This window comes from Pinus tabuliformis, chromosome J (genome assembly GCF_031772625.1).
Source record: "Pinus tabuliformis cultivar Carrire ecotype Pingquan chromosome J, CPIR1, whole genome shotgun sequence".
NCBI classification, from domain to species: Eukaryota; Viridiplantae; Streptophyta; class Pinopsida; order Pinales; family Pinaceae; genus Pinus; species Pinus tabuliformis.
In genome coordinates, this window is record NC_142295.1 from 408,672,385 (window position 1) to 408,744,473 (window position 72,089).

A 72,089-nucleotide genomic window follows, 5' to 3' on the forward strand; every position below is an offset into this window, starting at 1 on the left:
AAATTGAGAAAAAATGAATATTCCAATTAGCCATGGCTAATTAAGAATATTATAGTCTCCCCCAGCAAAATGTTGCTTGTCCTCAAGCAACTGAAGTGATGGATGCTGCAAAATTTTCTCACTCTCCCAAGTGGCATCCTCATCCGGTAAATTCTTCCACCTCACCAAGAATTCCCAGACCATCCTACTCCGTAGCTGCCTCTCCCTGGTATCAATAATAGCCTCTGGCTGCAACACCAAATGCCCCTCATCATTTGTGGGTGGTAGCTCATCTGTCACTGTCACTTGCTACCCCAACGCCTTCTTCAAGCATGATACATGAAACAAGTTATGAATCTTTCTGCCTTGGGCATCTCCAATTCATATGCACCCTGTACAATCCTGCGTATCAACCTGTATGGCCCATAAAAGCAGGGTTTGAGCTTATCAACTCCCTTCTACTTCAGTGACGACTGTCGGTATGGCTGTAATCGTAGGTAGACCAAGTCCCCTACCTCAAACTGTCTCTCCACCCGACCCTTGTTAGCATACAGCTTCTATTGGTTCTGCGTTGTAGCCATATTATCCTTGAGAGCTCAGAGGATATCCTAACTCTCTTGGATCCAAATCTTGGCTCTCGGAGCCTTGGTAGCATCAAACATCATGTCAGCAAAAGATAAAGGATGATATCCATACAAAGCATAGAATGGTGACATACCAATGGACATGTGATGTGCAGTGTTGTAGTAGTACTCCCCCAGATGCAGCCACTTCATCCATGCTCACTTCTACCCACTAACATAGTTGTGCAAGTATCCCTCCAACCACTTGTTAATTATCTTTGTCTACCCATCCATCTATGGGTGATAACTAGTACTCGGTGTCAACTCCGTCCCCACCAACCGAAAAAGCTCCTGCCAAAACCCGCCCATGAAATGATTGTCCATGTCACTAATGATGGTCTTAGGAAGACCATGTAGCCTGAAGACCTCTTTGAAGAATAGCTTGGCCACCTGTGCTACTATGTAGTTTATGGATATGGCAAAAAAATGTGTGTACTTTTTTAGTCAATCAATGACGACAAAGATACAATCTTTGCCCGGCACCATGGGCAACCCTATGATGAATTCCATCGAAATACTCTCCCATTTCCCCTCCGAAATGGGAAGAGGTTGCAATAATCCTACGAGATGGCTCATCTCCCCCTTGTTCCTCTAGCAAACATCACACTCTTGGATACATTGGAGTACATCCTCCTTGAGGCCCTTCCATGAGAACCTCTCTCTAATGGCCCTGTAAGTTTTGGTAAACCCCTGATGGCCTGCCAATGGTGAATCATGTGATGCCTAAAGTATCTTCTTCTTGAGCTGAGATCCCTCAGTCAAGAAGATTCGGTCCATATAGTAGATGATCTCATCGATCACCCTGTACCTGTCATCTGCCACTTGCCCATCTAGAATCTCACATGCAAATCTGTTCTTGGAGTACTCTACTAAGAGTCAAGCCCTCTAGTCTGTGTCCAAGCTCATAAGAGACAATGTGGCTGGTCTACGTGAAAGGGCATCTGATACCATGTTGTTCTTACCCTTGACATACTCAATATCAAATTCATACGCTTGGATCTTACTGATCCAATTCTGCTACCTCTCCTGTAGTTGTTTCTGCTCCAAAAAGAACCTGAGGCTGTTATGATCAGTCCTCACCTTGAACTTGCTACCCACTAAATACTGCCAGAATTTGGCCAATGCATGCATAATGGCCAACATCTCCTTATCATATATAGAATAAAACCTCACATGCGGAAGGAGCTTCTGGCTCTCAAAGGCTATAGGGTGACCTCCCTGCATCAACACTGCGCCAATCCCCTCTCCCGACGCATCACACTCCAAAACAAATGGTTGTGAAAAATCTGGTAATACAAGCACTGGGCAGCTGCTCATAACCTCCTTGAGCTTGTCAAAGGCTCGTTGCGCTATATCCGACCAACTAAATTCCCCCTTCCTCGTCAGATCTGTTAGGGGTGCAGCAAGCTGTGAGAAACTCTTGACAAACTTTTGGTAGTAAGTACAAATTCCAATGAATCCCCAAAGTTCTGTCATGTTTCTTGGCTCCGGCTAATCTCTGATGGCCCTGATCTTCTCCTCGTGGACTCTCACTCTGTCCACCCCTATGATGTGTCCCAAGTACAACATCTTCGTCAACCCAAACTCACACTTGGAGAGCTTGGCATAGAACTACTACTCCTCCAAGATGCACAACACTGTCTCAATGTGCTGGAGATGCTCCTCCCAAGTCCTGATGTAAATGAGAATGTCATCAAAGAACACCAACACAAACTTCCTTAAGTGACTGCGAAAGATGTGATTCATGCAGGACTGGAATGTAGCTGGGGCATTGGTTAGCCCAAATGGCATCACCAAAAACTCAAAGTGCCCATAGTGACACCTGAAGGCGGTCTTGGGAATGTCCTGCTCCCTCACGCGAATCTGATGGTACCTAGATCTCAAATCAATCTTTGAGAAGAACCGTGCTCCTCTCAACTCATCCATCAACTCATCGATCCTGGGTATGGGGTACCTGTTCTTCAGGGTCTTCTTATTCAAGGCCCTGTAGTCAATGCGCATCCTCAATGTGTCGTCCTTCTTCTTCACCAACACCACGGAAGAAGAAAAAGGACTCATGCTCGGCCGAATGTGCCCAAGAGCTAGCAACTCCTAAATGGCCCGCTCAATCTCATCCCGATAGGCCTTGGGATGCCTATAGGGGGTAGTAATCACTACCTGTATGCCCTGCTCAAGCTCAATGGTGTGCTCCAACCCCCGGTCCGGTGGCTGTCCTAGCGGAATCTCCCCAAACACTGTGGCATACTGGTCAAGGATGGACTGTATCTCTGGGTGCACCGTCTACCCTGTAGTCCCTACCTCTGATGCACGTAGCTCCACTGCCCACTCTACGTCTCCCTTCCGGAAGACTGCCTCCATCCGATGAGCCGAAACTGTCTGAGGCAGATATGTGCGTTGTCCTAGTATCTTCTCATGCCTCCATGTCTTCTCATCATCCCACTTCATCTCTAGGGCCTTCCAATCTGTCATGAGCTTCCCTAGGGTGATAAGCCACTGAACACCCAGTATCATGTTGGTGTCCAGAATATCGACCACAAAAAAGTGGTCAGTCAGTGTGTAGGTGCCCATCGTCACTAATAACTCTGGAACATAACGAGCACACACCATGGTCTGATCTCCTGGGACCAAAACTGAAAATCCATCGAAGCTCTCTGTCTGTATACCTCTCCACTCAACCATCTGTGCATCGATGAAGTTGTGGGTTGCCCCACTGTCAACCAAAACTAATACTCGTTGGCCATGTACTGTCCCCCGTACGTGCAGCATCAGATACTTGGGAACTCCTCACAATGTTGCAAGGGCCGCTCTTGTAGGTGCAAAGGCTGCACCACCTGTTGGTGGTGGTGGAGGTGGCAAAGGGTCCTATGCGGCATGACTATCTCCTACCTCCACATCATCCTCCTCATCCTCTTCCCCGCTGCTCTTGGAGAAGACCTCAATAAAATGTGCTTTGCCATTAGCACATCTATGTCCTGGTGCCCATGGCTCCTGACAGGTGAAGCACAACCGCTTCTTCTTCAGCTCCCTCCTGGCATCATCATCAATCTGTGCTTGTCCTAGATTCCCCTTTGGAGGCGGAATCCTCACATCCTTCCCCTTAGGCTGGAAAGCCTGTCTCTGGGGGTAAGGTGTCCGGGTCGTGGGTAAGGCATCTTGTAAGCCCTGGGTCTTGCTAATAGCATCCTGGAGTGTGGCTGGTCTAGTGGATCTGACTAGACCCCGAAGTGGCTCTACTAACCCCTCAACAAACATGTAGATCCTCCATGGCGCCGATAGATCTAGCACCATCACTGAAACCCTCAAGAAGTATGCAATGTAGGTCTCTAGGTTTCTGGTCTGTTTGAGCCTCATCAACTCAATGAAGTGTTGTTCCAGATCCCTCCGGTCAAACCTCTCTATCAGTCTCTTGGTGAACTCGGCATATGTCATCACTGTGGAGTGTCCGAGTGTAACCAACCCACGGAACCACCAGTCCTGGGCCTCACCATCCAAATGTAATGTCACCATCTTGATGGCCTCTGTCTCCGACATCTGGTTAAGCTGGAAATAAATGTCCAGCTTCTCCACCCAAGACTTTGCCGAACTATTTGATGAGCCATCAAACATAGGCAAGTGAAATCTACTAGCTGTGTGGTGGGTGTCTCCATCATGATAATGTCAGTATCCTCTGTGATGGTTGCGGGGTCTACTATCCCGTTGGAGCTGAAAAAAGTCTCTAAATGAGAGAGCATCCCTGAACTCCTGCTCATAGGCCTGGTACTCTGCAAAATAATCGCCCATATGACCGGGCTCTGCCTCCTACTTTGCTGCGGCCCCTGTGTTAGCTCCTAGGAAAGTGGGCATGGTAGAGCATGTGAGGCCAACTACTGAGTAGTATCACGCTGAGTGGCACCCTGCTCTAGAAAATGGTGAGATGCACCCGATCCCTCACCAACCTAGAAAACTCGAAGGCTCTCACGTTGTCTAGCCTCCACCGTCGTGAATCTCTGCCCCATCACCTCGATCTGCCTCGACAGATCCTACACTGATTTGAGGAGCATGTCTGCAAATTTATTCCCATTATCATCTGCAATCGGATCCTCCTGGTCTGTGTCCACCACAGGCTCTGCCTGTTCTGTGTTCACCACAGGATCCTCCTGTTCTGTGTCCACCACCCGAACACAATCTCCCTCTCCTTAGGTATTCTCCAAACTATGCTCAATATCTCTGTATTCCCTACCTCTGTAATAGATGTAGGGTTTCTCCCTCGATGTCATAGACTACTAGCTCCATAGGCTGAGCCAGATCTATGCTCTGATACCACTGTAATATCCCTTACCAGAGATATCCCTCAAATACAAGCAAACTCCAACCAAAGAAATAACAATGGTGCAACATACAATAATGTATACATAGAATATAAGCAGATACTCGAGAAATGCAGAGAGAAATGCTAAGCCATTTTATTATACTGAGTAATGGAAAGAGTACAAGAGGTGATCAGAAGGATAGCACCTCAACTTGCACAAGGCAAGTGAAGAAATACACTCAGAATGGTGATGAAATGGCCTCTCTCTAAACTGTATCCAAACTGCTGGAGAATTGTTGTGCTGTTGTTATGGCTGGAATCAAATGAGGATTTGGGGCTATTCCCCTCCTCAGAAAATGCTGAAACGCTGGAATCAACCTCTGCTCAATAAACCCAGAAAATCCCAAAAAGCTTTTCTAAAATATTTGACCCCCCGAAAATCACCCCCTTGGGGATCTATGCAATCCCTCAAGGCTCTGCGTTGCCTTGAAGAGAATCCTCCAAAAATTCACCTAAAACTCTGCCAAAATCCTCCAATATGCAAGGGATGATCCCCTACTCAATCTCCAAGCTCAAATCCTCCACAAAAACCTAATTTGAAGCTCTTACCCAAAAGAACTGCGTCCTCCCCTCTCAAGACTACGCAGTCATCAAAATACTCAGCTCCTCCTCAACTCCAGAAATCACTCCTCCTACAAAATACTGATGGAACTACCTTGTTCAAGCAGGCACTCGAAGTCCCTCAGGGCTAAGGGTGAGATCTCCGAATGGAGACACTCGATGCACTAAATAGTGTTGCAGACATGCTAAACAGCCAGTGTGCTCTAAGTCAAAGTGACTAGATCAAATGCAACATAATCGAATGATCAAAATGAGGAGGCTCCTCTCTCATTTATAGCATTAGCCTCACTCAAAACCCTAAGGCCCACCTCCTCCAATGTAGCCTCTCACTTTCCATGTGTTCCTTCTCCATCTGCACAGTCCCTCCAAGTGTCTACGTGGGCCCCTTCTCTATGTGGTCCTTGGGCCCCCTTGGCTCCCCTTTTAAGTTACAACGTTGTGGTACTAGGGAATGACTTTATTCATAAAGTGAGTTATGTCCCCCTTTCCTCACCTTTTTATTTATAAATAACTATAGAAGGCGAAATTGAGCAAAATCGAATATTCCAATTATCCATGGATAATTAGGAATATTACAGTGGCCCTATGGCAAGGTGCCACCTAGCCTTATTTTGTTGGTCAAGATTGGTACTAAAGAGGTTTGAACATGTGACCTTTAGGTTGTAAGGTGAGCAATTTACTAATGAACCATGGATAAGGTTTGCTTAAACATGGCAGAGATTTCATATTTATCGTCATTTTACTATGGTGGCGAAAAAAGGTTTGGCGGAGCCTTCCAAATCTGATGGCTTCACCATACTTGGAGATATGCCAAACGAATTAACAGCCTTCTCCAACCAGTTAACAAATCCAATGCATTAGCCAACGGTTAAACATATCGGATTCTAATGATATGCCATGATCTCATGTGTGATTAGACTATGGTGTGTCATTTGTTAGGCCGAAGGAGTTTTTCACTGGGGGCTTTGGATGTCCAAAGACTGTTCACTGCAGCAAATGAGTCAGCTTAATTTTCATCGTCCTCGGCCAAATAAGAATTTGACACGTGGAAAAAATTTGTCGGAGGTCACTTAGCATACTTACCTAATAGGAAATGTTGGGTTTCCAAGGAGAAATGTGCTCAGAGGAACAACTACTACTTGCAGTTGATCACTCATTGGACATGTGATATGCATAAGAAGGCAGTCTTGGTCATCCTGACCCTAATTTAGGATTTCTTGCAAGGCAATTCATCACACAGTGAATTTGTTGTAGCCGTTGCATGAAGGGAGATAGAAAATTCAGACAAGTCTTTATGTGGTGTTGAAGTGTATTATCTCTACATTTGAGGAACTGCTTGGATGTCATCTTATGACAACAATTAGTAGAACTTTTATTCAATTTTCCCTCCAATTCTTTCATGAACGAAATTTCCAATGAAAACAGAAAATGATATGTGGATTCAAGGGTTTGGCAATGTTGGGTTGGGTTTTTCTGCATCTAAGTGGAATAAAAGAGTAAGAAGTCGGCATGATGGTTGTGCTCTTAATATAAAATACCCCAAAATATTTTCCCTAACTGAACTAAGGAGGGCTATAAATGATTTCTCTGAGACACATGTGATCAGGTGGTACTCAGATGGCAACGTATATTACTAAGTAATACACAGTTGAATTGCACATAAGGTTATTATGACTGCAATAGTAATACACAGTTGAATTTCACATAGGGTTATTATGATTGCGCATAGGGTTATTATGAGCTATGTTCTAAGTATTTGATATGCATAGTTGAATTATAGAGGAAAAGGTTCTCTGACTCCACTGAAATTAATCTGTAGGTGTACAAGATAATGTTGGATAATGGCCAAGTGATGGCCATCAAAAGGGTGGAAGGGCTCATGTGAGGCCCGCTTCACAACAGAGGTTGAGTTATTGCCTCGACTTCGGCATAACAACCAATTGGATCTCATCATTTTTTGCATCTAGAGAGGAGAATGGATACTTGTTTCTGACTACATCCAACATGGAAGCCTTCAAAACATCCTCTTTGGTAGGAACTAGAGCCCGTTGTACATTTAGATATATTGTAAATTTATTGAGATGGTAGATTTTGAAAATATTTTGGAATTTGATAAATAGGAGATGGCTTATCAATCTCATTCCAAAATGTTCCCAAAATCTATCATCTAATTAAATTCAACACTACTACTCATATATAGTGTTTTTTATTTGATGTAATTCAAACCTTGGTAACACATAAATTCAACTGGACTAGAGAAGCAGAGTTGGTATAGACTTAAAGTCTGCTCAGGCATTGGCATATCTACGCAATGATGCAAATTAGCGCGTAATACATAGAGACATCAAACCCGCTAACATATTAGTAGACAAAAAACTCACTACTAAGGTCACAAATCTTGGTCTTGCCAAAATCTTACTCGGAGAATCCAACGATGGCGATATCCATGTCTCAAATGAAATTGCAGGGACACCAATAATCACTCAATACTCCAAGAAAGCAATACTTATGTTAGTGTTGGTATTCTCCTACATATATTTTTTCAACGAGCACATGTATGATCGAATATATTCAAAATGCATATAATTGGTGCATTGTGCAAGGCTACTTGGATCCAGAGTAATTGAGTATGGGGAAGCTCAACATGAAGAGTGATGTGTATATTTTTGGTATTGTATTGCTACAACTCATTACGTGACGCCCAGCCTTTGATCGGAATGTTGAGAGCCTGGATGCTAAGAGGATGGATGGGTGCATGGATCACACCTTGAAGAGCAGGGGAATAAGGGGGTTGAAAGAGGAATTATTTGATCCCTTGTTAAGAGACTCTCTCCTCATGGGATTTTAGTGGTTCTTAAGCTTTACCTACATTAGGAAACTTGGATCCCAATGATTGTCCATGCATGAAGTGGTAAAAGAAATGGAATCCATTCTTGACATGGAAATGGAGATGGAGACAGAGAGGGAAGGCTTTTCCTAGCCCAACTCACCACCGAGACTAGACAACCCTTATAATGTTACGGATGAATTTAGTTTCATTGAAGATGATATTAGCGATAAGTATATTTAGGGAGATAAAGGTAGTTGGAAGGAAGAATGGAGATGATTGCAATGATTTATTTGGGCAGGTGTAAAAAATGGAGCTTGGAGTTGATCAAAAAAAATATAAAGGGCTATAAAAAAATTGACACCTACAATATCTAGTGAAATTAGGGATTTTTTAAACTGGGAAGGTGTATTAGGTTCGTATTGATATGGGGTTAAATAATGTGATTTTTAAAGGTGTTTTCCAATATGTTGTGAAATTAAGGGTATTGTTTAGTATGCCACGAACACATGATATATTAGAGGTTCATCGAGTGAAGCATGGTGCTTTGACTTTGCTCATATGAAATCAATTTCCAAAATATTTCACTAAATTATAAGTCAAAAAAATGAAACAAAATCAGATCAGATGAAATTTCCTAATTCTGATGTCATGGTTTCTCATCAGCTTTATAGAAAATCCCTCTCCATTCCAGCCCTATACACCTATTTGAAGACCAGATATGTGCACCATGTTACTTATTTAATGAGAAATTCCATCGACCAAGAGACAGTCATACTTTTTGGAAAATGTGTCTTTTTGTTTGGGGTGAAACCGTGCGCCCTCACTTTCGGCACTCCTCTTCCGCTTTTCCATGTACGCACTTCGCTTCATTTAATCGACTGTTTTGGGGGGAGCTTTGGGGAAGTTAATTAAGAGAGAAGCTCAATTATTTTTCAAAAAAACCTACGAAAATAAATAATGGCATAGTCTAACTTATAGACGAAACGGCCTTTTTCACGATCGTTTTTCTAGTTAATTTTAATCAAAAACTGACAGAGATTTTTAAAAACTTGAACTTGAGTTTAAATTGTTTAATATGTAAATTCGAGTGCCCCCAGGGGTTTTTCAGGGTGTTGAATACATTTATGCATTCAAAACTATATTTTAAACAACAACAAAATCTTGAAATTTTATTACCAAATTTTGGTGAAATCTTGTGAAAAGGTTATTCCATCTATAAAATACACTATGCCATTAATTAATGGAGAAGGTTAAACTTTTTCAAAAAGGGTGAATATTTCTATTTTTATTGATTTGAGGCTTTTGGGATCTATATTATATGTGGTGTTGTCTTCCGGAGTCATCACATACAAATTTTTGGAATCGATGTTTCGAACCATCCTCCGTGGTTCATCATCAAGATAGATCCATGAGTGAAGAAGTCAGGACTCAATAATGTAAATAAATAAAGGTGAGGGTTCGGATGGAAATGAATGGCAGCCGACCAATTTTTGAAGGAGAATGAATTACCAGGTGGTGATTAGTTCAGATTTAGTTTTAATTTTTATTTTTATTGATGATTATAGTTATAGTTTTAATATGTATCTAGTGTTTCCTTTTTTTAAGGATTTTTATTTTTTTCAATTTGTTTTTAATTAATTCAATGTGTTGTTGAATGTTGTCCTATATTAATGAGAATATTTTCCATTTCTGGATAGGAAAATTGTAATTTTAAATTATTAAATCTTTATGATCCAAATGATTTTATATTTTCAATATTTACAATTTTTAAAAAATATTAAATCTAAAAACATGCCATTTAAATGATACAAATATTAATGATATCATTAAAAATCATGTTTTCATTTTAAAAAAAAAACATTTTAGTAGATTATGCCATTGAATATTCTCTTTAATTTATGTTATTATTAAAAATTTAATTCATATTATATTAATACAAAATAAAAAAGTGTGTAATATTGGTTAGCTTAAAGTTGTTCACATAGAAATCACATCCTAGTCAATTATCTATAGCGTCAATCCAAATGTTTGTTGTAGTCTATCTATTATATGTTTTGGAGTTTTTTCAAGTATATTTTTCTAGATGAGTTTGTCTAAAATCCAACAAGGACTTCTTAGAATCACAAGCTTGAGTTGCAAATTCTCCAAAAGCTCCGAGTGTCCCAGGGGTTTTTCAATGTGATGAATCCATATGTGTAGTAACAAATGCATTTTTAAACAATAATAGATCATGATTTGATCAAAAAAACATTTCTCTAGATTCCAACCAAAATTTCTAAAATATAGAATAGTTAGACAATGTTGAAACTTATTAGCATTTACATATGGTAGTCCAAAGTAGTTCTAACTATACCATATGAGAATCTAAAAAAAAAGAAACTTGTATCCAAAAAGTTGCCAAAGAGAATGGCTAAAGAGACAAAAAACAAAACAAGCTTAGAGACATGATTCTAAAGGGCATATGAAAAGTACCTAATTAGGGAGAGGTAATGTATTCCTTTCCTTTGTTAAGTTGCTAATTCATAGGTTTATCTTTGATGATAATTGGATTTGAGCTTGTGCTTTGGTCATGAAAGTGTTATGGAGCTCCACTATCTTCTCTTTGTTAGAGCTTTCACCATATATACCTTAAAGTTGAGGCCAAAAGCTATTTGGTAGAGGATAGTGAATTTCAAAAAATGAAGATATTGTAAAGAGGTGATTGACTCCAATCTAAAAGAAAAAAAAAAAAAAAGGTATATTTTTATTAGGTAACTTAAGAAAGAAAATTGACATTGCTAAAATAAGTTTAAACCCTTATAAGCTTCATAACCAAACAATGTGGTAGATTGTCCCTAGAACACCATGGAATAAAAGAATTTGTCATATTTATGATACTAAAAATGTGGAACATGGGAAGAACTTTCACTTAAAATGCCATGTCTATTTAATCATCAAATATAATTTTCCAAATATTTGTAACAATATCAACCCTCCTAACTTGTTAACAAGCTTCTATCCAAACCATTTAAATTTTCACATTTTTCTTAAGGTATGATAAACCGAAGTTAAGCTCAATAGGTAGTAGCAACATCATCATCACCATTATTTATTAAAGTGAAATAAATAAATAAATAATAAACATTTTTCTAGAGGTGAGAAAAATATCATGTGCCCTTGAATGTACTAGGATAGGTGTTTAATGGCATATGGACATATGGATTATAAGTATTGGTTTATGCATAACTGCAAAGAGAAGTCCGAGCATTAATGCATCAATAATATTGTTCTTCATTATGTTACTTTGGTTTACAAAAGTCTAATAGACACGGGGACCATTGTTATGCATGTGTGAGGTTATTGGTTTATTTGCATTAGGAAATCTATGAGCATGGAAAGATGACACTCACTATTTAGAGTCAAAATTAAGGATATTTGGTTACGATGATGGCCATTTTTCTTCAATTTCCAAGGTAAAGGGTAAAACAATTGAGTAAATGGCCCTTGAAGGAAAAACCATAAGAATAATTCCAATCAAAATGGCTAAGAGCACAATGAACTTAATTATTAAAACTAGTAAAAAGCAACTTTAACCGTGTTGATGGCTAGGGTTTGCAACTCTTGAAACTTTGAATATTGCAAGTCATCAACCTCGCTACCAATAAATCTGACCTAGTCAATGTAAAATTTTCCAAGAACGCCAGAAGAAGGCAGTTGGGAAGCAGTCTCACACACCATATCTGAAGAGTTGGCTTATCATTTGAATCCACATTCACTCCTATAATCCTCACAAGCATGATTCTCTTATACTCTTGCGAAGTATCTTGAAAAGTGGCACGAGGCCCTCCCAATGCCATGAAACCCCAAACCTCTAAGCAATTTCAATAGCCATATTTGCTTTGAACTCCCCTAGAGACTTTAATAAATTCAAAGCCAATAGATGTGGTCATGACAACCTTAACACCATTGGCATGTGTATTCCTGATGAAATAAAAGGAATCCTAGACCTACCCTTCGGTTCCAGGATACTATACTAGAACCCCACAGACATCCTTGGAATTACTATAATCAAAATCCTTCAAAACAACCTTCGGGACCTTCATATCAAGGGCACCTAACATAATCGACATGGCTTATGCTACAATAGTCCTTTCATTGAGAAGAGAAATGTTGGACATGGGCAAGTTGATGGGATCTATAATCATCATTTGGAAACTCAATAGTGGCTCCAACCTCCCCTATGCAATCCTTGCCTGGTCAATTTTTTGTCTAGCTCTTTGAAGTTTTCCTTTGACTTGTGTTGACTCGACTATTGAAAGAAACAATGTGCAAACTAATCCATTTTGTCTTCGCAGGTTTCCCTACCCAACATCACAACATAATAAACCCACAATTCGCTCAATACTCAATGAATTAATTAAGGAATTGTATATATTCTGTGGTCATTTAGTTATTTACTTGTGTAATTTTCCATAAGTCATCTTACTCCAGGCATAACCAAATATTGCATTGGAAAATTTTCATCACTACGTAAACATCCAATGAAGAATAAGGTTACTCTTTGTAATCATAGTCCCAAATATAATCATCTAAATAGCTCATTTGAAATCCTCATTTTCTCTACATTAACTGCGTCTCAGATCATACAATATTATTAGTGGATTCCTTCCCATTGCTTTCATTTCACGCCGATAAGTTCACTCAAAATTTCAACTATTAACTCAATTGCTGAGTTTGTTGGTGTTGTTAGATCAACTTCTCCTACATCCATCATATCCCAACATTATGTCTTACAAAATCCCAAAAAACTCTTGCCTTCTATGACATTTTAGGTTGCATCATTGATGTCACCTTATGGGGTGTGCAATGCCATGTTGAAGGGGATGGAATTCTTGACCTCGGCACCTTAAAATACACTTGTTCCTTCTACTCAAAGGGGCTCATATCATCGAGTTAAATGGAAGGAATATTGGAACTATCCCCACTACTTTCCTTCTTATAAACCTAGATATTGTCGAAACACATCAATTCCAACAATGGTTTCAGTAAAGAGTTTCCAATGCATCCTTTCCTTCATCGAGTCAAAAATACACAAGTGTCTCTAAGAGGCCCCTCAAAACAAAAATAATTGATAAACTTGTTGCAATATCCCACTCCAATAAACATCCATGGATTTTCATTTGTGCTACTACTACAACAATTAAGATGGAAGATTTTTACTTCCTTGTGTGCCCCCTTCTCATTGATGGGATGAAATGCATGGAAAAGGTTTCCCAACAATCCAAAAACATGTGGCATTGCATGAAATGCAATGGTACCTTCCTTGAATGTGACTATTGTTATGTTCTCTGTATTGAATTGCATGACCATACTAGCCATCTAGAAAATGCCATTGCTTTTGATGATATTGCAACTAAACTATTGGCTGCAACAACAAAGGAATTTTTCCTCCTTTCAAGCGAGCTAGAATCCAACATAGACATATCCACCAAGATCAAATGACATCATTTGCTTTTCACCCTTTCTATTAAAATAGACACTGTCAACATCATTTAACGCCTCCTCCCAACCCTTGCGCACTTTCATTTATGTTCAAAAATTATTTCATGCCTTTTAAAAAAACCCAATGAAATTGAAATCCTCTATTATGTACCTTCTACATGCGAGGATTGCCATTGTTCTGGGACATTTATGTTAGTGTAAATTTCTTCTTAAATTTAAACCCATGCTACATTCTTTAGAAGATATATAGAAAATCAGCTTTTGATTATATTTCATTATCCATATATTTCACTTCATTATTGTTTTCCACATTCCCTGATTTCGACGTTCCTTTACACCTCTTGGTGAAATTGCTAGTTATAATTCATTATGGTTATAATGTTAAATGTATTTGCACCAAGGTTGACATATATAGTATGTCCACTAACCAACTTGACCTACTAGTCAACGAACATGTGATGGCATATCATATTACAAAGCATGGTTGGTTGGTGTGTTAAATACGTTGGATGTATTGGACCATATGAAATGCTCTTTGAGTTATGGTTGGTAACAAAAATTCATACATGCTTTGAGGTTTTATTATATGGTTTATTTGTTGTCATAATAATGTGCCATACTTTTTATGTGCTGTTACAATAGGGCCACAACCTCTATGGGTTTGACCGTGGGGTGTGGACTCTCCAAAGCTATATATGTAAAATGTAATGCCACTACACCACAACACTATAACATTGATAAAAGGGATAACTTTGGTCAATTTTTAGCATGTTTATCACTATTATTTTGATCAAACATAGAGCTTTTCCCCTTTTGGATAATTTTAAAAGGAGCTTTGAAGAGAGAATTTGACCCATATTTTGGCCTTCATATTTTTGTATGTAAGTGAAGTTTCTAAGAGCTTGTCTTTGTAGCAACCAAAGGAGGTTTTGATGGTATTTTGGCTTTTTTATAATCACGGTTTTGGGAAGAATAATAAAGGGGCCACTCCCTTGGGGGTAGGACCCAGATATGTAGTCCACACTGGATGAACTACGTTATCAATCAATTTTATCCTTATTTTCTTCGTGTCTCAATATTTTATATTTTGTTTTTAATTGTAGATTAATTTAAAGTATTGCATCCTTGATTTTATTTAATTGTTGGTTTAAGTTTTCTAATTCACTATTGAACATTTTTACAAGCCAAGTCACTTTAAAACATCCTAGATCAAGTTCAAATCATCCCCTCCTTGGAAGCTTCCTAGTTATCCTTCTACTTTTACTTACTTGATTTCCCTTTCTTATGCCCTATGTTATTTAGCTACTATGCATGTACACAAGCCTCGTCCATCGATTTAGGTCTAAATAGTGTCACTTGCTTCCACTGATGGTTGTGTAGACACCCCAGATACTAGAGGAGTATGTCTAGGTTCTTTTGGGAGATACCCAACATTTTGGTCATCTTTCTAAATTTTGAGGTGTACTCCTATCCACTTTGCCCTTACTTTTGCCTAAAGTAATGTCGTCCAATCCATTGTTCCTTTACAAAACCAATAGGATAAAACTGTTACTTTATTAGAGCTTTGAAATCCTCCCATTTAGTCACTAGAGGATCTCCCTCCAACCTCAGGGTCTCTGTCTGGCTTTCTCACTAGGTCAATGAATGACCCTCTAGTTTTAGCTAAGCAAACAAAATCTTTTGCTTTTCCTCTATATGATGAACACTAAAATAAAAGTCTAATTGTTGCAAACAATGATTTCAATTTAGAGAATTAATTTCACCTTGATTGGCTTAATGTTGACTATCACTTCCATTTTGAATCGGGACCGTGAATGGTTCACAACACTTGAACCGAGTTGATCCTTTATGGGTACTTTCTTAGATTCCTTTTCTAGTTCTTCCTAATCTATTTATTTCTCCTCCTATCTGACCTTTTCATTATAACCTCCATCTTCTTATAATAGCCCCAACTCATTGGTGTGGGTTTCCATGAGGAGATTCACATTATGGTTTATATATGTGACTTGCTCTTCTAGCTACGAAAACATCTTCTCTATGGGATCTTGAAGGATCTCAATAGATTGTTTCCCATGGTTTGGGCTTTATTACTTTTGGCTTAGCATATCTAGGTTTCTTGAAACTCCTTATAATATACCTAGAGAAATATGAATCGTAAACTAGTATGGATATTCCACTAGACAGTTTGTTACAACAAGTCTGATAAATTTATACTGAGAATCTGAAATCTATACTATGAGGGTTATTTTCCTTAGACTATTAGATTTATTAAGTTAATTTTTTTATGCATGTAATATAGGAAATGTAGAAAATAGAGAAAAAAACAAAAATATAATCACTCACAACCATAATAACACAAGATATGACTTGGGAAACCCTTTCGAGAGAAAACTGAGTTGGAAGGTGAGATTGGTCTACTTTTTATTTCTTTGAATGGAAATAGATGCAAGTAAAAAGGAGTGAAAAATATGGCTCATGGGCTGATACAATATATAAATCATCTATGTTTTCTCTCTCTCTATCCATTTTCAGATTCTTTTCTCATCTATGAAAAAAAATGCACCCAAATAGAATGGAACCCCTTTTCCTCCTAGTGGCTTGGGTATAACATAACCTGATATCCTACCACTGGTTAAGTTAGACCCCTTAAAATCTTAAATAAAGTTACGATATTTAATCTTCTAAATTCTTCATCATGATCACATGGCTAACCCATTTTCCATGGATAATAGGGGTTGATGTGACATCTTCTCAAATCATGGTAGTCAAAATAGGAATGTTGAATTCTGGGTGGCATAAATTTTTCTTATGGACTCTTATTGAGGTGATTCTTGCATCATTGGAAAGGTATCCTTGTGTAGAATAACTTTATGGTTTGTGACACTTAAGAAATAAAATTTTACCACCCAAAAAATTCCATTTTATGCCTCAAACAAAGTTTGCAAGGTTTTAGACCTCATTTCACCAAACTAGAACCCACCAGTAAAAATGGTCCTGTGAGCTAATCCCTCCACTTTTCCACTCTAAAAGCATTAAGATAGATGAAAAATAATATAACGATACATTCTAGATAATGTTTTGATAATTGACATAAAGTTAATGAAAGTTGAAATTCAAGTTCATTTTAATGAAAACTCCCTCTCTCTCTCTTTAATGTGTTAATGAGATTATCAATCTAAACAATTAGATACTTTTTCTTTAATATGTTTTTTTTGAAAGAATTTTAGTGTATAAAAGGGCACCAAAACCATTATTATTTTATATGAGTGCAACGAGTGTCACATAGTGTCATACTCAATGTGATGTGTCCTTCCATAAGAGATTGTATATTCTATTGATTTTCCTCTTTTTCCAACTAAAATATTTTATATAACACTTCATTAGATAATGATTGTAGGAACTAGATCAATGTGATGTTGAACATGGAAATGGAGTAGGACTCCACTAAGATATTTAAAACCATCATCACCCAATGATTTGAAAACCCAATTTTGTGTAAAGTTCAAACATACATCAACATTCAATATCATTATTGTTTCATTATTATCACTTGCGAAGTTCCTACCTAAAAGTTGGAAAGCATATTTATGTGTGAGTTTAAATATATATTAGCATTTAATGTTGTTGGATATAATCCTTTCAGTTTTTTTTCCTATAAAGAAAATTTTAAATCATTAGAAGTGGGAGAACACAAAGATGAAAGGACCCTTAGAAGATGAAACCCAGGGTCACCTTATTATACAAATATGATTGAACACTAATAGAATTCATATCATGGAGTTACTCATGATGGTATGACATGGTATCAAAGAAATGTATTTAGGCATTAGGTTTTCTATTTGTTTTCCCCGCACAATTTTAACTCCTTTCTACCATTTTGGTCTATCAATTATGTTGTCAGTGACTTTATTAGCTCTCAGAAATGTCTCATGATGACTATCTAACCTTCTCTCACTAAATTCCACATCATTTTATTCTCTTATCATGCATGTTTTCCTACCCAAAAACCTTATTCTTCATATTAAATCTAATGTGACTAGGGTTCCACTTTGTTATGTATTTTCTTCCCTCCAACGCTCACTCGAATGTTCATCAATGCTCTAACCTCGTTCTATATGCATTCTATCTGCACAAGTATTCTTGGTATCGAATCCTCATCATATGCTTTATTTTCCAATTTGCTTGATATTTATAAGATGAGAATGCACTCCTCCATTGTTGTCATTACCCTTTCTATCGGAAGTCTGCATACAGTATAGAGAATGCCAATTTCAATATTGGTAGGAATAACCCCTATTTACCATTTTACTGCTTCTTTCTCTACATGATTCATTGTTAAGTGACATGTACAATGAGAAAGTTTCTTGGAAGTCATCAGCGCTCAATTTAGAAATAAGGAATGGCACAAAAAAAGTGTGGAAGGAGCCATTCCATACTTATGATTGGAACTAAGGATACTAATAGTAAGGGAAGAGAGATAGTTCATTTAAGGGAAAAGATCCATTCCATACCCACAAGTGACATGTATCCATTTTTTCAAGGATAAGAGATAATTCATTCTTGTTTTGGTATTTGGACACATATTTATTTGTTCAAAGATAAGAGACAATTAATTCTTCATTGAAGTTATTCTTTTGGTGAATAAGAGTACCTCTCTATTCTTTCATTCTTATTTACTTTCCATTATGACCCAATTAAGAGACTAATGATACAAAATTCAGATTTGATGCAAGTGATTTTGCTTTAAGAAAATGCCTTTGAATTGATTTTTTTTGGTTATTTTGGAGAATACTTGTTGGAATACAAAATCGAATTACTATATAACTTGTTTGATTTAGATTTTTTTTGAGAAAATAACCACGAAGCATGAGGAAAGAAGAAGTATTTCCAGCAAAAACTATTGGTGAAGATGCATTCTCTCATCTCCATCATAGACATGGTGTTGAATGGAAAGGAGAACTACAAAGAATGGCCTAGAAATATCAACCACACCATCATCTTTAATGATTTGTGGAACAACATCCATGAAGGAGAAGTTTCCACTAGAAAAGGAGATGGGGACAATGCACCTACCAAGCCTACATCAGGTAAGGAGCTAGCTATATGGAAGAATAATTACAATAATTCCTATTCTCTAGTTGTTACATTTGTAAGTGAAGAGGTGAGCCATCATATTATTTTTATTATAGATTCTTATGGTGCTTTAAAGAAGTTAAAAGATTTGTATGACTCACACTCAAAATTGGAGCTTGTACAACTAATGGTCAAATTCTTCAACCTTGAATTTAAAGAGGATGATCCACTGATTCTAACTTTTGAGATCGAAGCCATCATGCATAACATAAATTCCACAGGAGTGAAGATAGGAATTCCTCTCACAACCCTCATGAAGGCCCTCTATATTACATACTCTCACTATCTTGAACCCCTGCAAGATAGTGACCAACTGAATTCCATTACATTTGACTCTCTGGTGGAGAAAGTTGTAGAAAAAGAAAAATATTTTGGGAAGAGAAATACAACAGCTCATATCTTTGAAGAAACAATGTGCTTTGATTAGAAAGGGAAGAATCAATCACATTATTCCCCTAGAGGTAATGGTAGTAAAAGAGGATGTGTAAAAAATAATTTCAAAGGTGATGGGTAAACACCATCAAGGAGAAATATTTAATTTTCATTGCATTCATTGTGGTAAAGATAGACATGATATATCAACATGTGGAATCCCTTGGGAGAGGATCGAAGAAAAAAAAAAAATAGAAAGGAGATAGAGGTAAAATACAAGATCCAACAAAAGGTAAAGCACTTGAATTTGCTCACTATATTGTTTCCCTTTGCATTATTGCAATAACTAAAGATTTGTTTCACACTTCATTGGCCATTTAGAGAGATGAATGGCTTCTCGACATAGGTGCAACATGCAACATGATCTTCGAGAGAGACTTCTTTGAAGACCTAAGTAATGAAATAGATGGAATAGTGTTTTTAGTAGATAAATCAAGTTTCAAACCCTCGGGGCATGGCACCATCAAGCTTAAAATGCTTACGTTTTTTAATTTTATTTTGCATTATGTACTCTACCTTCTAGAGCTACAAAGAAATATGTTGTCACCTGTGCACATTTTCCAGCAAGTTCATTGTATTCATATCTTCAATGGTAAAGTAGAAATAATGAAGGCATCTAACAACATGGTTGTAATGAGTGGATTGGGGAATGAAATATTTTTGGAGTTGAAAGGGACATCTTCTCATGAACATAATTTTGCATACATTTCTCATCATGACGAAGGCACATTGCATTCTAGCCTTCTAGGGCATGCTAGATTTGAACATATTAATTATGAAAACCTTCATATATTGAAAAATAATGGTGTTTCTAGTTTTCCTTATATTCCCAAGAAACTGAAATAATGTGATGCTTGTATCCTTGGAAAGCATAGAAAATATCCCTTTCATGAATCCACTTGTAAATCATGTACAAAAATTGGATTTATACATTCTGATTTGTGTAACCTTGTGCATGTTCCATATATTAATTAAAACATATATATGATTACTTTTATTGATGATTACCCCAGAATGTGTTGGGTGTACTTCTTCAAAAATAAATCTCAATCTTTTGAAACTTTCATAAATTTTCATGTATGGATTCAAAATGAAGCACAATCGCATATTATCTCTCTTCATTCTAATGATGGAAGAGAATATACCTCTAATGAAATTGAAAATTATCTTCACCAACATGAGATTCAACATCAAACCACATTTCCATACAATCCTCAACAAAATGGTGTACCTAAAATAATGAGCATGACTATATTGAATATGGTTCATTCCGTGATGTTTTAAATAAATGTAAAGTTTATGTTTCGGATTGATACGGTTTTATTTCCAGTGTATGTAAAAAACATGTCCATCTCATTCTCTCATAAACACGACTCCTTATGAAATGTGGTATGGTCGTATTCCTTCGGTAAGGCTTGTTAGGGTCTTTTGTTATGCCTACTATGCAATGATTCCTAAAGAGTAGAGAAACAAGCTTGATTCAAGGAGTCAGAAGTGCATATTATTGTGGTATTCAAATACCACCAAGGTATTTCATCTTTACAATGAGATAAACAAGAAGTTTATTCTTTCAATATATGTAATTTTTCTTGAATCTTCCAAGATTGACAACATTTTTCAGTGAAATCTTAATCATTTGGCCTAGATTCAGTCATGTAAAGACATATCATGAATTTGATAATGAGATTCCACATCCTGAAAGGGGGATCCCTATCTATTTTTGTTGCAGAAACAACCCTCTAAAATTGTTTCCTAACTCAATTTTGGAGCCTACATGAACTATTATTCCAAGATACCTATTGTTTTCATGTTGTTTGATTTGCTATTCTTATGTTTTTTCTAAGTGTCACATCCTCCTAAGTCATTGTTTTCTAAGTGTAATCACCTAACCTTTAGAAGCACTTGTTATATCTTGTCCAAGGTTAGGTGAAGCCATAGATCTTAGAAACTAGCCTTTTTGCCACACAAAAGCACACAAAAGTAAACAAAAGAAAAAAAGAACTTTTACAACAAAAGCGCACTTCAAGGTGACGAAGACATTCTCTTGTGTTGAGCACACTCCTTCAGGTTGAAGAAATGTGCCCTCCTTGGAGTGAAATCCTTCATGCTCAGCCAATGTGCCCTTCTTGAGCGCATTCCTTTGGCACGAAGAAATGTACCCTTCTAAAACTTAAGCAAGTGCTTTCTTGTTGCATGTGGGTGCACCTAAAAAATAGGAGCCTACTTCACTTCTCTTAAATAACTCATTCACTCGTCGACAAGTGGTGAGCATTCATGAGATGGATTTGCATGTAATCTCTTTTAAATAAACCCAGTTAATCTTTATTTCTCATAATCATTCTCATATGGGTTAGGTGAACATCTTTGGATCAAGAAGCTCTTCATCGATCATCATTCAAAGTAAGTTTTTCATATTGATTATATTGGTTTCCTTTCATGTTTTTGATGTCGATCTTGCTTTCCTTGTTGGTGTTTCTTTCCTTTTCAGTTTATTTACTAGAGTTTCAGTTCATTCTTGCCTCTACAAGTGTTAATTTGTTGTCGTAGGTTGTGACTCTGCATATTCCTTACTCTTCACATTCTAATCATGATTGTGACAACATCCATAAAAACTTGTAGATATTTCCTCTCTGCATTTCTATCATGCAATATTTCTACTAGAATTGTCCTTGAGCCATTCTATGACAGAGCACACTTTCGGAAGATGAAGCCCTGACTAACTCAGAAAACTTTGCCCAAAAAAGACAAGTTTTCCTCAAGAGCGCACTCCTTCATCATGAAGAATTGATCCCTTCTTAAGCACATGAGCACACCTTGAAGACTTGAATGTTCTCCCTTCGTCTCTTCAGCATATGCCAGTGCACCCTCCTTGTCCTCTTGAGCACATCAGCACACCTTGAAGGCTTGAGGGCCCAAAGCTTGACCCCTTTTCCTCTTCAAAGTGTGCCCTTGCACCCTCTTAGTTTCCTTGAGCACATGAGCACACCTTAAAGGCCTGAATGATCCCCCATTCATGCTTCGTCAGTGCGCCCTATGCCCTTGATGTTTTCTCTCTCTTGCTTGAGCGCACTTCAAAGCCCCAAATGATCCTTAAACTTCCTTCGTGCTTTGGAAGTGTGCACTCATTTTTTTAGTGCATATTTCTTGCCCATGCAAGTAACCATGTGTCGTTATTGATAAACTTACTTTCTCAACCACATTTGATGGCTCTTTGAATATGATTTGCTAAGTTATTACTTGCTATAGATAGAATATTTTATAAAGCTAATCCTTGTCGCCATGAGTGCCCTTCCACATACAAGTGTTCGATCTGTAAGTATTGTTACTCTTTCATCACTCTGTTGGAACCATGTCTCCTGCTACATGTCAAGTGGCATCCAAAGAATCTTTAGAGGCAAACACTAAAGAAGCAATTGAAGTCACAAAGCCTACCATTCCCATTTATGCATATACATAGTGCTTCATAGATAAGTCTATTGAGGTCACATGGAATTTCATCAAGGACACATTCATGTAGAAATAGTTTGTTGAAAACTTGGAAGACTTGCAAGCATACATCAATATCAAGTGGTCTAGGATGCATAGGATCACATTTAGATTCCTAGTCATTCCTTATGTAGAAGTGATTGAATGGATTCTTACACACTGTTAGCACCTAAATCTGCCTTAAGCTGAAGGAAGGAAAAAATTAGGGTAACCACAAACCACGCTCAGTCTGGTAGCTAGCCCTACCAGAGCAGGAGAGGGCTCTCTCTGAGTCACGCTCAGTGGATAGATAATCGAAAATGGTCTGAGAGGACTTACAATGAAATATTTACCTTAGGCTAGTAAGTGAATAGGGATTCTGGAAACAATTTTCATGAATGACCAAGCTTCTGGGATGTTATGGGACCGGAGCTCAGCAAAGAACAGAGAATTTAATACAAAGGCACAGATTATTCCGTGAGGCAAGGTAGGTAGAAAATGTAACAATTTAGTTTGAGGTACCGCGACATGAATAGATTGCTGAAAAAAGTGAAAAGGGCATAGTGACATGAATCCTTTTCAACACAAGAATAACACTGAACATGAAATTTTCCCACAGGCAGAGCAATAAAATTGAATTCTACCTAATCTCACTCAAAAAATTTCACTGGAAATGAACATGAATTGAATTATGAAACATAACGAAATACATATGAAAACATAAGAGACACATTTGCTACACTCACAACCACAAGAATCTCATGAAACAGAGCCGCTGTCTTTCATTAATTCTCTGTCAAAAATACACAGTGAAGAAACAAAGTTTCTTTCCCACAGTCTCCCAGAAGTTACAAGCCAACCAACCCTTTGCAAATAACTTACATACAATATATAGAATGTGTGAGGAAGAGATAGAACACCCAAGGGTTGGGGAGTTACTCGAATCATTACAAAATGGAGATGGAGAGCCAACCATCAGCTACAGGTGCAGTGCTACAAACATGACATTTGGCTTGGGGTGACCGTTTGCCTTCCTTCGCCACTTGGATAGAAGCCAATCTGGAGAAAAAACTCTTCAAATGCTGCCTTTGGTGCCAAAAAACTGAAGTGTAGATGAACGGGCCCACTTGGAGAAGTCGCGAACCGAAATTTCATGAAACAGAAGCCAATTGGCAATTTTTTCCTCTGTGTGTCGCGCCATTTTTTCTGTGCGTCGCGCTCCTTTGGGGCCTGTTTTGGGGCACTTTTAGGTGTCCAAAATGTGCCCAAGTGGGCTTGCTGGAAAGCCTGTCCTGTCTACTTTCTAACCCAACTAGAATTTTCAAATTTGGTGCTCATTTTCCCCTCCAAATCTCCATTCTCCCAAGACTGCTTTCTGTGTGTCAAAAAAGTGGCAGAGAGGCCATTTTTTGGTGTTTTTTGACCTTTAGGAGACCCAGATCTTGCCCAAATCTCTTGCCCGGACACCAGTAGTCGTAATTTTCCATGCTGAATCCAAAACTACAAGCCATTCCTCATTTGGAGCTCTATAATTTTAGCGTCGCGCCAGTGGCGCGGCGCACAAGGAGAAAATCCATGTTTTTTACCCAAAAAATTACCAAGTGACCAAAATTTCCCCAAATTTTTTGAAATTTGGGCTGGAGGATCTCTATGGGGTGTTATGATGGGCCAAGGAAGACTCAGCCAAGATTCGAAGCCAATCTTGCTCTTTTGCCCTTTTTTCTCTTCTTGTTGCTTTCCTCAATTTTGCCTTCAAGTTCCTTATACGGGCCTGTGCACTCATGTTTCGCACCCTGTAACGGAAAGCCATATGTCCCAGTAGAGAAAAGTCCTGGTCAACTTTGTCCAGCAGCCTCTCCAAATGCATGTTGACCCTCTCAAGGTTGGCCTCTCGATCCTCATTGATTGCTTGCTCCAAAGATGTGAGCTTGCCTTCTTCTTTGATCAGCTTGGCGATGCTCACGAATGTTTTGCAGCTCCATGATCGTCTGTTGGTCCTCAAGCTATTTGCTTCTCTGCTCCAGGTACTTCATGTTCCACTTGGCCCTCTTCAAGTCAAGGGATAAGGACTCAATCACTGACTGCTGCTCCTCGATGATCTCTGTAAGCTCTGCATTTGTTGGTTCTTCATCTGTCTCATCATCTTGGAGGAGAACAAACTTGGTCTCTCGCTCACCTGATGGCCCTTCCTCCTGCACTGGCTCCTTACCCTTACCCTATGCCTGTGATGTTGATGTCGGAAGCGAGGCCCCTTCCACCCCGAGTGGAGATAACACTCGCTTTGCTGCTGCAAATAAGGGTCTACTACCTCTCTGATAGGTGATGTATACTGGCATAGTAGCAGTCTCATGTCGCTCATACTGATGAGATGGGCCCCCTATCTCATGCTCTGCCTCTGAAACCACTTGTGGAGCACTAAAGAAGTCACGGGAGATGAAGTCCTCCCAAGCAATACCCTACAATCCCAACTGATGGTCCACCAAAATCCGGATAAGGGCAAAGTGATAATGTTGGGTCCCTATAATACTAGTGATTACCCCATTACTATTGTAGCTATACCCCTTATTAATATTGTTGTGCCCCTATTGCCCCCATATTATTATTACTGTGCCCCATAGAATCCCTCTATTGTTATTTTTGTGGCTTTATATTATTATTGTTAGGTCGGTTGGATTATATTGTGACTCCTTAGACTCCTATATATAGAAAGGAGGTTTTGTCATTTGAATCATCCAAGAATTGTTCATTTATGTAATGTAAATGAGGTTGCCCCCTCGAAGAGGCTGAATTCTAAGGCGTTGATCTATCTTTTATATCTTTTCTTGAGTTGGTTTCATAACATTTGGTATCAGAGCTTTGGATTCTAGGGTTTCGCTGCTCCAAACAGGTCATCATGGCATTTTCGCTATAACTCTTTTTCTGTGACGTTTCATGAGTTGAAAAAAAAACCCATTTGAGAAGAAATCGCGCTGAAACTTGGGTCCAAATTTCAGAGCTTTTCGCGCTATATTTGCGGAGATATGATCTGAGGAATTTGGTCTTTTTGCAGACTCCTGAATTACATTCCAAACAGGTGACCTGGGGAAAATCGTCATAACTTTCTCTCTAGGGATCGGATTGAAATTTCATAAGAAGGTACAGAAATAGCTGTAGTTTCTTGTATGCATTTTTCAGATCCAAAGGTCAAAATAGTGACTCGTGGCACGTCGTACAAGTTCGCTCTACTGAACTAGTATATAATCAAGTCACCGTGGGAGATTTCGCATAAATCTTCCTTGGAGAATCCAATTTGGGTCAGACTTGTGGCATTGGAAAGAGGACGCAGAAGGATACTACAGGTCGCAATTTCAGAACTGGAGGATCTGAATTTACAGAGATACATCAGATTCAATATCAGACTTCTACAAAGTGAAAAAAGGTGTGTCGTTTTTTTTTTAATTTTTGCGTAAGCTTGGTTTGAAGGAATTCAAAGGGCATAGTAAAGCATTATTATCGGTAACTGATGCCCCGAGGAAAGAAAATGCAAACACCTAGTAAGGAACCCGAAAGCTCTAGCATGACTCATGAAGAAGAGGAAGAAATGCTACATGATATATCAAAATTACAAGAACAAGTGCAACAAATGTCACGCTAACAAAAGCTAACAGAAGCAAAGATAAATGGCGTGGAATCTAAGATAAATGGCATGGAATCTAAGATAAAGGGCATGGAAGCTAAGATGGATGATTTGAAGACAGATTTGAAGAGAGACATGGCAGATTTGAAGACAGATTTGAAGACAGACATGGCAGATTTGAAGATAGATTTGACAAATTTTCTACAAGAAATACTTACTAATGGTGAAAAGGTTGTAAAGGAAACTCATGATGTGAACAAAATGAATGTTAATCATGATTCCATAGACTCTAATGTTGGATCGAAGACCCACCATATTCCAAAAATCGATATGAGGAAGTTTGATGGCAAGGATCCCGCCACATGGATATTACAGATGGAGCAATTCTTCAATCTCAATAATGTGCAAAACACACAAAAGGTACATATGGCAACTTTATATTTGGAACCAAATCAGTTTGTATGGTATCAATGGCTTTGCTCTTGTAAACAATTTATCACTTGGGCAATTTTTATGGAAGAATTGATAGCACATTATGAGGATACAAAAAGCAACACTTTTTTTAGCCAATTGATAAGTCTCAAACAAAAGGGTTCAATAATGGAGAACATTGAGGAATTCCAAAAATTGAACATAAGGGTAAAAGATATTCCAGAGGAGCATAGGATTGATGTGTTCATAGGGTCTTTAAAGGATAATATCCAACATGATGTTCGCCTTTGGGAACCTGATTCATTAGAGAAGGCATTCAGGTTAGCAAGAAAAATGGAAAGCAAAATTATGGCAACCAGGAAGCATACCACTCACAACTATAAAGACGGAAGTTTTGTTGCCCCTAGTCTTCCACAACCTATAAGGTTGACACCACAACAATTGGAAGAAAAAAGAGAAAAAGGGCTTTGTTACAGTTGTGATAGAAAATACACTAAAGGTCATAAGTGTGCTGAGAAGAAATTATTCTACATAGATTGTGAAGAGGAAGAAGAAAAGGAGCAAGAAAGGTCAAAAGAAGAGGATATACTCCAGGAAAAAAGCCTAGATGAAGAACAAATAAATCTGACCATATCTTGTAATGCATTGGCGGGAATTACCACTCCTCAAACCATCAAGGTAGAAGGAAAAATCAAGAAAAGAAAGGTAATAGTGTTGATTGATTCAGGAAGCACCCACAATTTTATTCACTGTAAGGTAGCAAAAGAATTGAATTGCTTCCTATATCCAGCACCAGAGTGTCAAGTGATGATTGCAAATGGAGAAAAAATAAATTTCTCTGGAAAGTGCCATAATATCAAGCTATCCATGGGAGAATATGTATTGACTAGCCCAATGCTTTCCATTCTAATGGGAGGTGCTGATGTTGTACTAGGAGTCCAATGGCTACAATCCTTGGGTACAATAGCTTTTAATTTTCAATAAATTTTCATCAAATTTTCTACGGAAGGAAAGGAAGTTGAATTAAGGGGTATTGCAGGGAAACCAGGAAAGATAATCAGCTCTAATGGTATGACAAAGCTTTTAAAAAAGGAGCAAAGAGGTGTACTACACAATTATGTTCGCTAGATGTTTCCATGTCGGAATCATCTATTTCTCTAGATCTCCAAAAAGTCCTAGACAATCATTCCAAGGTATTTGAGACTCCCAAAGGTCTCCCACCTATGCGTGATCATGATCATGCTATTCATTTGATTCCAGGAAGTGTTCCTCCAAACATTAGGCCGTACAGATATCCCTATGTCCAAAAGAGTGAAATTGAACATATGGTTACAGAAATGCTAGAGGATGGTATAATTAAACCGAGTCAAATTTCTTTCTCTACTCCAGCAGTATTGGTGCACAAGAAGGATGGATCATGGTGCATGTGTCCGGATTATAGGGAGCTCAACAAGCTCACTATTAAAGATAAGTTCCCCATTCCTGTCATTGATGAATTACTGGATGAATTGCATGGATCAATTTACTTCACCAAGTTGGATCTTTGTTCAGGATATCATCAAATCAGAATGAAGACTGAAGACATTCAGAAAACAGCATTTAGAACTCATGAGGGTCATTATGAATTTTTGGTCATGCCTTTTGGCCTTACCAATGCACCTTCAAAATTTCAAGGTTTGATGAATTGAATTTTCAAACCATTCCTTAGAAAAGTTGTGTTAGTATTTTTTGATGATATACTAATCTACAGCAAGTCTTGGAAGGATCATGTTGAACATGTTGACAGGGTGCTACAACTATTGGAGGAGAAACAATTATATGCAAAAAGATCCAAATGTTTCTTTGGAGTCCAGGAGGTGGAATATCTGGGTCATATTGTATCTCATGAAGGAGTTAAGGTAGACCCTAGCAAAATTAAAGCCATTAAGGAATGGAAAATCCCCAAATCCATAAAGCATCTGCGAGGATTTCTCGGGTTGACAGGGTATTATCGCAAGTTTGTTAAGAATTATGGGAGAATAGCAGCACCTCTAACAACATTATTGAAGAAAGATGCATTTTCATGGACTCCGGAAGCAACAAAGACCTTTGAACATCTTAAAGAGGCAATGTGCCAAGAACCGGTCTTAGCTACACCAGACTTCACAAAAACCTTTATTGTGGAATGTGATGCTTCAGGAAATGGAATTGGTGTTGTTCTAATGCAAGATGAAAGACCCATTGCTTTTGAAAGTCGTCCAATCAAGGGAAAGTTTTTAAGCAAAGCTATTTATGAGAAGTAAATGTTGGCAATACTCCATGCACTTAAGAAATGGCGACCCTACCTAATGGGAAGACACTTCAAGGTAAAAACAGATCATGATAGCCTTAAATACTTTTTAGAACAAAGATTATCCTCTGAAGAGAAACAAAAGTGGGTCACAAAGATGTTGGGTTATGACTTTGAAATCATCTACAAAAAAGGGAAGCAAAATGTGGTGGTAGATGCACTCTCAAGAAAGGATGAGGACGTGGAAGCATTGTTGTGCGCCATTTCTATTATCCAACCAGATTGGATAAACGAAGCAAGGGAGGAATGGAAGAATGACGAAGAAGTGTGGGCACTTATTCGAAAGTTACAACAAGATTCCAGTACGTCTGATACATTTAGCTGGCAAAATAATTCGTTATGGTACAAAGATTGCTTATACCTCTGTCAGAATTCCCAGCTAAAACAAAAGATTCTTATGGAATTGCACACTTCTCCCTTAGGAGGGCACTCAGGATTTTTAAAAACTTACCACAGGGTTAAGAAGGAATCTTTTTGGGATGGCCTTAAATCAGATATTCAAAAGTTTGTGGCGGAATGTTTGGTTTGCCAACAAAATAAAGTTGGAACAATTAAGACACTGGGTCTATTACAATCTTTATCCATTCCAAGCCAACGTTGGGAGGAGGTTTCAATGGATTTTATCACAGGTTTACCCAAGTCTGAGGGAAAGAGTGTCATCATGGTGGTATTTGACAGACTTACCAAGTATGCACACTTTTGTGCATTATCACATCCATTTAAATCCAGTACAGTTTCTACTGCATTTATGGAAACAATTCAAAAGCTACATGGAAACCCAAAGATTATTGTAAGTGACAGAGATCCCATTTTCACGAGAAATTTTTGGACAGAATTATTTTCTTGTCTTGGTACTCAGTTAGCTCATAGCTCATCTTATCATCCTCAATCTGATGGGAAAACTGAGATAGTAAACAAATGTTTGGAAGGATATCTTCATTTCTTTGTATCTGATAAACAGACACAATGGGTCAAATGGTTGCCTTTGGCTGAATGGTGGTATAACACTTCCTTCCATACAGCAACAAAAATGACCCCCTTTATGGCACTTTATGGGTATCAACCACAATCCATCACATCATATTTAAGAGAAAATTCTAAGGTTCAGGTAGTGGAACATCACATCGAACATCAACAACAAGTCCTCCAACTCTTAAAGGATAACCTCGTGTTGGCACAGAATAGAATGAAACAACAGCCAAATCAACATCGCAGTGAAAGAAGTTTTGATGTAGGTGATTGGGTATTCCTATGGCTACAACCATATAAGCAAATGTCCCTCAAGCAAGCTAAGAAGGATAATAAATTATCACCAAAGTATTATGGTCCGTACAAGGTGTTGCAAAAGATTGGTACTATGGCATACAATTTGGAGCTTCCTGCAGCTTCTCGATTGCACCCAGTTTTCCATGTTTCATGTTTAAAGAAGGTTATAGGCAACAAGCCCCCAGTTCAAAAAATATTGCCAGAACTTGACGAGGAAGGAAAAATTATATTGGAACCGGAAGCAGTCATAGAAACAAGAACTCGATAGCTACGAAATCGATCAATTTCAGAGTATCTTATCAAGTGGAAGAACTTATCCGCTGAAGATTCCACATGGGAGGATGAGAATTTTATGCAGAAGTATCCAGAACTACTCAAACGTTGAGGACAACACTTTTTTGAAGGAGAGGGGCATGTTGGGTCCCTATACTACTAGTGATTACCCCATTACTATTGTAGTTATACCCTTTATTAATATTGTTGTGCCCCTATTGCCCCCATATTGTTATTACTGTGCCCCATAGAATCCCTCTATTGTTATTTTTGTGGCTTTATATTATTATTGTTAGGTCAGCTGGATTATATTGTGACTCCTTAGACTCCTATATATAGAAAGGAGGTTTTGTCATTTGAATCATCCAAGAACTGTTCATTTATGTAATGTAAAGGAGGTTGCCCCCTCGAAGAGGCTGAATTCTAAGGCATTGATCTATCTTTTCTATATTTTCTTGAGCTAGTTTCATAACAGATAAACACTGTTGAGTTGCTGTCGAGGGGTCTTGTGCTGCATGAAATTTCTCATCCTCTCTATGTTCCCGCAGATAAAAAATGGGAGGTTCACCATCTGCACCCTGGTAAAGTGCATGAGCAGCCTGATGTGATAGGCATAAAGGCGAGAAAACCTCCCCTCACAACTGAAGTACTTCATGATCAATTTCATGAGCGGGGCATACTCATCTCTCAAAAATCTGAATGGAAAAACTCTCGTGAGGTGGCTCAAACAGCTGTCCTTGATGTAAGGCTCATAATGATGCCTCTCCACCTTCTTCTTCTTATGCCACTGCTCTCCAATGTTTGGTATGCCTGTTGCCACTGATATGGTTTTGGGTGTCAATGTGAAAGTGACCCCAGCCAAGATAGATTGTCCTCCATGTAGGTGAAGTGCAAAAAGACGGACCAACTCATGATGAACTCTGACATTTGCCACCCTCTGACAAAATTGAAAACATGCTAAGTGCTGGAAACAAGACATAGCAAGAGGGCACGCCGACAACTCGGTGAGGGTGTTTGGCTCATCTCTAAGATGTCTTCCACTCCGATGATGTCTCCTGTGGCTCCTTTCTCCTGAAGCTATATCACTGTGGGTCTCTTCCTTATATTTTGATGAAACTTCGGATGCCCTTACCGTTGTTTGTACCTTGAGTTTTATGTTGCCCTTTGATTCCAATGAAGCTGGTAGTTGCTCTGACAATCTGCCACCAAGGGGACAATAAAATAGGGAGTATTAGGAGGGGAATGATGTAATGGGAATAGGGTTTAAAGGGAGAGATTAGTCAGGGACTTGGGAGTAGTTTGGGTATAGTGTTGATGGGGTAGGGTTTGTGTTGTTTGCAAGGTATGGTTTGGGGTTTTTTTGAGCAATAGGGAGAGAGGAAAGGGAGTATGATTTTTTGGTAGGGTTAGGGTAGTGATTATAGGGACAATAGCATAGGGGAATGAGTAATGGGGGTAGGGTAGGAATCACCTTGGAAACACTGTCACTGTAGCACAAACCCTAGGATCATGTTTTCTTTGTTTCTTCTTTTGTTGGCTTTATAAAAAAAATTTCATTTGATTTATAATCCTAAAACCATGCTATTCCTTTCAAGTTTGATGCAAGAGTGGAGGTAGGTTGCCTACCTTTCAAATTTGATGAGCATCCACAAAATTTTTGGGCGAATTAGTTGGTTTCTAGGCTTTATATCCCTGTGCGCCGCGCGCAGTGCCCAGTGCGTTGCACCAGTGGCAGATTTACACAATGGACGGGCTCTGTGTGCGCCACGCCCAATGAGTGCGCCGCGCTCCTTTGTGTGTGCGTCGCGCGCTCTGAGATCACCCTAAATTGCTCCTAATCACTTCACTCTTCAACTCTTCGACCTTGCACCTTTCTTCCACCTCCTTGCTTGCACAATGAGCTTGTCTTATGGTGATTTTGTGTTGACCGAATAGTGGAGGGATAGGGAGAGGGTTTGGTAGTGACTTAGGGTAGGGTTTTTAGGAAAAATGATAAAGGAAGGATGGGAAAAATGATAGGTGAGGGGAAAAAGGTGAGTGGAGTGAAACCTTGGCACTAACAACACATTTAACAACCCTATCCATCATTTTCTTGGTGATTTCTTATGGTTGACCTTATGCATTTTGGTGACATTCAAACATCTCTATAAACACCATATCATTGATAAAATTTGATGAACAGGTGATGTCGTAGGGCCTACCGCTCGATTTGATAGCATTCACCAAATTTTGGAGTGCTTTGGCAACATTTTTCGGCCCTTGGTCTATGTGCACCGCGCGCTAGGTATGTGTCGCGCCCTTAGAAAATTTGAACTGGGGGCAGGCTGCGTGTGCGCCACGCCCTCTGTGTGCGCCACGCTCCTGGGTATGTGCGCCGCGCCCTCTAAAACCAGCTCCCACTCACTCAAACGCTCATGATTTCGCCCTCACACCTTTGCAATGTCTCTACAAAGCTTGTAATAGCACAATGCCCTTGATTTGGATAGAAACATGTATATATAGCCTTGGAAGAGATGGGTTTAATTTTTTCTTCCTTGAAAACCCATTTTCTAATGTTGTGTTTTGCACTTTTTCACTGACTTTAAAACACACTGATTTTCACTTTTCCTTTGAAATTTTGGCTCAAATGATGAAATTTTCGACGCATCTTTGCAGGGATTGTATGACAGGGCATTTGGCCACAGAAACCATGACTACATCTGAAAAAGTCAACTGGTGATTTTTTGGAAAATTTTGTCATAAATGACATTGTTTGACTTTTCTTCAAAACAAAGTTTTGAAGAAGAGTCGAAGTCTATCCACATGACGACGAAGCCCTCTGAACCATAGTTGTGTAAGGGCCTCCCTCTGGCCTGCATGGCTTTACTTGACATATTTCAAAGACCAAATTGATGAATTCCTAGACCCAAACATAGAAAATGACTTTTGTCCTATAAAGGACCAAACCTTGACTGTCATGGACTTTGGTGATTATTGACAAAAGACCTGAGCCAGCAGGAGCCAGACATGAAGGGAAATGATTAGCATGACTTTCTCTGTCAGATCATGGGATGCCCCTAGCGGAATGCAGCTGAGTGAATGGAGCAGGATACCTAAAATTGAAAAGCACAAAGAGTTTTGATCTCTGACGGAGGTCTGACCAGACCAACTCTAACATTGGCTCCAATGGGGGATGGTAGCTCCTTGGAGGTGCTGAGAACAGTAGATCTCTGGAGGAGCTAGGCATTGCCTTTTGTCCATTGGGCTATGGAGTCATCATTTCGATAAATAGCACAAGACTCTGACTTATTTATGAAACTGAAATGACCAAGAAATTGACTCAAACTTGACATTGAAATAACTCAAAAACTAACTTCACAGACTGAAACCAAACTGAAATAAAAATGGTATTTACAGTGACAGTGGAAGCAGCGTTAATAAATCAGCAGTGATACTGCTTGAGCAGCTGACCATTGATCAGCCCTCCAGGACAATCTTCCCTATTCATTTCCTTCAGAAGAAAGGCATTTTGACCCCTATATGTTGCAATCTTGAAAGGACCTTTCCAAAGATTTTCGAACTTTCTGTGCTTGCCTTTCTCTTCATTCCTTGCGTCCCACTTCAGCACCACATCATCCAACTGAAATTTATCTGCCTTTGCTTTTCTGTCATAGATTTTCTTTATCTTCTCCTGCAACTTGGATGTGTTCTTGAAAACCTCTTCTCTTGTTTGCTGCAAGTGGACCATTTGATTCAACCTTCTCTGCATGGGATCTTCTTCACTACCGGCCTCCTGAAGAAGTCTGACCACCAGGGCAGCAAGAGAGGCGGGAAATACTGTGTCAACTCCATAAACAAGCTCAAACGGTGACATACCAATGGAATTTTTCTAACTAATCCAATCTGCCCAAAGCACATGTACTAACCTCTTATTCCAGCTCTTTTTATTTATTTCCAGCAGCTTCTTGATGATGTTGACCAATGATTTATTCGAAGATTCTGCCAATCCATTTCCTTGCAGATGATAGGCAGTTGAATGACCCAAAATGATGTGATATTTATGACAAAATTCTACCATCCTTTTCGATTTGAAAGCTGCTGTATTATCGGTGATTAATTTGTTTGGACAACCAAAGCGAGACAAGATGTTTTTTTCAAGAAATGAAATGATTACCGTGTCTGTAGCTTGTCTGGTGGGAGCTACCTCAATCCATTTTGTGAAATAGTCTGTCGTTGTAAGGATCCATCTATGTTGTCCGAAAGAGGCAGGACGAATTTCCCCAATGAAATCCAACCCCCGCTGCTGGAAAGGAGCGCTCACCTCAATAGACTTAAGTGGCAAAGGCTAAAATTCCTGTTTTCCTTTGAAAATCTGACATTTATGACAGTGCTTGACCATCTTATACACATCAGCAAACAAAGTAGGCTAGTAGTACCCTGCTCTCAAAATTTTGTTCGTTGTTGACTTCCAAAAAAGGTGACCACCACACTCTCCTCCGTGGAAATCCTCCATGACTTTCTTTGCCTCCTCTTCCACCAAACAATTTAACAAAATGCCACCAAGATCTTTCCAATACAGTGCAAAATTCAAAATGCAAAACTTGGCAGCCTTCAATTTGAGTGTTCTCGCTTTGTTTCTAGTCATGTCGGGCGGTGGTGACAGATTTTTCAGCACATATATTATATCTGAATACCATGGGGACAAAGCAAACATTTCAGATACCTGAATTGACGTTCCTTCCTCATTCTCATCGGACATGGCAGCGATCAGATTTATGTCCAAGGCATGCAAGTTTGATTCGGCCATTAGCTTCGCCAACCCCTGTCCTTTGACCAGCTTTGTGGGCTTTATTTCCACATCATATTCCAGCAAGGCTGCAATCCATTTGCCTCTTCTTCCTTCCGGATCGGTCTGCACTAAAACATCTTTTACAGCAGTATTAGGAACATAGGCCAGAATGTGAGAATGTAGGATATATACCCGGAAATCCTTCAATGCCTTCACCAATGCCAGGGCTTGCTTCTCAATGATGTTGTACTTTAAAGCTGCATCCCTTATAGCCCTGCTGAAGAATGCAATGGGTCTTTCATGATCATCTCTCTTCTGCAATAATACTGCTGCCATAGTGTGCTCAGAAGCAAATGAAAACAATATGAAATCTTGAGTGTAGTCCAGGCTGACTAGAACTGGAGCTGAAGAAAGGGCCAATTTGACCAGGTTGAAAGATTTTATAGCCTCCTCTGTCCATTTCACCTGGTTGTCCTTCTTAAGCATGTTGGTCATTTCTCTTAAGTGTTCTGCAAGATTAGGCACAAAGCGACGCAGAAAATTCATCTTACCATTGAATGATTGTATCTCTTTTTTGTTCCTAGGCAGATCAATTTGCTGAATTGCTTGCACACGTGCTGGGTCTATACGAATGCCATCCTTTGAAATGATTTGCCCAAGTAATTTGCCTTCCTCCATGGCGAACAATCTCTTCTTAGGATTCATCGATAGACCATATTTCCTGCACTTTTGAAAGACAATTTTTATGTGATGCATGTGCTCTTCATCAGATTTGGAAAATACCATCAAATCATCCAGGTACACCACCAAAAACACATCATTCTCATTTGCAAAAGCCAATTCCATTGCCCGCTGAAATGTGGCACCTGCATTCTTTAAACCGAAGGGCATTTTGGCATAGTGAAAGGTTCCCCATGGAGTGGTGAATGCTGTCTTGTCTCTATCATCTTCATGGACAGAAATTTGGTTATATCCAGAATAACCATCAAGCAGTGACATACGAGATGCCCCCACTACTCGCTGAAGTATATGGTCCATCTTGGGCAGTGGATAGTTTTCCTTGAATGAGACTTTATTTAGATTTCTGAAATCAATGCATAGGCGGATCTCACCGGTCTTCTTGCGTATAGGCACCAAGTTAGATATCCAATTTGAAAATCTGATGGGCACAATGATACCTGACTTGTACAACCTGTTTACCTCCTTTTCGATAGATGGCAACAACTTTGGATTTATCCTTCTCAGCTTCTGTCTAAATGGTTTTTGATTGGGCTTGATGGGTATTGTGTGTTGAATAATATTTGTATCATAGGTCTTTAAATCACAATAGTCCCAAGCAAACACATCTGCAAATGAAGCCATCAAACTGATGTATTTGTCCTTAATCTTTGGCGGTAATGCTTTAGAAAATTTTACCAACTTTGGATTGGTAGTTGTACTGATGTTGACCTCTTCTACACCCTTCTCTGTTGGCTGCAATGTTGCCTTGTGGGCTACATCATCCTGATCAAAAAATTCCTCTAGAGGTATCAAGCCTTTAGGAATGATGTTATTCTTCAGCTGCAATACGTCCATTTCATTGATCTGTACTTCATCTGTACCATTCCTTTTTCCCTCATCGTTTTCTACATCAATTGAGGTTTCTTGAACTTGCCTTTCTTTAGCAGAAAATCCTTAATCTCCTCATCATCTTGAAACACTTGCCAATATCGCTGATTGTCCGGAATGGTTGGACGATGCTTGACATGGATTTCAAATTTATTGCTGGAGTTCATGGGGATCTTCAAACTTCTTGCTGCCTTGGCAAGAGCATCAACAATACTATTTTGTATACGAGGCACATATGTCAAGGTGTATTCTAAAAATAACTTCAAGATGTCTAAAACTGCATTACGATAGGCCCGCATCCTAGGATGTTTTGCTTGATACTCACCTCTGACCTACTTTATTACCAATTAGGAGTCGCCATATACCGAAATCCTTTTTGCATTCAGCTTTCTAAGAATCTTCAGGCCAGCAATCAGAGCTTCATACTCAGCTTCATTGTTTGAACACTCAAAGGCCAGCTTGTAAGAGCAAACCTTCACGCTGCTAGGCACTTTGTTTGGGGTGGAGAAAGGACTGCGTACCCAAATTCCAATTCCACGCCATCATTTCCTACTGCTCCATCGAAATCCATGGTCCATAAGCCTTCTTCCTCCTCTTGTAAGTGCTGGAAATCTGTTTGTCGTGCCTTGTCTGCTTGCTGTCCATTACTTTCAGCTGATTGCCCAACATTTCCATGCTTTTATTGTCTTTCTTTCTTCAAAATTTCTCTGAAATTTTCTGTTATTTCCGGAATGTCATCTTCTTCTACTATCTGACTATCTATATCATTTAAACTATCAGAAAACAAAACAAAAGACTCTAAATCTGTATGTACATAGTTAATAGGATGATTTATAGGTTTCTCCTTGCTTGTGATCATATATTTCATTTTTTATTCCCGATATAACTTCCTCATTTGTCTAAACACTGGGATTGTTGCATAGGAGAAATCCAGCTGTAGTGTCCCTTTCAATTTCGCTACCCAAGACCTGGAAAGAAGCATGCCAAACCTTGGAGGACTATCTGCTACCACCACATCCATCAAAACATTTTTCATAGGAAGCTGATCCAAACTCACAACCAAGTCTTTGATGAGTCCTATACATCTTACTTTGTTGGAATCGAATGAATAGAGATCATGATATTGTTGGGTGATGTCCATAACAAGCTTATCCATGATAGCCTTGGGCTTGAGATTGTGAGAAGCTCCGAAATCGAACATGGCATTGTGTAACACAAAATCATGCAATCGTAAACTGATATAGAAGGGTGGCACATCGCTATCAGGAGACTCACCATTCGATGTTGGTCCAAAAATCATTTCAGGCTGATCATCTTCTACATTTACCATGTTGGACATTGGGTCCAAATTCAACATTTTAGAAATCTGTCCTCTATAACTGTTGTTCATCAATATTTCAGTCAAGGGGATGGATACCTTTAACTTAGAAATCTCATTCTCTAAGCTAAAAGCGGGGGTCCTTTCTACTTCTTTGACTGGGATCTCTTTCCTTTCCTTTTCTTTTGATGTGGCTTGTTGCTGTGATTGTTCTGCTGATTTTGATTTGCTGCTCTCCGGACCAACCACCTCCTTTCCTTTTCTTTGTGTAGCTGATGAATCATTTTTTGTTGTTTCAACCTCCTTCTTTTTTGAATTGGTTTGGTCGGCACATCTCTGTTTCTAAGTGAATATCGTTGTTGTTGTGCGGACAAATCATTCATATATCCCCTTTCATATTCTTCTGATTCTTCTTCCAACACAGTGTGGCTAGCTAGAATAAAATCAGTGTCTTGGTGTGCAGCTGAATTCACGGCACATTCTTCTTCTTCGGTAATGTAAGTAGGCAGCTCATCTGGAGTAAAGAGGTGGTTTTCTTTGCCTATTACATTCCTGTCCTCATCTTACTCTGGTCCATGCACAAAATTCTGTTGCAAAGGTGTTTGTACCGACTGTTGTGATGTCTGCTCTTGAGTTCGCTGATCTCTCTGTCGTATTCTATATTGTGGCTGCTACTGGCCACGGAAGTTAGGATTCCTAACTTGTGGCTTTGGCTTGTCAAGTTTTACCCTTTCAAGCATTTGTTCTACCTTTTTGAGAAGTTGATCCATTGAAGAAGATTCTTCTTTCACAGTGGTTTTCTTCTCTGCTTTCGATCTAGCTCTTTTGGACAGCAGATTTGCTTCAACGCTGACTGCAATTTTCTACATGTCTTCCATTGTGGCTGGTTCTCTCTCCTAATTGGTACGCCATGTCAACATCAAAACCATATGGGAAATTCATCATTGCTAGTCCCACAGGTGGCTTTAGATGATCTATAATTGTTATAGACTGCATTAAATCTAACACAATAGTCTTGGACCGACTCACCAACGTTCTGTTTGATTTGTTCATATTCGGCCAGAATTTGAAGGGGATTCTTTTTCACTTCCCACCAGTTCAAAAATTGTTTTTGTAGTTCAGCCAAGTAGTGATACTTGCTACCGGCAAACCTCTGAACCAATTCCTCACATCACCTGCAAATGTCTGTACAAAGAGCCTCATTGCCACGTTCTTTGCATCAATTTCATGAAGTTCATAGAAGTCTACCATTTTGTCTACATGCTGCTGAGCAGTAATGATGTTAGGAGTGCCATCAAAAAACGGGATTTTACTTTGATAATCCGTTGGCATGTCATCTAGAACTTGGGGTAGAACAAGGGGTGCGAAACGGGCATCCATCTTTCTCGGTGGATTTGGCCTTGGAGGTGTTGGAGGAGTGTGCACAGTTTGCAAAGGGCTTGCAATTGGAGTTTGGGGCAGTGTTGCAATGTAATTATCAATTAACCTATTAGCTCTTTCAATTTCGAGGTCTACAAGAAATTTCGGATTGGGGACAGTATAATCAATAGCCATTTCAGATTTATACTCAAACAATGATATCTCAAACCGTTCATCAAACTCAAGCTCTTCAAGATACTCAAAAATGTCGGGGCATGAATGGGATTTGAACACGGGAGTTATGGTGCTTTCTTGACAAAGGAGTCTTGGGATCAAATTGGGGTTTTCGTAAATATGAGGAGGATCCAGGTCTGGATTAGCTCTGGTATATCGTCTCGAAGCCAGCGTGCTATTGAGAAAAATCACAGGACACAACCAACTTACTCATCCTTTCCAATCCTAAGCTCATCATCCGAAAGCTTAGAATTATTATGAAACTAGGGGATTTGATTTCAGTTTGTTCCCCAGTGGAGTCGCCACTATGTTAGCACCTAAATCTGCCTTAGGCTGAAGGAAGGAAAAATTAGGTTAACCACAAACCACGCTCAGTCTGGTAGCTAGCCCTACCAGAGTAGGAGAGGGCTCTCTCCGAGTCACGCTCTGTGGAAAGATAATCGAAAACGATCTGAGAGGACTTACAATGAAATATTTACCTTAGGCTAGTAAGTGAATAGGGATTTTGGAAACAATTTTCATGAATGACCGAGCTTCTGGGATGTTATGGGACCAGCACTCAGCAAAGAATAGAGAATTTAATACAAAGGCACAGATTATTCCATGAGGCAAGGTAGGCGGAAAATGTAACAATTTAGTTTGAGGTACCACGGCATGAATAGATTGTTGAAGAAAGTGAAAAGGGCATAGTGACATGAATCCTTTTCAACAGAAGAATAACACTGAACATGAAATTTTCCCACAGGCAGAGCAATAAAATTGAATTCTACCTAATCTCACTCAGAAAATTTCACTGGAAATGAACATGAATTGAATTATGAAACATAACAAAATACATATGAAAACATAAGAGACACATTTTCTACACTCACAACCACAAGAATCTCATGAAACAGAGCCGCTGCCTTTCATTAATTCTCTGTCAAAAATACACAGTGAAGAAACAAAGTTTCTTTCCCACAGTCTCCCAGAAGTTACAAGCCAACCAACCCTTTGCAAATAACTTGCATACAATATATAGAATGTGTGAGGAAGAGATAGAACGCCCAAGGGTTGGGGAGTTACTCGAATCATTACAAAATGGAGATGGAGAGCCAACCATCAGCTACAGGTGCAACGCTACAAACATGACATTTGGCTTGGGGTGATCGTTTGTCTTTCTTCGCCACTTGGATAAAAGCCAATCTGGAGAAAAAACTCTTTAAATGCCACCTTTGGTGCCAAAAAACCAAAGTGTAGATGAGCAGGCCCACTTGGAGAAGTCGCGAACCGAAATTTCGCAAAATGGAAGCCAATTGGCAATTTTTTCCTCTCTGCGTCGTGCCATTTTTTCTGTGCATCGCGCTCCTTTGGGGCCTATTTTGGGGCACTTGCAAGTGTCCAAAATGTGCCCAAGTGGGCTTTATGGAAAGCCTATCTTATCTACTTTCTAACCCAACTATAATTTTCAAATTTGGTGCTCATTTTCCCCTCCAAATCTCCATTCTCCCAAGACTGCTTTCTGTGTGTCAAAAAAGTGGCAAAGAGGCTATTTTTGGGTGTTTTTTGACCTTTAGGAGACCCAGATCTTGCCCAAATATCTTGCCCGGACACCAGTAATCGTAATTTTCCATGCTAAATCCAAAACTTCAAGCCATTCCTCATTTGGAGCTCTAGAATTTTAGCGTCACGCCAGTGGCGCGACGCACAGGGAGAAAATCCCTGTTTTTTACCCCAAAAATTACCAAGTGACCAAAATTTCCCCAAATTTTTCGAAATTTGGGTTGGAGGATCTCTATGGGGTGTTATGATGGGTCAAGGAAGCCTCAGCCAAGATTCGAAGCCAATCTTGCTCTTTTTCCCTTTTTTCTCTTCTTGTTGCTTTCCTCAATTTTGCCTTCAAGTTCCTTATCCGGGCCTGTGCACTCATGTTTCGCACCCTGTAACGGAAAGCCATATGTCTCAGTAGAGCAAGGTCCTGGTCGGCTTTTTCCAGTAACCTCTCCAAATGCATGTTGACCCTCTCAAGGTTGGCCTCCTGATCCTCATTGATTGCTTGCTCCAAAGATGTGAGCGCAACCCTTCTTCTTTGAGCAGCTTGGCGATGCTCACGAATGTTTTGTAGCTCCATGATCGTCTGTTGGTCCTCAAGCTATTTGTTTCTCTACTCCAGGTACTTCATGTTCCACATGGCCCTCTCCAAGTCAAGGGATAAGGACTCAATCACTGGCTACTACTCCTGGATGATCTCTGTAAGCTCTGCATTTGTTGGTTCTACATCTGTCTCATCATCCTGGAGGAGAACACTCTCGGTCTCTCACTCACCTGATGGCCCTTCCTCCTGCACTGGCTCCTTACCCTTACCCTACTCCTGTGATGCTGATGTCGGAAGCGAGGCCCCTTCCACCCCGGGTGGAGATAACACTCGCTTTGCTGCTGCAAATAAGGGTCTACTGCCTCTCTGATAGGTGATGTATACTGGCATAGTAGCAGTCTCATGTCGCTCATACTGATGAGATGGGCCCCCTATCTCATGCTCTACCTCTGAAACCACCTGTAGAGCGCTAAAGAAGTCACGAGAGATGAATTCCTCCCAAGCAATACCCTGCAATCCCAACTGATGGTCCACCAAAATCCAGATAAGGGCAAAGTGATAAACACTGTTGAGCTGCTATCGAGGGGTCTTGTGCTGCATGAAATTTCTCATCCTCTCTATGTTCCCACATATGAAAAATGGGAGGTTCACCATCCGCACCCTGGTAAAGTGCATGAGCAGCCTGATGTGATAGGCATAAAGGCGAGAAAACCTCCCCTCACAACTGAAGTACTTCATGATCAATTTCATGAGCGGGGCATACTCATCTCTCAAAAAATCTGAATGGAAAAACTCTCGTGAGGTGGCTCAAACAGCTTTCCTTGATGTAAGGCTCATAATGATGCCTCTCCAAGTTCTTCTTCTTATGCCACTGCTCTCCAATGTTTGGTATGCCTATTGTCCCTGATATGGTTTCGGGTGTCAATGTGAAAGTGACCCCAGCCAAGATAGACTTTCCTCCATGTAGGTGAAGTGCAAAAAGACGGGCCAACTCATGATGAACTCTGACATTTGCCACCCTCTGAAAAAATTCAAAACATGCTAAGTGTTGGAAACAAGACATAGCAAGATGGCATGCCTGCAACTCGGTTAGGGTGTTTGGCTCATCTCTAAGATGTCTGGCACTCTGGTGATGTCTCCTATGGGCCCTTTCTCCTGAAGTTGTATCATTGTGGGTCTCTTCCTCATATTCCATTGAAACTTCGGATGCCATTACCGATGTTTGTACCCTGAGTTTTATGCTGCCCTTTGATTCCAATGAAGCTGGTAGTTGCTCTGACAATCTGCCACCAAGGGGACAATAAAATAGGGAGTATTAGGAGGGGAATGATGTAATGGGAATAGGGGTTAAAGGGAGAGATTTGTCAGGGACTTGGGAGTAGTTTGGGTATAGTGTTGATGGGGTAGGGTTTGTGTTGTTTGCAAGGTAGGGTTTGGGGTTTTTTTGAGCAATAGGGAGAGAGGAAAGGGAGTATGATTTTTTGGTAGGGTTAGGGTAGTGATTATAGGGACAATAGCATAGGGGAATGAGTAATGGGGGTAGGGTAGGAATCACCTTGGCAACACTGTCACTGTAGCACAAACCCTAGGATCATGTTTTCTTTGTGTCTTCTTTTGTTGGCTTTATAAAAATTTTTGCATTTGATTTATAATCCTAAAACCATGCTATTCCTTTCAAGTTTGATGCAAGAGTGGAGGTAGGTTGCCTACCTTTCAAATTTGATGAGCATCCACAAAATTTTTGGGCAAATTAGTTGGTTTCTGGGCTGAACTAGAGTGAGGGGTGAAATGCTTTACAAGTGGAAGCCGGGAACTGGAGTCCGTCGTCGGAAAACCTGCAAGCAAGCTTAGATACATATACATCACTGAAAAATCTGAGAAATGATACATGAATCGTTGTATGGACGTAGAAATCCAAAGAAATATCATGTAAATAGATCAAAGGCATGGGCGCAACCATCCAATAGAAAGGATCATAATGAAACCAAGGAATGGTCGCAACCATCCAATAATTAGAAGGATATAACAACTGATGGTATGGTCACAACCATCCATCTAACAGAGACATGTATATCAACATGATCATGTCACATCACCTCGCAACTTGGACTTGTGTAATTTGAGCCCAGGGTCTTGCGCTCCAATTGACCCGATCAAAGTACAAATTCTAACATGGGAATGAATGCGTTGAAGTCAAACATGCTAGAAAGTCACTTGATTACCGGTCAATGATGTGAATCATTAAAAAGCATGAGAGAAACCACCAATAATGACAATGGCTCTCAAGGTACCAGCAACACAATTCACGGAATGTGGATAAAGGAACTGAGGTCGAACACCAGTGAAATCACCTGATCGAAATCCAATTATGTGAACTTATCATCGAGTGCAAATAACTTGCCATTAGGGCATGCAAGTTATAAGGTACTGGAAGGGAGTCTCTCGGCCAGCTTCTTGGATAATGAGCTGAAGTCGACAGGAAGCGACCGTGTCGAAGGAGGGCCATGATGTATCCCACATCATCGACACGAAACAAAGGGATGCAAATGATTTCAAATGATACAGAGAATCAGGAGTAAGTGTAACTACAGAAGGACTAACTCTTGAACATATCGGTGACATGACTCTGGAGTTTGGAAGCTTTTGGATCCATAGGATCGGTGGTCATGATGATGTGGCAGAGATCAAATGGAAGGCAAAAATGAACAGCCCAACCCAGGAAGTTCAATGATGAAACGGAGGGTATCCCAACCCGACACAAAGTAGAAAGTGTCATGTTCAAGAGTGAGTTGTCGACACGACTGATAGAATTTCCAATTTTCCCCCACTATTTTTGGCAGGTACCCCAATTATTTTTTATCGTAAGCTTGAAGGGGATAGCATGTGCTTGCACTGTAAGTTCATCCTTCAGATGAATCCAACCTAGTAAGTTTAATGAACCCTAGGAAGGAGAAGCTCACGTTCGTCATGGCGATGAATCCAATGTCGTTTAATGTTTTAACGAGTCTAACAAAGGTGTAACTCAGTATCTTTTTCATGTTTAGAGAGTTTGAAAAAGACATGGAAAAGAAAACTCCACATGGTCCCTTTTGTACATTTGTGTCTCTCAAGCCCGAAAAGGTAGAAAACGATACTTGAGAGAACCGCTTGACCATTTCAGTCAAGGAGTACCTTTTTCGTAAATAGTTCATCCCAGCCCGAAAAAGGGGTAAACGTATACTGGGTGAATGATGTTTCGCAGCCTTTAACGAGTTCAAAACGACAAGAGCTTGGCAATCTTTTCGTGTTTAAAGAGTCAGAAAAGAGCTTGAAAGAAGACCCCCCATTTTTATTCTCTTTAAAAGTCAAAAAGGGAAAAATACTCGATGATCTTTTCATTTGAGTTTTACGAGTCGAGAAAAGAGCTGAAACGTGAATCCAGTACCATCATTGATAATCGGTCACCTGTCACTACACAAAAGGTAAATGCATTATCCAGTTTCTGAGGAAGAATAGGTAAAAAATACTTCAAAATCCCTAATATTTCATGAAAAAATGAATAAAAGGAGGAAAAAGTAATTATTTTTTACCATTTACCATTTTACCTTTGTGTGAAGAGCTTTTTACCCATTTGTGCCCTAATTTTTTTGGAGCAGATTGCAGGGGATCCAGGAGGCCATTTGTCGAGACGTCAGTTGCAAGTAAGATCCAAGACCTTAAGCTTCATTTTCATACTTATTTCACCTATTTTTAACGATTTTTTGGATTTCATGAGGAGGTTTTGTCAAAAAAAATTCGCCCTCGGTTGAATCATGCCGATTGGGGGCTATGAAGACTGTCAAGCGCACTATTGGTGCTACTTTTTTTAAAATAGTCATGTTGGCACCATGAACAACTTTTTTTCATGTTTTTGCCCATTTGATCTGTTTGAACCCAAATTTCTTTGGCCAAAGATGTTTATTGACTTGATTATATGGTTTTTGCAGGGAAAAAATCGTGAAAAATGGTGGATTGGAAGGAACGTGAGCATGAGGATATTGACACTCAAGCAATGGTTGACCCAAATTGCTTGGATGCTTTGACAAACCGTGGGCTCCTCAAATTCTTCCTTACACCGGGTCTATAGGCTCAACACGAATTGCTACGGTATCTGATCAGTCTCTGGGACATGAATTAGGAAGTTTTCATGATCCGTGTCCAGGAACTAGAGTTGGAAACTTCATATATTTATTTCATCACAAGACTGTCCTGAAGACGGGAGCCAATTAATCTATATGGGTCAAGGTCGATTGGGGCAAGTGTGACCATGCTACTTGCAGAACATTTCCCAAAAGCACTCAAATCAAAAATTAGCATGATTGAGATCATGACTGTTCGAGATATTGTGCTAAGAGTGTTACTACTGACCATAAACAGAGTGGCTAGGGCTCAAGCGCAGCATGAGACCAACAAGTCGAAGTTTCAGTATGTTATTGACTATACGACACCCACTATCTTCAACTGGGCGGAAGCTATGAAGGTCAACATGAAGCACTAGCTATCAAAAGCTAAGGTGGGAAACCTGAAGCAGTTTTGCTATGGGTCTGTTCTAGTGACCTTCTTCCTGGAGCGGATTCTATTGTTCCACTACCAACTGGCTGAGGTGGAACTGCCATTTCCACAAGACCCACAGATGGTCCGTTAGAGTGCGTTGATGCCCAGGATTACCGGGGGCCAACAGATGTCCTATAAACCCACCTTCTTCTCGTGGCTATGACGACAACTGATCGTAGTGGAGGTACCGACTTCCGCGCTGATCTGGACATGCCGCTCCCAGAGGGGGAGGATTATGATGATGGAGGTAAAAACAAAAAATTTTAATTTTTGATGTTTTTTATTGTTTTTAAGATATATGTATTCATGACATTTTGATTTTACGAATGCAGATTGTTTAGTCAATTTAATGTCTTAAATTTCTAACATAAATTATCGACCAGGGTTAGTAAACTGATGAAGTGTGGTGCATAATATGTGCTTAGTTAACCTTGTTTCTTACTTCGTTGAGTATGTTTTTGTATTGTTTTGAGGGTTTTTTCTTTTATACCTAATGATTTTAATGGATGTTAAGTGTCAATGATAAACTAATTCTAATGGATGTTTAATATAAAAACTAATTTCTAAGAAGGAAGAAAATGAAATGTACTTCAACTAATTTAATTTGCATAAAATCAAATCAAAAACTTGAATGGTTAGTCTAATCTAGGCCGGCACTGTGTCTATGAAAAGCAGAGCATTATTCTAGATACAATTGTATTTATTGATAAGATGAAAATGAAATCACTTTCTATCCTATCCTTGAAAACTCTTGATCAAAATAAAACTAATCCTATTCTATGAAATGAAAGCAAGCAATATAAAAACAACTATGATCTATTGCATGCTCAAATACTATTGTGAACATTCAATATAGGAAGACGTCGAAATCATCTTCTTGAAACGACTTAAGCGATTGAGTATACATTAGATGTGATATAAGAAAGAATAATAAAAGCATGGAAAGGAAAACTTGCAGCTACTATGTGATCTAATGCCTCTTAGACAACCCAAATTGGAACTACCTTCTTGGACTTGCTAATCATGATATTACACAATAGATGAACGCTTTAATCTAAAAATCATGACAAAAGCATAAGGAAAGAAACTAAATCACTGTTTATTCTTAATGCCTCAAGAAACCAATATTGGAAAATAGTGGAATGCTAATTTCTTGAGAAGCTCTTTGGAAAACATCGGGTTAAACAGTGAATAATCTAAGAAATCATTGTAAAGACATGTGAAATAAAACTAAGTCATTGTATGCTCTAATGCTTCAAGCAATCCAATTTTAGAAAATAGATAAAACACTACTTTCTTGAGATGCTCTTAGGAAACATAAAATTACACATTGAGGTAAATCTACATTTGAAAAATAAAATAACATTTGCAATGGAAAGCTAAACTATTTGCATGAATCAAGTAAAGCAAACTAAATAATCTTACAAATTTACAAAGGGATGCACATGGTTGATGGGGGCCCTTCCATTGTCCAATAGCATTCGTACAACTCACATTCTAAAATTTAATAATAGAACAGAACCTTCTTTATTGATAAACTCACAACTTTACACAATGTAAATCTACACTCCTAATCTCATTACATCAATATCTCTTCACTTTACATCCCATTCTATCTCAAGCCTTATTACAAAATATTCTATAATTCTTTCTCTTCTTTTCCTCCTTTTTACACCCCTTGATAAGAGAAAACTTCCCCTATTTATACAAAAAGATGAGAAGTTATCTCATTAATGAGAGTCCATGAATCTCTCCCTATATCTCTAGAGTTAGAATCAAAATAGGAAATGATAAGACACATGTCTTCTTAGAGTTTCAATAGAAATAGGAAATGAGACACATATCCTTATGATCCCATGATCTTCTCCACTCAAATTCGAATTTGGTTTTGGGAGGCCACATAAAGGTCTTTTAGAAGCTTCCTTTTGACCTACACATGTCAACAATCTCATCCCACTTGTTAGATATAAGCATATGCACATTATTTTTTAATTTTTAACCATAAATTCATTTAAAAATGCTAAGAATTAATAAAGTTTGGAAAAACATAAATGTGACCCAATAATGATAATGGTAAGGTAAATGTAATGAAATAGAGGTGGAGTAAAGGTGACAATATGGAAATATAAGTGAAAATGTAATGGAAGTGAATGACAATTTCAAGGCCCAACACAAATGTTGGACCAGAACGCCTTGTCGGGATGTCCTCAATTTCTAGGCGCGTTGTTCGATAGTTCGAGGTCACTCCTTATCAGGAGTGGAGTGAAAATGAGGAGGAGATCATGCATAACCTCGAGGGATTGACCCATGGCATCCTAGAGTATGCCCAGATGGGTGATGTCCCGCGCCAGTATCAGAGGCATACAATGGGGGTATTAGATCGAATCCGCCGACTTTTGACTTGCGTAGTCTGAGAAGTTACATGCTACCATGAGCATCATGTTGTTTAGTGCATAGGTCTATCATTCCACATTTTTTAGGCCTGCGAGCCACATATGTATAAGGCCTGCGATCCATTGATGTATTTTGAACACACATATTATTTTTTGGGGTTTTGATGTATCACAAACATTATATATATATATATATATATATATATATATATATATATATATATATATATATGCTATAATTCCTTGCTTACTATGGTACAAATGTTTTGTATTTTGAGTTTTCACAAGTTTCGCAAATGTATATCTAACACATAATTAAATAATGCATCTGTTAGTGTATTCATGTGTCTAGGAATATGATGATATGTAATGTAATCAAAATCACTCTCCAATAGACGAATACGTAGATATATTCTCAATATCTGAGGGTTTCTGATGGAATATTGCCCGTTGAGTTGAAGGAAGACAAGTTGTGAATCAAGGTTGACAACCAATTCCCGGATGTCAAGAGCGATAGCTTCTAACAACAATTCGATAACTACGCTATACTTAGAGATGTTATTAGTTGTTCAACCTAGAAAAATACTTTGAAGATCAATCAACTCACCATGGGGGTCATAAATGGCCCATGTTGCGGATGATAGATTCTGGGTACTACGGCAAGCACCATCAGCGAAACCGATGTGAGGGACACTGACATTTGAAAAGCAAGTAGAAACATAATAAGTAGGAAAGTTACTTGCAAAAAAACACACCAAACCACACTGTACAAAAATGAATAACACACTATTATACAAAAGTAACCATGCAAGGTGACATAAGCATAGTACTTTTTGAAATAAAGCCCATTACGAGGCTTGTCTAAGGGATTGCCCTCATAGTCAATAAGCTCATAGGTCCCTTTCTGTAACACATTTTTAACAATGTAAGGCCCATGCCACATGGGTTCGAACTTGCCTACCCGTAGCTTATCATTAGCCTGATCATACAGAAGAACCAAATCGCCCTCGGAAAAAGCTCAAGGAGAGACAAACTGATCAAAATGGGACTTGACCCACTTTTTTTGTGCTTCGATGACCAAAGTAGCAAGATAGCGAGTCTCATCAAGTCGTTCTAGGTACAAGAGACACTCTTCCTGAGGTAAGGTCTCGGGCAGAAGTTCGATAGCCAGCTTGAGGGATGGAATTTCGCACTTAATCGGTAAAGTTGCTTCTATACCGTAGACTAGTTGGAATGGTGTGAATCTAGTTGCGTCCTTAGTCGAGGTTCGGTAAGCCCACAGAGTTGAAAAGAGCATGAGATGCCAATTTGACTTGTGCATCCCAATGGTATGCTAAAGCATCGTAACCAAAATTTTATTCACAGCTTCAACTTGGCCATTAGCTTGAGGGTAGTACGAGGTCGAGCCATCGTGGCGCAAGCCCAACATAGAAGTCAGCTCAGCCATCATGTAATCTCGAAAATGGGAGCCATGGTTGGTGACAATGGCCTAAGGCACTCCAAACCTAGAAATAACATGATTGAATAGAAATTGAGCCGTCGTTTTACCGTCCATAGAGTATGTAGGCATCGCTTCAGCCCATTTAGTGAAATAGTCCACAATAATGATAATATACCCATGTCCCCCAGCCAAACGAGGGTTACAGGTCATAAAGTTGATGCCCCATTTGGAAAAAGGACCAACGATAATAACGGGGTGTAGGTGAGCGGGTGGGGCATGCATCTTGCGCTGATAAATTTGGCACTCATGACACTTGTGAATAGCAAGGATACAATCCTTGAAGATAGAGGGCCAGAAATAACTAGTGCAAAGGATTTTTTGAGCAACAGCATATCCAAATAGGTGACCGCCACATGCGCTAGAATGGTAGTCATTCAATACTCTCTCAGCCTCCTCAAGAATGATACAGTGGAAAATAATTGAATCGACACGGATGCGGTATAAAGTATCTCCAATGATACGATAAGGTTGAGATTGATGCCGAATGTGTCGATGATCATCCTTGGTCAATGCAGACTGGAAAGTGGATGTCTGGAGATATATGATGATATCACCGTACCAAGGGTCGAGAGTGCTAATTAAGAAAAGAGTCTCATCCGGGAGTAGCTTGTCAGCACCAACAGGAAGAGAAGCGGAGGGAAGGGAGCAAATCAACTCAACAAAGACCAGTGATTTATTAGATTTGGCAGTAGTGAACACCAAATCGAATTCTTGTAGGATGAAAATCCATTTCGAATACTTGCCCCCCAGCAGCTGATGAGTCAAGATGTAGGTCATGGGGTTTCATTCTGAAATCATAGTGGTAGTGCGGAGTAGAATGTAATGTCGAAAGCATTGAACAGCCTGTATGGCAGCCAAAGCTAACTTCTCGACATGAGCATAGCATGTTTTGGTGTCGAGGAGGTTTCGATTGAGGTAATAAATAACATGTTCATTTCCTTCGTCATCATCTTGTAGCAGCACCATAACGATGGTACTAGAAGCTGCAGTTAGATAAAGGAAGTAATCGCGATGACAGTTCAGTGGATGTAGCAAAGGAGCATTGATGAGGATAGTCTTTAGGTCATTGAAAGACTTTTGGGTAGCCTCATCCCAAACAAACGGGGTTCCTTGCTTGAGCAATCAAGTGAACCCTTAAGCTAGCTCAACATAGTTCTGTACAAAATGATGAAGGAAAATTTCTTTTCCCTGCAGACTCTGCAGTTGATGTAATGAAGATGGAGGAGGTAAATTAACTATGGCCTCGACTTTAATAGGATCAAGGCAAATGCCTTCTTTCGAAATGATAAAGCCAAGGAGTCATCTGGATTCGATGAAAAAGACACATTTATGCGGATTCAAATGAATGTTGTAGTGTCTACAACGAAGAAAAATCTGCCAGAGATGATCACGGTGATCATGAATTTTATGAGAATGAGCAGGGAGATCATCCAAGTAAGGTTGAATGATGTTTTGAATTTCGTGGAACGTATAAGAAATCTCTCTCTGAAATGTGGCCCCAACATTCTTAAGGCCAAAGGGGAGATTTTTATACTCAAAGGTCCCCCACATACAGATAAAGGATGTCTTATCTTGATTAGCTGGTGCAATGTTTATCTAGTTGTAACCAGAAAAACGTCCATAAAGGAAAATAATTCACTCCCAGCACATTCATCAATGATCTAGTCAATGAAGGGAGTAGGGTAATTATCCTTAGGACAGGCATGATTGAGATCGTGCTAATCGACAAAAACATTAATATTTCCTTCTTTCTTTGTCCCCATTACAATATTTGACACCCAATCTGTAAGAGGGATTGGATAAATAAATCCAGCTTTTAGAATTTTTTCAACCTCACCGTTAATGGCGGCCGATTTTCTAGGGTGCACTGGACGAAGCCGTTGGCGAATGGGCTTCGCATGAGGATAAGTTGGAATCTCATGCACGACTATACTTGGGTCAATGTCGGGCATTTCTTCATATGACCATGTAAAAACATCCCAGAACTCTTGGAACAGATGAGTATAGAGCTTGATCTCTTCTGGAGAACAAGTTACCCCAATATGGACATTTTCAACAACACCAGGCTTGACAAAAATATCAATTGGCATCGTTTGGGTAATGTTACCCATGTTCCCTTCTAACCAAACTTCATGAGTCATGATCAGCATCTGAAGTGGTAGGGACGGGAACTGAGAAGAGAACTCCTCGAGACAAGTAGACATGACCATCAGGCTAGGCAAGAATGAGGAACGATGATGAGTGTCATTCCAAGGTACTTCCTCCAGAGACATTACTTCCATGATACTCTTGTTAGAAAGAAAATTATCGGCTAAGGGATCAGGAGATTCTGAAGAACCAAGACATGCGGATTGAGAATACGCATCGAGAGAAGTTCTCGAAACAGGATGATCAGAAAATACCGAAGGCGAAGCCGAAACAATTTCTACGTAATCAATTTCGGTAGTACTTAACGGCATAACCTCGCCCCATGTATCAACAAGATCTGATGAAGGAATGACCCAAGGATCAGACTTGACTAAAATCATGTCGACAAAGGCAACAAGAGGAGGTGGGAGTGGAAAAATGCCCATCAAGGCAGGATCTTTAAAGGGTCTTGCCCCCACACTCTCATAAGGAGCACCAGTGTGCTTGACATATGGAAAATTGCCATCTGAGGAGGAAGAGGCAAAGAAGGACAGTTGGTCGAATGTGACTATCTTTCCTTGACAAGGAAAGTGAATCACACGGAAAAGGGAGGAGGCTACAACATGCATGGCATGGGTACAGCTCCGTCCGAGTAGAATATTGTAGTTAAGATTAGCATCAACGATCTCTACTTCAACATGTACTGTCTTGCCTTCCAAAGTAATGACAAGGTTGGGAAGGACATCGAATGGTCGTGAATCACGTCTATCAAAAGCTTCCATAGTGCTAGGGGACTGGTTCAGAGTAGGAGAACCAATTTCCTTCCAACAAGTGACAGACATGATGTAGGTAGAAGCACCTTCATCGATGACAGTCCTATGAATGGTTTTCTCATTTATGATCACCTGAATGAGAAAGGAAATTTGATGAGGTAAATGCAGAACATGGTTTTCCAGGTCAAAAAATGAGATTAGAATCAGCTGAATCAATATTCCCAATAGCCGACAGTAACGATTTCCGCTAAGAAGGATAGCTTTGAAGGACCTCGAGAGCAGACATAGCTGATGGAACTTGAGCCCAATCTTCAACAATGTTATAATGTTGAGCGGCTTGAGCATTGGGATTGTACGAGGACTTTCATAGCACACCTCGAGAAGGTGGTCGAATGGCAGAATTAGGGTTGGGTCACTCTATATGGAGAGGACTAGAACTGGATGGGGCAGAAGACGAAGGGGTACCTTCCTTTTCTTTCCCTGCTATCAGGGTAGGAATTTGATAATATTTTGACCTGGTAGCCACGTTAATCGGGGTACTCATCATGAAGACCTGTGAACCTGAGGAAGCAAATGATTAAGGCTGGTCTACTAGGGCCGGATGAATTGCGAGAGGAATCATTGGGAGTAATGTTGGAGACCAACTTCTGTTTGGAAGAATAATTTGCAGGGGTCTGAGTCACTGAACCAATTACTCCATCAACAAGAGGGGTAGCCGGAGACTTAGATGTCATCAGATCAGATGATGGTCTGGGTGCATTGGGCAATACATCATATAACATGCCAGATTATGAATATACAAGGTCTAGATATTGGGAATGTGCGATGGCTTGTTCCTTAATGATGCGTCCACCCATAGCAATGTCCTCAGCAATTTTTTTGACAAATGATTTGGTTAACCACTCGGTCAACAACTGATCAACAATATCAAACTTAATCAGACGACGTCTACGTCTCCATTCATGTATGTGATCAGAGATGTGGGTCGCAGTGTCTTGCTTAAGCGACGTTAGCAGATGGGTGCCAGTTTCATAGTGAATCAGCAGCTAGAAATGTGTGAGAAAGGCCATGGATAGAGTGTTAAAGTCATGATAGGTATTTCGAGGTAGCTAGATATACCATTTGCTTGTAACACTTGTAAGAGTTCGTTGGAAAAGTTAAAGACAAATGGAATCATCAACATAGGAAATCGAGGAGCACCAAAGGTGATATGTCATCACATGGGCTTAAGAATCCTCTTTCACTTTTCCTTCAAACTTCAGAAAATCGCTCAGAATCTTGGATGGAACTGGATGCCAATACGGCGAATGGAGAATCGGGTCATTCGTGAGTCTACACACAACTAGCAGTTCTAGTGTAGCCAAGAATGGAAATTGGGCATTGAAAGGCATTTGAGCTCGATAAAGGGGCCCAACTGGCAGGGCCCATCCCTGTTGGTAAGGATTTTGTCCCCATAGTGGAGGATTTTGTCCATATGGAATTTTGATTTTGCCCCCACTATAGGTTACCTTGCCCGTAGGGAGGATTCCGACCTTGAAAGCCTTGAAACTATCTGGACAGAGGTTGTTGATAAGCAACATACGGGTTAAAAGGTTGTTGAGCCTACTGGCCTTGGACATATGGATTTTTCACCTAATGTCCCTGAGCATAAGGGTTTTGGACCTGCTGCCCCTGGACGAAAGGGTTTTGGACTTGCTACCCTTGGACGTAAGGATTCTGCACTTGCTTCCCTTGGACATAAGGATTTTGGACTTGTTGTCCTTGGACAAAAGGAGGCTGAACCTGTTGCCCTTGGACATAAGGATTTTGTGCCTACTGTTGCAGGACTTGACCCTAGCCTTGCCCTTGCAAGGGTTGACCCTGTTGATATGAGTATAAGGGTTGTTACTGCACAGGTTGACCTTGTTGCTATAAGGGTTGACCTTCCAGCTGTATAGGTTGTCCCTGCGGCTGTAGAGGTTTACCTTGCGAATGCATAGGCTGGGAGAATTGTGGCGCATACTGCACTTGTGGCTACACGGTTTACTGCAACGGTTGCGAGGGTTGCCCCTACGGTTGTTGTAGTTGTCCTTGCTGCGGCATCATCTGGCCTTTCTCCTGCATGGCTGGCCCTTGCTACAATGAAGGTTTCCCTTGTTGTTGCAAGAGTTTTCCTTGCTGTTGCAAAGGCACTAGAACTGTTCCTAGAATGACACCTTCAAAGTTTGAACTGTATTTGGCCATACCCACCAGGCACGACAGACAAACTAAGCTGGACATAAGGTCCAAGCTGAGGGATGTAGGGCAGATTAACTATCGCTTGTGAACCATATGGAACATAAGGATGTTGGTACTGAACCTTACCCATATTGGGATGTTGGTAATGAGTGTTACTTGACCCAGACGGACTAACAGGGTTCGGCTGTTGGTATTGGACATTTCTCGATCCAGCAGAGCCAACAGGGTTTAGAATGGAACCCGAAGAGGTCTGGTTCATTCCAATCATGTGAGCTTATGAGCTGCTCACATTGGTAGTACCAGACATCATAGAAACATTTGGACTTTTCCCCCTAGGCGGTGGCACATCCTGTCCACTTACTAGAGGCATCGAAGAACTGACATCAACATGAATTGAGATTGTCGGTTGAATCGGAAGGGTTACTTGGACTGACGAAACAAGAGGATTTGGAATGGTGGGTTGCACTGGGACTGAAGTAACTATAGAAATCACCATTTGTTGGGAGGTTGGGTTCTGAATGAACAGACCTATGATAGGCATAGCACCAGATGCCCAAATAGGGTTGTGATATAGTGATGAGGTAGTAGGTGTACCTGAAACCAAATGAGCTAAAGTCGCATAATTACACGGTATCTCAGGATGAACACTGGTCAAAATTCTTCTCGTGTAAGGGAAACCATCAGGAGGGAAAGGATATTCTTGCTTCTCGACTATGCGTGCAGTGGAAACCTCTGAGTGCCTCGGAGAGGAGACTAGAATTTTTCCCTCTAATTCCATAGGTGAAAACATACGACAATAGATGACCGAAGATGTTCAAGGGGATAATTCCAAAGGAATACCGAGATGATCGTATGGACTCTATGAACGCTGAGGTGATATCGCAATAGGATCGAACAAAGGATTCAAAGGATAAACAACCAGTCCAAGTTGAGCTTCAGAAGTCGGTGGACTCTCAGGAATCTGGATAGGATTATCTGGAGATTTTGGGCCAATGTCAGAAAGTGACCCAGTATCTGAAGTGGAGGGGACGAGATGAAAAAGGTTGAATACTCAGAACAATTCCAAGCTCAACACCTTGGTCCTTAAGCAACTTTGGCAATTCAGGAAAAGACTCCTCAGACAATCTTTCGGATAGAGGAGAAGAAGAGGAACTATGCGAACCAATTGGTTCAACCACGATGATTTTGTCTCAAATAACTAGAAGCGAGATTGATTTCAAGGCTTTAAAATGTATTTAAAGGTATAATCCTGATGTCGTCTAGAAAAAGACTAACATGAATGTTATAAGATCATGGACGACAATTTTTTAAAACGCAAAAACAAACTAGTGCTCTTTCATGTTTTAAGAGTTGAGAAAGAAGCAAAGGGGACTCTATCACTTTTGGTTTGAAACGAGCTCGAAAGGACAAGCACTTAGGTGATATTTTATATTTATGAAGTCAAAAATATCAAAATGACTAATCAGAATGATCTAGGCAAAAGGATCACCAAGCAACCGTAAACTACAGAATACTTCCCGGCGAACCAAGAAGTACGGGAAGGAAATCTCCCCGAATGCTGTGTTCGGTGTATCACATTTACAAGGCGGCAGACTAGGATTCCTATGGATAAAGGATTGCAACCTAGTGGGAAATCCCTTTATATATGCGATAGTACAGGGAGCACAAGTCCGTACTAGCGTTGTCTAGTTCTGAAGTGAACGACCGCTGCTAGGTTTAAAGATGTCGAAACACGTCTCTAGCCTCGACCTTCTAAAATGTGATCAATAGGTTTCAAATGTGCCTTAGGTTAAATGAATAAATTTTAGAGTTTATCTTGAAATTATGTCTCGGTTTTCAAGCCTTATCGATGTGACTCGAAAAACACCTATATGCAGCTAAATGATACAATACCCTTTCAATTCGATGAAATGTCTACACTAATCAGAGTATAAAACACACTCAAATGCAACAAAACAAGCAATCAAAAGCAAAAGGACATTTTCACTATTTCGATTTTGAAAACAAAATGATAAAAAACTCTTTCCAATTCCTAAATTTCCTATCAAATGCACTTCAAGTAGTCCTTTCACTAGTAAAGAGAATTCATTCCTTTTCTAATGCAAATGATGATGCAACTCTAGCCTTCAATGATGCTAAGTAATGTATATTGATTCAACAAACTAGAATTAAGTATTTTTCAATGAAATGACGGAATGAATCTTCCACAAACACTTCACAGTTCAATGAACATTTCCAATACAATCAATCACAAGCAAATGCAAAGCACAAAAGAGAATTCCTTTCAAACCAGTGAAGCAAAAACTTAACCAATAACAAGATGAGCAATGTGATATATGCTCGAAAAGAGACGCTCAAACAACAAATGAAACTTTTCAAACATGCTAAATGGAAATAAAAGCAAAAAAAGGACTATCGAATGAAATGCAAAGAGCAACGTTGACTATTGACTTGACTTGCTGAGTGTTAGTGTCAGTGTTTGCATACTACCATCAATGATCAAAACTCCTCTTTTCATATTCATATTAGGGTCTAACTCAGAAATTTTTGTCATTCAACCTAGGTCCTCATTCAAAAATTTACTCACTGATGGTATCCCTAGTAAAAAACCTCACTCACCTACACTCCATCTAACTCCCTTGACCTTTTCTCATGCCCATTCCTCTCATTTCCCTCTCCCAGGGTTTTGAGGACATTTTTATTGGTTTCATGACCTCCATGGTTAAATCATCAAAAAAACTTGTATCCTAATGCTCTTATGCCTTCCCCTATCCTTAATATACCTTCCTAAACACTTCTAATAACTCCTATCCCTCAAAATCATCATTTTTCTACTAACCCTAGCCTATTGCTATGCTTTTGACACTTTTCTAGACTAGGCTTGTGTTTCGCCCTTTTTGACCCCTTCCCCTCACTCAATCCTTAAAATTCCAGTTTCCCTTACTTCCTAACATCCCTCCCTACCTCCCAAAATTTTCCTAAGAATTTAAAAGCCCCCTATCCCTTTTATTTCCCTTCGTTCTTATAAATTTCGCAAATCCCCTGTTTTTCCTACTCTAAACCCTAATTTCCTCTCCCACTGAGCTAGGGTTGGCTATGGAATCAGAGACATTTGAGAAGAGGAGGCCTAAGTGAGGTCATTTCAAAAATTATGAGGCCATTCCAACTCATAAACATCATGTCTCCATCATTTTTCAAGAAGTCATTCCAAGAGACAAAACATTTGTCACACATAGGGCCAGTTTTTCTTTAAACTATGTTTCAGACCACACAGGGATGAATTTGGAAAATGTGAGAGATTTTTTTTCCATCATAGGCCAAGGATGAAAAACCTCCTTCACTTTTTACATAGGTGTCATGGTTTTGGAGAAATGTCAAAAATACAGTTGCTACAAGAGAGTTGTTGCACTTCTGGAGTGACCATGGGCAAATCACTTCTTCTTATAGTTAGAGTGTCTAAATGACCTTATTTATGAGGCAAATGATCATGAGACAAAAATATCTTTCCAATGAGCTATCATGATCTCAATTTTGAGTTGAGTAAGACCTCCAAAAGTTTCCTGCAAGACCACACTTCATTTTTTCACCCTCATTCTGCACTTTTTTACCAGTCTTGGGAGAATGAAGTTTTGGAGCGTCAAATCAATCCCATTTTGAATACCAAATGCATTTTTGGAAACTAAACAGGATAATATTTCCACTGAGATATCCTGGGCTCAATTTAGACACTGGAAACGCAAGAAAACGTGGGTTTGAAGATGGCATTGTGCGTTTGACAGTTGGCCTAGTTTTTCACTGTTCTTCTCCAAATTTGATTTTTACCCATGGGAAATCAATATTTTACTGATTTAATTGATATGATTGATGTAATTATCATTTTTTACTATTTCCTAGGGTAATTACATTAGTTAAATGGCCTCCATGATATGTAATGAATAAGTTCACTTAAGTTAAGGATGAGTCACTTTGACCACCCTACACTCTAGCTATCAGTTCGGTTTTTGTTGTAATTGCTCCTCCTCTCATGGATTTGACCCCTGAGGCTAGGATGATTTGTTTTGAGGCCTATATCATGTAATGTTTCATTCTTTCTACAGGTTAGACTCCATTGGATATTGTATTAGTGTTTCAGACTTTGGCATGGAATATATTGGATGAGTTGTAATTATTTTGGTGGGATTCTTGTGGCATGGTATTTTGATATTGTTTCTTCTTCAGTTACATGTGTGTGAATTTTTTTTATCTTCCATGATCCATTTCACTTCTAAATATGTTTGATTTTCAAGGTGCGATAAGCAGAATTCATCTTCTATGCTCTATTTTGGGAAAATCATCATAAATTGTTTCATTTCTTCAGTTTAAAAAGAATTCATGATTTTCATGGTCTTTTTAGCACCACACCAATATAAACCATTTAATCAATATACTAGAAAGTGTCAAAGTAACTTTCCTACCTTACCCCATCATATGTTTGTAATTTTGATTCTCTCATGCCCTGACCTAGTTCACTCTTTGGCCTAATTCACTCATCCAGTGACTACCCCAATCAAATCAAATCAAAACCCTGAGTTATTATATCTAGCCTAAAACCCTAATCCATCCAGCCCTCTTGGCTATGATCCTTTGGAGAGAGCCCTCTCTGGCTTTGTAGGGGTAGCTATTAAGTCAAAATATTGGTCTGTGGTTACCTCAGCTGGACTCTTCCTCAGCCTTGGAGATTCAGAGGAGTGATAACACTGAGTAGACAAACAAGTGAATGAATGATGACCTAGATGCCCTAGGGTTATAAACCATCCAAGAACTCAAGAAACCAAGTGGAGAAAATGCAAATCAAAAAATCATACAAATCAAGCTAAAAGATCTTTCCAGCCAAGGAGAACACAGTCAAAACAAGCTGAGAGACAGAAATCAGAAGGGCAAGACACACTAGCTATGATCTAGGGTAAACCCTGATCTTCACCTACAGGAATTGGTGCAATTGCCTAACTGACAACAAGCACCAGAAGGGGGTCGGCGTGACTGTTTTTCAGAAACTCACGTTGATCGGCGCAACTGTCAGAAAAATAAATGCACTAGTCGAGGATTCAAGGAAAAAAATAAAAAATTTCAAAGGCTAAAACCAGACTTAACACCATAAATTTTAGACTCAGAGCAGTAAACCAAGCAAAGAAGATAACACTAGAGAGAATTGGTGATACTAGAAAAGTTCACGCAAAACCATAAAATGAAAATCAATCAAATAGAAGGATTGGCTCCCCAGTGGAGTCACCAATTTTTGGTGCAGGTAAATTCTCAGTGCAGACACAAACAATTCCTCAAGCCTGAGAGAGCGGGTCTAGTCACAAACAAACAATCTATAGAAAATCTCCTTAAGCTATAATCAATTAAGAGGGCCTACCTCTTAGAAAGCTATCCCGCTTGGTGATGATCCTGCTTCCTCACTCCAACTATCTTTTGTTTCCTTCCTTTGAATACCTGAAACAAGCAAACAACAAAACCAACAAACGTGATGGATACAATATTGTATTCAACATACTTAATAGGTCAAGGAACATTAAGCCATAAAGATGTAAAATAGCACTTCATGTAGAAAATCAATCGATAGTTGTATTCATATAAATCAGAAAGAGATTACAACCAATGCCTTGACATTGTTGGTCTCCTTTGACGTATCCAGGCTCCCACACTTCTGCTAGCACTTCAAGGATAGCCCCAAAAATGGAAGTTTTAAGGCCTCTTCCCTCTAGTTTCAAACCAAACCAAAACACACTATTCTTCCTCAAACATACACTAAAAAGCTACAAGCTATAGATGTCTTGCTGATCATTCAAACTCACTCCAAAACTAGTTTAGCTTGAGAAAAGAGAGGTTTATATAGCTTGTATGGATGGGAGATGGTTCCTCTCATCATAGGAGAAGGTCTTATCTTTTGAGTTTGTTCCATCCTAATAGGGAAAATGAGCCCAAACTGACTTCCTCGAATCCATCTAGCCCAACCATCTACCAGACTTCTGTTACGAAGCTTCTAAAGCTGGAAGCTTTGCACCATATTTAAAAAACTTGCCAAAAGAGGATTTGCGCAACTGGAAAAGGGCTCAGTCACCCCGTACGATGCGAGGGCTAGTTTTAATCTCTGTAAATTGGTGTGAGGAGGAAACTGGTCAGTAGTGTCGGTCTTGTAAACTGGGATAAAGGGAAGATTCTTGGGAAATGATGTAAAGGGGAATTATTCTACTCATGAAGAGGGACATACCGAGAGTTTCTTCATGATGGGAAAGCATGTCGGGTTCACTATAGAGGTCCTCCAGGATCATGGACGAGTAGTACAGGGACAGTGACAAAATGTTGTGTAACAACAGATATACTTTCTTTTGAGCTGCAGTGTCATGTGGGGCAGGAAAAAAAGAGTGAAGGGATCTCTACTTGAATGGTTCATGAGGCACAATACTTGCTAAGGTTTTGCAAATAGGGTAGCAAGTTAAGTGGGCTTGATTATGGGGAAAACTCCACAGTTAAGCGCGCTTGAGCCAGAGGCGATTTGGGATGGGTGACCTCCTGGGAAGTCCTAGTTATCGGGGTGCAAGACCCGGAAGTGATGATTGATGCTATGTGATTTATTTCACTAGTTTCAATCCCACTTCTTCCCCCCTGTGAGCATCACCCGATGCAATGAGTGCTAAGTGAACTATTCAAAATTCATGAGAAATTAGACAGTTCTGACTACCTCTCATGGAAATGGTCATACATGAATGACTTACTTAATGCACTTGAATCCCAAAATGATATCTAATATAATTCACTGCATAAACCCCCTAATACTTAAATTAAAAAAGAGTGAATGGATCTCCACTTGAATGGTTCATGATGCACAATACTTGCTAAGGTTTTGCAAATGGGGTAGCAAGTTAAGTGGGCTTGATTATGGGGAAAAATCCACAGTTAAGCGCGCTTGAGCCAGAGGCGATCTGGGATGGGTGACCTCCCGAGAAGTCCTGGTTATCGGGGTGCAAGACCCGGAAGTGATGATTGACGCTATGCGATTCATTTCAATAGTTTCAATCCCACTTATTCACCCCTGTGAGCTTCACCTGATGTAATGAGTGCTAAGTGAGCTATTCAAAAATCATGAAAAATTAGTCAGTTATGACTACCTCTCATGGAAATGTTCATACGTGAATGACTTACTTAACGCAATTGAATCCCAAAATGATATCTAATTCTATATGTTTTCATTTCTACTAGATGGAATCGGTTCAAAATATGCTTTCCCAGGAATGTATTGGAATTGGACCCCACATAATAAGTTTTCAGTCTATTTCCACTGCAGGGTGTTTTCAGAATCAATTTTTAGAGGGGCATGTGACAAGTTAGGAGAGCCTTTCTTTGCAGTCATATTCCATATGATATATGAGATTGATCCTCCTTGCATGACCGACCAAGTGAAGGAGTAACTACGTGATATTGTGGATTGATTTATTGTGCTCAAAGTACATATATCAGATGATTTGGATGTCATATTTCTCCACATCTCATGCCATGATATGTGACTAATAAGGTGGTTTTGCAAGAAGTAGCATATCAGTTGGATAAAGGGTTGTTAGGAGTTCTTCACAAAAGGAAGAAAGTTCCTTGGCCCACCTTTCCTTTGAGGATAGGATTGTATGAACTAAAGAACCACAAGGCGGAAAATGCAGAAATACAAGAATTGGACCGCTTACACTTTACAGTGAAGGACTTTCATGGATATGATCCTAAGAGAGTGTCCAGACAACATTTTGAAAGGATTGGTCTCAATTGGGGATATTGTTGCGGTGGAAAAATCCCTCTTACGAAAAAGAGCAATCTCCCTAGATCCTTGACGGAAACTAGAAACAAACAAAAAATTGAACTAGCTCTTTCCCTAAGTTGGACTTGTTTGAATTATAAGTATTAAAGCTAACGGATGAGCCTCTTACCTATTTCATGAAATGCTTGATGACAATCCCTTGTTGTGACTTGATGCAGTTCCTTAATGCTTGATAATATCTGCAATCATAAACAAGAAATAGATCAAAAGCATATGTGATATAATAATCTAAACAAAATTAACCTAATGATCAAGGAGATTAGGAATTGGATTCTCATTAATAAACACATTAAACAATTATAAACCATTCATCATTCCGATAAGACAATTAAATGGGGAAAAGTGTTCATTTGTATTTAATTAAATATAAAGAAGATCCCTACAACTTTCACCTTGATGTCATGAGGTTCCTCCCAAATGACTTCAATCTCCTCCTTTGATGACAAGCTTTCTAATCTCAAACTAGCAGCATAAGTTTATCTTCTCTCAGTCCCGACCTCCTCAATCCCTCTACCCTCTAGTCATTTTAAAGGCTAAGAGGAAGAATTTTTTGATCCAAAAGAGGAGGGTGAGATCCTCTACTTGAGGGATTAGGTTTCCTTGGGGAAAGGGATTAAGATGCATCATCTGAGGGTTATAGCTCGAATAGTCATCACCTGGAAGCTTCCAATTGGGAAATATTATACCAACTATGTTTCTAGAATGTACTTTTTTTATTTTTACTTTCTTTTATTCACTTGTGCGGTCTATAGTGGTAGACAGAGCGCAATTCTACATTTTTATCAGAGTAAATTCCACTGAATGCGCGGTAATATCTAGAAAAATAATCACAGGTGATACTTGACAAGGTGTGCCAGCTATTTCTCCCAAATTTCCCATCTTTGTCAAGATATTTTTGGTTGTTTGACTTCTAAGGGAGTTCAATCAAACATGTTCACAGATGGTAAAAACACCCATAAAATGATCAAGTGTCATGGTGAGAAATTGATGTGTAACAGATTGCCCCATAAAGTGCGAAGTCTGTGAAATAAGTTTTAAAAGATTGAAGTGCTTTATCATGCTAAGGATCGGATCAAAGACAATGGTCAGAAACCTGTAGGAAACATTCAAGGATTACAATGCAAACGTATATAAATAATCATCACTGAGGTAGGCATTCCCATACTCAGAGTAAAGTTAAATCAATGAATAAGTATGAAAAAACCAAAAATCATATAGATAGTAGACACAGTATGGGCGCAACCATCTGTCATGAATTTGTCTACATAATCATGAATATAAATCTCCTCACAACCTGGATTGATGAAACTAGATCCAGGGTCTTGATCTTCATCTCCTGATCCATAGTACGAATCTAACCATGTGAGTGAATGTTTTGAAGTCAAACATGGCAGAAACCACTTGATTACCAGTCAATGATGTGAATTGTTAACAAGCGCAAGAGAAACCACCAATAATGACAATGGTCCTCAAAGGTACTTCCAGTACAATCTATGAAGTGCAAATGAGTGATTTGAAGTAAAACACTCATAGAATCATTTGATCGAAGGCCAATGATGAGAACATGTCATCGAAAAGTGAGAAACCTTCCATTAAGGCATGCAACCCTCAAGGTACGAAAGGTTTCTCAATCAACTTCCTAGATAATGAGCTGAAGTTGATAGGAAGTGACCCATCGTAGGAAACCCTACGACATGAAACATAATGTCAAGTTTTTGAAAATAGTTTGCAAGGACTGACTTAGGGATGGTCGATGTGATTGAAGGCTAAAATTTACAAAGGAATATGAACTGAGGTTGAAATTATCTTGAACACATAACGACACGAAAATTGACTTGGCAACATTTGACTTAATGATAATACCCAAAACCATGAAGACTTTCAATGAGGTTTGATTAACTATAAGACAAATGGATTTCCCAACCCAGACAAGAAATGTGACGGAGTGTCGTGTTCAAGAGCGACATGTTGCCTTTATAATAAAATGTAAAATGGACACCTTTTCCCAATTTCCCCCCACCATTACTGGAAAGTACCTCTTTATTTTTTACAAGCTTGAGGAGGATAACATATGCTTGTACTGTAAGCTCATCCTTCGGATGAGTCCATCGAAATATTTTTAATGAACCCTAAGAAGGAATGGTTTGGTCTTGTTATGCTTAACAAGTCCTATACTATTTAGTTTTTACGAGTCCAGTAAAGGGGTAACTCGATGTCATTTTATTTTAAGAGTTTGAAAGATACAAAAAAAGGAAACTCATTCAGTTCTTTTACGTTAAAATTTTAATGAGCCCGAAGAAATTAAAGCTCGATGTTTTTCATTTTTAGGGAGTCAGAAGAAAAACATAAGTAAACTCCATCAAGTTATTTTTTGTAATTTTAGTCCCTCAGGTCCGAAAAAGGATAAAATAATATAAGAGAGAACTCTATTGACCATGTTTGATCAGCGTATACCTTTTTCGTAAATAGTCCTAGCTCAGTCCGTAAAAGGGGTAAACTTATACTAAGTGGATGGTTGTTCATTTATTTTTACGAGTTCAAACAAATAAGTACTCGATAATCTTTTCATTTTTTATGATTTTGAAAAGGGCTTAAAAGAGGACTCTATGTTTTTCTCTTTTTGTAAATTTTCAAGAGCATGAAAAGTGATAAAAGTCTGCTAATTGTTAAAATGATTTATTCTCGCTTTGTAACCCGTTCTACACATTTAAACTCAATAAATTATTATAACTTCTCAAAAATATAAAATTTCCCCTCCTAAAAGGTCTTAAATATAAAAATAATATTTATTTTTAGCTCAAAAACCCTATAAAAGTGGAAAAATTAAATTATTCCTCACCATTTGCACTTTTTCCATACTTTTGAGACTCATTCCAAGCTAACCGGTGGACAGAATCACAAACCACTTCCTCTAGGTAGAAGATCTCTTCCTAATTAACCTTTTCATCCGTTTAAATTTCAGTTTTAAGCTTTCAATCAATTTTGTGGGGTAAACTTTTGTCGAAAATTCTACCTTCAGCCCTGCGTTGATATTCTTTTATCAGGTCCTCGTAGACTGGTAAATTTTTACACGCAGAAAATCGCGGATTGTGCGGATATCCTCCCGAAAATCCACACAGCTGCGTCCTATTTGTAAAATAGCAACAGTGAGGGCACCGAGGGTTTTAAAAATAAAATAATAGAACCCCAAAAATTATGAGATTGACTTTAAAAAATATTCTAAACTCTTTTAAATGGTCATTTTAGGTTTATTTATTGCTCAAAATGGAATGGAGAGAAAGAGAACACAAAGTCAATGATTTGGCAACTTTGGTAGATCCAGCTACCATGCAGGGTCTAAGAACTTGTGGCCTCCTGAAATACTGGCTCATACCTGGGATGAGAGCTCAGGTAGATTTGGTGACATGGATGGTAAGTACCCAGAATGTCTAAGAACAATGTTTCGTGATTGGAGATCATCACGTTACCATTGACGCTAATGACATCGATTTATTGACTGGGCTTTCTCGTCGGGGAGCTAATATTTCATTATTTGGACAGAGGACATGAGGAGATACTACAGATGGGTATCTACAACATTTTTGTGGGGGTGCACCACCCAAGAATGGAAGGATTGATATTCATACCATTCGACTCTTACCCCTAAGGACTATTACTTTCATTGTTAGAAAATTGTGTGGCAACGCTGCCCTTCATTTGGCCACACAGGCACAGATGTAGACTTCCATGGAATGTTGGGAATCCACAGTGTTCAACTAGTGTGAGGTAGTGGTTATAAACATGAAGGGACAACTGACTAGATGCAAGAATGGGAAATTAAAGAACTTTGTTTATGGCACCATTCTTATTGCTTTGGCCTTAGAGAGGATTCCACTTCTCCGACCACAACAGATCTTAACAGATGAGGGAGGTCCCAAGGATCCACGTATGCTGATATGTGTTGCACTTATGGCATGTCATGGAGGCAATGGACTGGTGGTGAGGTATACTCCTGAGTTTTCTTATTGTTTGGGCCAATAGATCATTTCGATCGAGGACTTCACATATGCAGGGATGGATTACAAAGGTGACCCTGATATCCCACTTCCAAACAAAGCTAAGTGGGGTGATCTTGGTGAGAACTTCTCATTTCATCATATTTTCATTTTTTAATTTTTTATGTATTTTTGTCCTCAAAGGCTAATTATCTTAAATGCGGCCTAAACCGACCAACAAGGCTGAGGCACTTTGACATACGAGGTGAGGAGTCTATAGCAGATATGGAAGCTAACCTAGATGTGATAAAGACTTTGATAGAGCTTGAAAACAACCTAGATAGGTTTACTTTGGATATCGCAAAGATTGGGGCGGATGACATCCCTCTCCGATATCAGAGACATGTGGTTGGGGTTCCAAGGCTACTTAGGCGATTACTACATCGAGTTGCCCATGCTATAGTTTTCTATCATGAGCATCATCATGCTTAGTTGTTATAGTTTCTAGGACCACATTTTTATTTTTTGTGCCAGCGTATTCGGAAAATAAATTCCACGAGGCCTTATGTCCTTAGATGACATATTGTTTTAGACACACTTTTATACAAACTCTATATTAATGAAAAATACTACTTTTACTTTCAGTTTATCTTGATCAATATGTGGATGAATATTGTTTTAATTTAAAAATGTCTATTTAAAACATGGTTAGCTAATGCATCTGTTAATGTATTTAAATTTTTAGGAATGTGTTGATATTCGACATAATCAAAGTGCCTTTCCAAGAGATGAACCCGTAAGAACATTCTTAGCATTGAAGGACTTCTTACTAAATAGACATTGTTTAAATGTAATACTACGAGCTGTGAATCTAACCTCACGATCAAACGCCAAATACCAAATGTGATGACATCAGATAATAGCTCAATGACTGTGCTATATTCTGTGATATTGTTCGTTGTTTGACTGAGGCATATTCCATGAATAGGGACTAGCTCATCACTGGGTGAATAGATAACCTAGGCTACAGAAGATAAATTCTGAGTACTACAACTAGCACCATTAGAAAAGCCAATGTAATTTTGAGGGAACGTCAACATTTGAAAATCAAGTACCAAACAAGATAAGCAAGATAAGTAGTAGGAAATGTAAAAAATATTAACTATCGCACACACCTAAAAACGGTAAATAATGTACAAATGTCCACGAAAATTTTATGCATAATATTTCTTTAGGTAAAGTGAATTCCTGGGCTTTCCTAAAGGAATACCATCATAATCAACCAACTTGTAGGATCCTTTAGCTAATATGCATTTTATGATGTAAGGAACATGCCACATGGGCTCGAATTTTCCTGCACCTAACTTGTCATGAGCTTGATCATAAACCAAGACTAGGTCACCTTTTGTATATGAACGAGGATTCACATTTTGATCAAATTGAGCTTTGACTCATTTTTTATGAGCCTTACTAGCCAGTGTGGCATCACGACGAGTTTCATCTAAACGTGCTAAGTGTACAAAATGTTCTTCGTCTGCAGAGGTAGCGGGTAGTAATTCGATGGCTAGTTTCAGAGATGGGATTTCACATTCAATGGGAAATACTGCTTCCAAACCATAAACAAGTTGGAAAGGGGTAAAACCTATCGATGTTTTTGTCGTAGTATGGTAAGCCCATAGTGCGGAGAAAAGCATAGTATGTCAGTTTCCTTTATGAATACCAATTATTCGTTTAATCATATTTGTTAAAACCTTATTGACAACTTCGACTTGACCATTAGCTTGTGGATAATAAGGAGTAGAGCTATCATGGCGTAAGCTGAGTTGTGATGATAGTTTAGTCATCATAAAGTTACAAAAATACTTACCATGATCCGTAACAATAGCTTATGGGACACCGAACCGAGCAACCATATGATTGAAAATGAAACTACTGTAGTTTTTCCATCATATTTATATGTAGGCATCTCCCCAGACCATTTCATAAAGCAATCAACTGTAAGGATAATATACCCATGCCCCCCGGCCGAGGGAGGGTTACAGGTAACGAAATTTATGCCACATTTTTCAAAGTACCAACAGCTATGATAGAGTGAAGAGAAGTTGGAGTTGCTAGTATTTTGCGATCATAGACTTGGAAATTGTGGCATTTTCATACTGCAGTAATGCAATATTTAAACATTGAAGGCCAAAAATAATCAGCATGTAATATTTTTTGGGCAGTAGCATACCCAGACATATGATGCCACATGCTCCGGAATGGCAATCATTTAATGAGTTTTGGACCTCTTGGAGAGTCAAACAATGACTAAATATAGAATTGGTACGGCAACAGTAAAGAGTATCACCAAAAATATTATATTGTTGGGATTGGTATCAAATTGGATGACGATCCGTTCTAGATAACTCAGGCCTAAAAGTTTAGGTTTGAAGATATATAATGAAATCTCCATACCATGGATCTGACGTACTAATAAGAAAGAGAGATTCATAAGCAAAGCAATTTTCTGCTACAATTTTTGTATCAATATGGGGAAGTCACACAATAATTTGGAGAAAGCCAAAGATTTCTTTGATTTAGACTTTTCGAATTCTAAATCAAATTATTGCAATATAAGTATACATTTGGAGTATTTTCCCCCTAGCAACTGCTTGGTAAGAATGTAATGACAAGTGCTTTTTGCAAAATTATATAGTGACGGAATCGTTAAATAGCTTGAACAGCTGCCAAAGCTAGCTTCTCCACATGTGCGTATTTAATCTCAGTTTTAGTGAGATTTCTACTTAAATAATAAATCACATGTTCACTACTAGAGTCATCTTCTTGGACTAACACCATGCCAATAGTGGCATCAGACGCAGCTAGGTATAGAAGGTAATCTCGATGATAATCAGGTGGATGCAGTAATGATGCATTAGTCAATGTGTGTTTTAATGCATCAAAAGATTTTTCAACAAGCTCATCCCAGAAAAATGGAATGCCCTTTTTCAACAGTCGAGTAAAACCCTGGGTTAGTTCAACATAATTATGGATGAATCTATGCAAAAAGTTTTCTTTCCCTTGCAAACTATGGAGTTGTTGAAGACTAGAAGGAGCAGGAAAATTTAGAATTGCCTCTACCTTAAGGGGGTCAACATGAATGCCTTCTTTCAAAATGATGAATCCTAGAAGTCGACCTGATTGCACACAAAAAACACATTTGTGTGGATTCAAACGAATATTGTAATGCTTTCACCTAATGAAAATTTCTTTCAAGTGCAATGGGTGATCTTGCATTTTCATTGAATGAGCTGGCAGGTAATCTAAATAGGGTTGAACAATATGCTTTATATCATGGAATGCATAAGACATTGCTCGCTAAAAAGTTGTGCCAGAATTTTTCAGGCCAAATGGGATTTTGCAATAAGAAAAAGTTCCCCATGGGAAAATAAATGTGTTTTTATACTGATCAGCAGGGAGTATGTTTATCTTATTGTAGCTGGAAAATCCATCCATAATAGGGAAAATTGCATTCCCAACATAGTCATCAACAATCTAGTCGATATACAGAGTTGGATAATTGTCTTTAGGACAAGCTTTATTAATATCTCTGTAATCGACACATACTCAAATAATTACTTGTTTCTTATTAATAGGTACAATGTTTGATACCCAATCAGTTAAATGAACGAGGTAAATGAATCTTGCTTTCAATAGTTTTTCGACCTCAGTTTTGATAGCGGCAACTTTTCGTGGATGTATCGGATGTAATTGTTATCTAATAGGCTTAGCATCCAAATAAGTTTCTATCTCATGGAAAACTATACTAGGGTCGATTCCTGGCATTTCTTCATAAGACCAGGCAAAAATGTCGCGGAATTCCTGAAATAGGGCTTTATAAGTATGAATGTCTTCTAAAGAACAAGTAGCTCCTATATGAATATTTTCAGTTATCCCTGGTTTCATCGAGATGTATATGGGTATCGTTGCCAATATGTTTCCAAAATTCTTTTTAGAATCAGAAGAATGGATCGATATTGGACATTGAGGATCACTAATAATCTTAGATGAAAACATAGACAAGAAATTATTCTCAATTTTAGTAAACGATGGTAAGAAAGATGAACGATGATGAGAATCGTCCCACGGCATATCATCCAAAGCCATAACTTCCATAATCCCTTCATCAATTAAAAATTATTTGTTAAAAGGATTAGGCATAGAAATTAGTTCCAAGCGTGACAACTGAGAATATTCATCGATAATCGCATTCATTCAATTGTTTTCAAATGTTGATAGGTTGGAAAAAGATTGAATTGCCTCGGAAGCCAACTCAAAAGGACTACGAGGCATATCACTATCGTATAAGACTAATTCTAACTCTAAAGGTACTTTCCATGAATCTTCTGATTCAAAAGTACTTGATGTAATCATATTAATCCGGGAAACATTATGAGGGAAATCAAGTGGAGGGAATGCGAAAGTTCCCATCAAAGATGAATCTTTGAGAAGACCAACACCAAATTCTTCATACAAAGTAATTTGTTTTTTAACAAAAGGCACGCTACCAGTGGAATT